Here is a 72089-nt window from a genome sequence, read left to right as displayed (position 1 = left end):
CATTATTCCCTTATCATCTTTCTCCGTATTAATCTTTTATCTAATTGTTGGCTTTCTGCCTTCATTCATCACCTTTTTCTGGCACAATATGCTCTTTTCCAATAATTCGGTCTCTATTGCAATCTTAAACAGCTTTTCGGTACCGGCTCCGGTTACCTTCACTACTATTTCCATTTTCTCAAAATCTCTTATCAATTCTCCCAAAGACATTATCATCTTGAGTCTCTCCTTTTTACTAAGGGCATCAGCCACCACATTGGCTTTCCCCGAATGATACAGAATCTCCCAATCATAATTCTTGATTAGCTCTAACCGCCTCCTCGGGCGTATGTTGAGCTTTTTCTACGTGAAAATGTACTAGAGCACTTATGGCTGAGGTAATTCTCGCACTTCTCTCCATACAAGTAGTGCCTCCAATCTTTAGGGTAAAACTATTGCCACGAGCCTAAGCTCATGGGCGGGGATATCGAATTTCATATAACCTTAATTGTCTTGACATGTACGCGATTACCTTACCGTGCTGCATAAGCACGCACCCTAAGCCCTTGTGCGAAGCGTCACTACACTTCACAAAATCTCCTTTTCCATCCGGCAACGCCAGCATAGGGGCCATCACCAACCTCTGCTTCAGTTTTTGAAAGCTGTTCTCGCATTTCTCTGTCCATTCGAACTTCTCAGTCTTACGAGTAAGCCGCGTTAAAGGGGCTACTATCTTTACAAACTTGAACGAACCTCCGGTAGTGACCGGCCAATCCTACCTCTGGTAGTCGACCTAACCATGGTCATCAATTCATCAGTGGTCCTTTATCCAATCTTGTCAGGATCCTCCATGGGATCCTCCTCAACAACTATCCCTTCTAGGAAAACATCCTCAACCGCTACATCCTCAATATCAACATCATCCGGTCCTGCATTAGGACACTCTATCGGATCCACAATCCGATCCCCAATAAGTAATAAAACATCATCGCGTTGTTGCTCCTCAACCTCAGGGTTCGGTGGCCCGCTACCATATACGATAACGAACTACGCTCCTATCACGATATTTATAAGGGTTCCCATAAGGGTTTTAACTGTCAGTACTACGTTAGGTAGTCCGACTATGAACTTGGCAAGAGTTCTTATTATCTTAGTGAACTTATTATCTTAACGTCCCATCATCTCTGAGTTTTATAACGCTTAGCTCTGATACCACTTCTGTAACACCCCCAAATCCGGGGTCGGGGATCCGGGTTGTCACGAGTTCCATTTCCCTTAACAACACCCAATCTTAATAAATAATCAACTACTCTGTACTGTGACCCCACAATAAACACACACACCACAAGTTATAGTCTCAGAGATGAATATCCAAAAATAATCACAAGTCGTTTTATTCCACAATTATATGCCAATACACCTTAAACAGGTTTCTGAATAAATTTACATTTCTTTGCCATTATTACAATTCATAAATATACATAAATCTGGTACATCAAAAGTTGAAAGCCTAGCCTATTGGTAGTTCCTACCTCAGCTACAGTGACATCAACGCCTATAGGAAACTGCGGAATGTTTCCTATCCGCTCGCAAATTGGGAGCTTGGTCCTGTTCATCTTGTCTATCTGATGTTGTGTGATGAAAGAAGAAAGCAAGGGTGAGCAGCAAGCCCACCAAAATAATATGTATAATGATTAACAATATATGAGCCTACTCATAATACTCATGAAAGTCTTGGTCAAAAGAAATGAACCAAGTTGATATCTTAATGCGATGAAGTCGCAAAATATTCAGTATATACATATATACATATATACTTTTCAAAATATTGGAAGTCCTCTTCCATGCATAGTATACACAAAGTCCCAGTGTATAACTGTATATAAAAAAAATATCGTTGCAAGGTGATCTCATATATCTAACCTTGTCTCAACGTTTTTCTGAAAATCTTTGTCATTCATAAGACAATTATTAATTAGATATAAGCTTAAAAGATGAAGTTACCAAATACTCCAATATACTTATATCTTTTCCAAATACTACTTGAACTACCACCGTTCAAGTTATAATTAATTTCAAAAGTTCATCACATAGATGAGACTATAAGACAAGATTTGAATAGATTAAATCTTTAAAATATTACCAAAATAAAATGAAGTTACGAGATACTTCATTTGATGTAAACATCATTTTGAAAACTTGACCCTGCCAACACTCAACAATCGCCCAACCGTAGCCTTTCTATCGAAGTGCTCTGGGTAGTGTTGCAGAAATTATCCAATTGGATGATGAACTCATTACGGGAGTTTGCCGCGCCAGGAAGACCACTTACGATGATCAGTCGTAGTAGTACAACCCCACCATTTTCTACATGTAGAGGAGAACCTGTCGGATTTACTTGTCAACCGAACACTGAACTCCTAAGGAATGGACCGCCTTAGCGGAACTTCCAGGCCATTTGGGCCAATATAATAAGGCTGGGCCGGCGCTACTCGGCCACTTACGCCACTCCTAGTTCAGATGAAATCCATGACTCTGAAACGTAAAGCTCGTCCCCACTTTCCCCAAGTAGAAACTTGTTGATACGGCTCCACCAAGAAGTCGTATCTATTTGGAAAGGAGAACTCACCGATATTTCCCAGGCGATGCTTGTTAATGGATTAACTTGTTCCAAGAATTTTACTTCCCGAGTGTTGGGTAAGTAATCAATTCATTTATCAAAACAGCAACCTTGTTGCGAATATAAAACACACCACAGAGCCGAATCCCTCAGGTTTTGAGCGAGTATTTAAATCCCCTTAAAAAGGAAGATCTTAAATATAAAAATGAGTTTTGGGATCCGCTCTAACTTTTAAAAATCATTTTGAAGACTCGAAAACACTTTAAAGAGTGTTTGGAGTAAAGCTGATTTAATGAAGTAAATCAGTCCCCAGTATATTTAGAAAAATGCCTGAATATTATTATTTAAATAATATTCCCATAAAGAATAATCTTTATAAAATAATTGAAGTAGAAGTATTAAAACTTATACTTGAAATGAATAGCAAATAATCAAAGATATACTTATACGAAAGTAATATCTTTATTTGAATAATCAAAAATAAGTTTGATTATCGACACCTTATTCTTTAATACAATAAAGAATATTATTAAGTAATAAGCGGAGTCATAATACCTCGAATGAATACTATAAATAATATTCATAAAATAAAGGAGTCATACATCCTCAAATGAATATCCAAGTAATATTCAATAATAATATAAACTGATTCATAAGCCCTCGAATGAATATTCAAATAATATTCAAATAATAAAATAAACTGAGTCATAAGCCCTCGAATGAATACTCAAATTAATATTCAATTAAGTAAAATAAAGGTATCGAATAAACCTTATTCGATCCATAGTTTTAAAAACTATATCCATATATATATAAATATATATATATATATATAATATACTCGGGAACATCGACTCCCGGTTTAGAAATATGTTCACCTTTTATCCCCTATACTAAGGGTATACGCAACTACTTTCTTATTTCTAGCATAGGTATTATGCAACTATAAGCATTGAAATCAACAGATAGATAACCAGATTACGAAACAGACATGCATATATACCATATCAGCATGCTCCAATATATCGCAAAATTTGCTAATAACAATCATGCACTATCACAAGATAATGCATATACATATATTTACATCACAACTACAATATATCGGGTAGAAAACTTGCCTGAGCGACTGGGGGTTACGAATGGCTCAGGACGAGTCTGGTAACCTATAAACAACAAGTAAGTTGGAATTAAACCAAAGTCACTTGTAAATCTATACTCTAACCAACTCAGACTCTAACGCTCGTTTTGCGCTTACTGATTCTCTTAAGTCACTCGAGTACCCTCGGCTCCACCATTTTTAATAATTTAACCTTTACGAGTTTTAAGGCGATTCCTTCGCGAGTGTCTTACCAACTGCCTAACACTCTTACCATAATTGTTTCATACATTAATTAACCCTTTTTGGTCATTAACCTATGTTTCAAAGTAAGGCGAGGGGAAAAGTTTCGTTCGCGAAACGCCGTTACTTGAAACGGTCGTTTCTCCTAAACCGTGCATCGGAATCGAACGAACTACATATCAAAACGAAGCTCGTAACACGAACTATCTAAACATGGCAATGGTAATAATCTAGCAGGGGGTTCTCGGGTCCTAATGTTATGAACAAAAACAGTCTACAGAAAATCGGACGTTACGACGGCTATGTTTACGCGATTTCCCAAATTTAAACCAATTCAAACAACCACAATTTCAACTCCAATTCACAACCCAATCAAACCTCCATCTAAACTACATTACAACAGCCCCCAATCAACTCAATATTACCACTTTATTCATCTAAACCAAGTCAAAAAAAGTGACCAAGAACTTCAAATCTAACAAGCATCACTCCTAACTCCAAAATCAACAAAACCACTTACTAAACAAAGCTCTATTATGAGTACACACTCATTACACTAACCCATCATCTAACATTATGAAATCCAAACCAACAAAACTTAATACTAAGGGTTTGAGAAGTTATACCTTCCTTGGAGAGTGGAGAATCAAGAGAATGGCTTGGAATCACCCTTAAAGTCCTTATCCAAGCTTAATCTAAACAAAACTTCAAGAACACAAATTTTATTTCCTGAAAAACACTATTCACCATCTTCTTCCATGATTTATAGAAAAAGATTGGCTTGGAATTAGAAGCTTAAACTTATAGGAAGTATGTAACTATCCATGGGGAAGCTTAGATAATTACCTTGCTAAATAGTAAGTGGAGGAGCTTGGACTTTCATTTTTTAAGAAAAGCACCCGAGAGCATGAAGAAGAAGAAGAGAAATTTTTGTGTTTTGTTTGGTGAAATGAAATGTTTTGGCTTGGTTGGTTGATTTTTTGTTGTTTGATTTAGTCAATTACCTTGTTGCCCTTGAATTTGTGTGGTTCTCATTCAACCACACCTTCTTCCTTCCCATGTCATGCTTGTGTCATCCTCATGATGTCATCCTCCCCTCCTTGTCCTCTTTCTATTGGTTGGATGACATCATCCCCACTAATCCCTTTGATTAACTTCCTAATTGTTTGCCTAATGACCGCTGATCTGTTATACGGTTCGCTTTACTTTCGTTCTTGTTTATCGTTTGAAGGATCATACCCGGGATCTTATTACTTAGGTTCCCTTAACCTTTCTCAATACATTATATTCCTTTTATGATCCTCTATTATAATCCTTTAATTTAAATCCATTTTATCCTATTACCTTATACTCAATCCTTTCCGTATCTAGTGGATTTCCGGGAAAAATCCAAGTGTTCGGAAATTGGATTCTGACGATCTTTACATACACTTATATACCACATAGAGTACTAATAATATCCCAGAAGATCAATAACAGAACCCCTACATAGTGTGGCATGAAAAGTTTTCTCATTCAGCAAAAACACTATTCATAAGGGTTTCAAAATTTTTCCAAAAATTGGGGTTATTACACCCTACATAGTGTGGCATGAAAAGTTTTCTTATTCATCATAATCTGCAAAATCACTATTCATAAGGGTTTCAAAAATTTCCAAAAATTGGGGTTATTACAGTCTCCCCTCCTTAAAAGGATTCCGTCCCGGAATCAGATAGAAAATGAATAGGGATACTCTCTTAGCATTACACTTTCTAACTCTCAAGTAAATTTTCCCACATTGTGTTTCTTCCATCAAACTCTGAATAGTTTGATAACCCTTCTCCTAAGCTCTGATACTTCAAATCCTGAAGGATCCAAGTCAAACTCTGAATTCTCATAGAGCATAACTATAGGGAGAGCATCAGAAAATGCTGATTGAGACTGCAACATCAAATGAATGTCTCTATCATTCTTTTCTATCTCAGACTGAACCAAAGAAAGTGGAAGAAGCTCTTCAAGATGCTGATTGGGTGCAACCAATGCAGGAAGAGTTAAATGAATTTGAAAGAAATAAAGTCTGGACCTTAGTACCAAGACCAAAGAACATATCAGTTGTTGGCACAAAATGGGTGTTCAGAAACAAAATTGATAGTGGTGGCATAATTATAAGGAATAAAGCAAGGCTGGTTCCTAAAGGCTACTCTCAACAGGAGGGTATTGATTATGATGAAACATTTGCACCAGTTGTTAGATTAGAAGCCATAAGGATCTTTTTGGCTTATGCTACTCACAAAAAGTTTAAAGTCTTTCAAATGGATGTGAAAAGTGCTTTTCTTAATGGAGAATTGGAAGAAGAAGTCGATGTTGAACAACCTCCAGGCTTTGTAGATTCAAAATTTCCAAATCATGTCTACAGGCTTGACAAAGCACTTTATGGCCTTAAGCAAGCTCCTAGAGCATGGTATGAGACTTTAGCTCAATTCCTTCTGGAAAGTGGATTTCACAGAGGTACAATTGATAAAACACTGTTCAACCTCAACCATGGAAATGACTTACTTTTGGTACAGATATATGTTGATGATATCATTTTTGGTTCTACAAATGCCAAACTCTGTGAGAGGTTTGCAAAGCTAATGCAGTCAAGATATCAAATGAGTATGATGGGAGAACTTAGTTATTTTCTGGGCCTTCAAGTCAAGCAGAATAAAGAAGGTAATTTTATCTGTCAATCCAAGTACACCAGAAATTTATTGAAGAAATTTGGAATACAAGATTGTTCAACTGCATCCACTTCCATGGCCACTGCAACCAAGTTAGATAAAGATACTGGTACATCAGTAGATATTACTAACTACAAAGGTATGATTGTCTCTTTACTCTATTTAACTGCAAGAAGACCTGATATCATGTATGCTACCTGTCTTTGTGCAAGATTTCAGGCTGATCCAAGAGAACCTCACTTGATAGCTGTGAAAAGAATTTTCAAGTACCTTAAAGGTACAGCTGATCTGGGATTGTAGTATCCTAGAGAATCAGAGTTTAAGCTAGTAGGTTACTCAGATGCAGATTTTGCAGGATGCAAAATAGACAGGAAAAGCACTAGTGGAAGCTGCCAATTTCTTGGAGGCGGATTGGTTTCTTGGTTTAGCAAGATACATAAGTCAATTTCCACATCAACTGCAGAAGCATAATATATTGTTGTAGGAAGCTGTTGTGCACAGATTCTTTGGATGAAGAATTAGTTACTGGATTATGGGTTAGAATTTTCTAAAATCCCTATCTACTGTGATAATCAAAGTGTTATTGCTATGACAGGTAATCCAGTTCAACACTCAATGACAAAGCACATCAGCATTAGGTACCATTTCATAAGGGAACATGTGATGGAAGGTATAGTGGAATTGCATTTTGTTCCAATAGATCAACAACTAGCAGATATCTTCACAAAACCACTATGTGAAGCTACTTTTACAAGACTAGTAAATAAACTTGGAATGGTTTCAGGTTCTTTCTCTAAATCTGCTTAGTTTTTGTTCTCATGCATCAGACTTTATGATCAGTATTTACAGATTATCTTATTTTCATGAAATCTGTTCTTTAATTGAAATTCATTAAATACTGATTGTTATCTGATGTGGATCTTTAAACTCTGATAGTGTTTTGAATGTTCTGTGACTATTCAATCCAATGAGGATAATTGTGCTAGATGCTGACCTAGTAGTCTTTAACATACTAGAAATCCCATGTTTGAATTAGTTGTTTATGTGGAAACTCATTAACACAAGCAAATTCTGATTTTGAGCTTAGTCAAGTTTACTTTGTGTATCTTATTACTAAGTCACAAACTAGATTCTTGCTTCTTATCTGTTAGATTCTGATGTCAGTAAATCTTAAGAATGAACTAAATGCTGATAAGCCTCACTTATCAAAAGAAAAGAAAAGAAAAGAAAAAAGAAAAGTCAGTTACTCATTTGAGATCTAGAGTAAATATGTGGAAGGGAAGACCCAAGTGCATTGTTGGTATTAAGTTATATGCATTAGAAAAGTAAATAAATTTTCTTGGTGACTTTTCACATTCTCTGATTACTGGAGAAATACTATGACAACAACATAAATTCTGATAAGCATTCGTGACTCACTTACACTAAGAAGCCACTGTAAAAAGGAATTTCAAAAGATGCATAAAATGAGCACAAACAGTTGAGGTGGACTCTTGCATAAATTTGTTCTATAGTAGACTTCATGATTGATGACAGATTTTAAGCACTTTTCTAAGTTATGCCTTATTTCTAAGATGTACTGAAGTTTATCAGACTTTAATCTTTATCTGATATTCTGTTGAATGCACACACTTTCACTCACTATGAATAATGAAAATTACTGTGGTGATTAAGTTGTTTTTGACAAACAGTTAAGTGTCATTTGCATAAATTCTGAGGACAAGTTCTGATGGAAGTTCTGATGATTAAACTCTGAAGAAAACAAGTCAGTATTTGTATGAAGAATCACAGAAAAAGATATTCACTTTTTGAGTTCAGAAGCCATATTATGATGACTATTAAAATCTGATATAAGTTAAGTACTGATATTAAATCCTGTGGAATCCTTGATGCTTACGTGACATTATTCTTTACTTGACTTATTTGTGGTAAAAACTGAAACCGTCATATTTAAATCAGAATATATTTGGGTAAGATAAAAATAGTCATAATCAATATGGGTTAGTGATAAACGTGTCTGTCTTGAAAAACTGCATGTGCACAGTAATTATTGTTTATTTTACGTGCTCATTAACTCTTGCTTTAACTTTTTACTGACTGTTATTATTACACATCAGTCTAGGGAGTCGAGGCATCATTATTTTTACTCTCAATCATTAAACAGTCCTCGTGTCCCTGGTATTCCACTGGCTATTTAAACCGACTTTTCATCCCAGCCAAATCATCTTCCATTTTCTCACAAACTCACTCTCTCTTTTAATTCTCTCATTTTTCTTCTTCATAAACAAAAATAGTTATATTCAACTTGTTCATGAACTATGAAACTTTTAATATAGAGTTGAGTTGTGATGACTGGCAACAGGAGTGGCATGTCACCGTCATTCCTGAAGAGCTCTGGAACTCTGTTCCACAAGAGGTTCACACAAACCTCTTGTTCTTTTCGATAGACTACCAGCTCCATCTTGATCGATTGGAAGATGAAAGGATAGAGGCACTCCTTCAGCAAGAACGGATCATTCGTCTTGCAGTGCTCTTTGTCAACAGCAGGAGGAACTAGTCGATAGGACTTCTTAGACTATGACTAAGACTGTTGATGTTAAGATTCTTAGACTAGGACTATCTTGTAATTTTTGCATGTAATCTATAAATTTCATGAAATGTACTTGTTTGATATATTAATGAAATTTCCCTTAATTGCAAGATTTGGTCTCTGTTTCTCTCATATTATGTGACTGTGCATGTTCTAATTGGAATTTGTTAATCTTTACTTCATCTATTTTAACTATTTTCTTTGATGAATGTTTTGATTAAGATTATGGTCAATAATATATTTTGTTGATTTGAGGAAACTATTGAAGCACGGGTTCATGCATCAGAACCTGTGATAGTTGAAGCTGGGAATGTTTTTTCTCAGACGAAAACAGTAGCTCAAAGTTCTGATACTTTGAAAAGAAAGAAATCTGTAAGTTCTGTTACTGTTGAAGCAACTCCTTCATTGGCAAGGAGATTGAAGAAAATGAAGGCTAGGAGGTATTTGGCTAAGGCTCCATCGGAAGATACTGAAGAAGCTGAGGAAGGGGATCAAGAATCTCTGATCTCACAAGAACCAATTATTATTGAAGCCCTTCAGCTCAAGCCAAAGACACTGCTATTGATACAGTTGTAACCTCTCCTGTCTCCTCTATTAAAGCTACAAATGATGCTAAAGAACAAACTGAAAACTCTGAAATAGATATTCATAATTTGAATATACCAAATGTTCTTTATCTGGAAGCTCCATCTACAGATGCTCAGCAAACTCTAACTCATTTTCCAATTTTAAATGCTGAGATTCCATCTACATCAACCACACCAGCTCTGGAGATAAATTCTGATGTTCAGAATTTAAATGAAGCTGTTCCTGAATCTCCAGTTGCTTCACACACTGTTGTGCTGTCAGAACATAATGAGTCTTCCTCAAGTTCTGAAGACAGTGATTCCGCTGAGACTCCAGTTCCTATACTAGAAAAGGAAGAATTGGTGAAGAAATTTGTTGAAAAGGAAGCACCTATTCATTGGGAGGATACTCACAGAGGTGTGGAGTGGACCAAGAAGTGGAATGACACTGATTTCATTCCAATTTCTAACATTCTGACAGAACATATTGCTAAAGCTGATGAGTTTCTCATAAATGCTGATTTAAAGACACAACTCGAGATCACTGCTTTATCTACCAAACATCTTCAAGGTCTACATTCTTCTACTCATGAAAAGGTTGATACACTAAAAGAACATGCTGATAAGCTAGATCTATAGCTTAAGCTTGACAAGAATAGATATATCAGACCTACTCTTGAGAAAATTGAAGCCATTGAGAAGATTCAAGAGAAGCAACAGGCCCAAATTGCTGAGGTCCTGGCTAACCAAGTTTCTCAGAAAGCTCAATTGGATGAAATCCAATCTTCAGTTGAACTTCTTCTCTCTCTCTTACTTCCTGATGATGCCAAAAAGGGGGAAAAGGTAGTTAAGTCCAAATTCTCACCTACTGAAATACTGAAGAAAAAGGATTATAAAGGTGATGACCAGGGAAACTCTGATAAGAGTAGAGGTCAAGGAAAAGTTCAAGGAAAATCTTTTACAAAGAAAAAGTCAAGTTCTGATGTTGTGAATGCTAAAAGTCTGAAGTCAAGTTCTGATAAACAAAGTCTAATGTCAAGTTCTGATATTCTGATTCAGTCAGGATCTAAAGACTCTGAGAAGTTTATACAAACTCTGAAGCTAAAGGGGAAGCAGACTATTGTTTATTAAAAAATCCTAAAATCCAGACACTTGATGAGGAGATAGCTAGAAGATTATTTCTGAAACAAAATCCAGGAATGGATTTGGAAACTCTCAAGGAGGAAGAAGCTAGATTTGCAGCTGAGAAGACAAATCTTAAGTCTAAAGCTTCTGATGCAAAGAAACCTCCAAGGCCTAAGGAAAAAGGCATTGTGATCAGGGAAAAGTCAAATTCTTAGACTTCAAAATCCAAGACTAGATCACAAACTGAGATTAATCCTAAATCAAAAGGAAAAAAAAGTTGGTGAACCTTTACAGATTGAGAAAAAGATAAGTTCTTCCATTCCAGTCTATCAAACTATAGTGCATGATGATGATTTGATAGATGATGAAACTGTTTCAATTCTGAAGAAAAGAAAGATAATTGAAGAATCCAAACCAACCTCTGACACTGCTCAAGTTGTTCAGAATAAAGAATAGCAAGCTACAGAAGAAACAACAAATTCTGATCAAGTTAATTTGGAAAAGATGACAATTGCTGATAAGAAGAAGCTGTTATGGAAGAAAGCTACTGTAGTTGAACCAAAATCCAATCTTATGATGAATCAACTCGCAACATTTGGGTTGAGATCCAAGCAACCTAGAGATAAAGCTAGATTAGGTTCTGATGAAGAGAAAATACAAACAGGAGTAGAAGTTACTCTAAGAGATCCTTTCATGTTGACAGATAAACCATATGAACAAATCAAACAAAAGCACCTTGACAAAGTGTTGTCTCCTCAAATCGTGATAGATGCTCATGATAAGGAAAATCTAAAGAAGAAATTGATTTTATTTCTTTATGATGGATTAACTTATAGACTAGCTGATACTGATGTGCTAAAGAAGTCTGTCAGAGAACTTCAATATATTCACTATCTTCTGGAAGTAAAATCTGATGTTACAAGAAGATGGTCATAATACGTTTTGAAGGCTATAAGAGATCTATTTAGAATCTCTGGTACAAAGATTTATCAGTATATACCAATGATTACTGAAGATGATGGAAGAGAAATTCCTATGCTGAAAAAATTCTGCTAAGGTGGAAGTTATTCTGAAAGGAAGATGCTTATGTTATAATGAAAACTCTTCACATCCTAGAGTTATCAGACTTGGTGATGGACTTGAAAGAACATCAATTCAAGCTCTCAGAACATCCATTTATCAAATTGGTGATAGTAAAGATGAAGAACTGATGCAGGTCAAAGCACAGTTAGTTGAATTTCTGATGAAAGTTGAAGACAAGCTGGTAAGAGATTTTGTTAAGAATCATTATGGATTCAGATTAATCCAGTGAAGTTGGTAAAGCTACAAGGAATGTAAGTTGTAGTTAATAGTCTTATTAAACTCTTATTGCATTTGAACTTAAATGTTTTTGACATCATCAAACCTATTCACTTGTATATTTTTGCACAATTTACAAGTTGGGGGATATTGTTAGATATATTTGAGATGTCATGTCGAATATGTTTCATGTTTAGTTTTCAGATCTTAACAAACAGGAAATATCAGTACTTACTGAAATCAGTACTTACTGGAAGTCAGAACTTAAGGATATCAGGACTTAGATTATTAGAAGATATATCAGAAGATGGATATCAGATTTAAGTACTGGAGGACTAACAGTTAAGGAAGGAAGCTGATTTACAAGAAAAAAGATCGACACTAATACAAAAAGAAGATATGCATGGAAAGAGTTAGAGGACTTAAAGACTTGTATAAGATATCTGATTGATATATTTTAGGAGACATAATTATATTCTATATTAATTAGAAGTTATCTTGTAACTGTGTACTATATAAATATAGACATAGGTTTACACTATATGTGTTATCATTATTGAGAAGATCATACATTGTAACCTAGCAGCTCTTGTGATATTTGTTCATCACTGAGAGAGAACAGTTCCATTGTAACAGAGTTTATTATATCGAATATATCTGTTTACTGTTACTTATGTTCGAAATCGATTTGATTGTATTCTACACTGTATTCAGCCCCCTTCTACAGTGTTGTGTGACCTAACAGAAAAGTAATGAAAATGAATTATGCTTTTATACTATCTCAAAAATAACTGTCAAAAATAATAAAGTAAAACAAAGTAACCAATAAGAATTACCCAAAATAGCCGTTTAAAAAATAAACTGTAAAAATTCCATCAATTATTCGCCGTGTTATGCTTACAAACTATAAGTATACTCGATGGATAATGTTCAGAGAATCAACGGCTAAGAATAAGAAAATTTGACGGATGAGGATAAATCAGTATTCCGTCGAGACATAAAATATTCCAGAAAAATGATTGATTTTATTAACAAAATGTATACCGATGGATGATCAAACTCGATGGATAATGATCATCCGTCGAGATGTAAATTTTGACTTAGCCAAAATTTCATCCAAGCCTTAAAAATCAATTAAATTTCTGGCTACATTACAACTTGCAAATTATCTGTAAAGATTCAAGAGTAATTTAGCATACCTAACTCACTTACCAACCTTGAATAGGTGGATTTATCTAGTGGCTTGGTAAATATATCTACAAGCTGCTTTTCACTTGGAACAAAATGTAGTTCCACAGTACCATTCATTACATGTTCCCTTATGAAGTGGTACTTGATATCTATGTGCTTTGTTCTTGAATGTTGTACTAGATTTTCAGTGATGGCAATTGCACTTGTGTTATCACAGAAAATAGGAATTCTTTCCACTTGCAGACCATAGTCTAGCAATTGGTTTTTCATCCATAGAATCTGTGCACAACAACTGCCAGCAATAATATATTCAGCTTCAGCTGTAGAAGTAGAAACTAAATTTTGTTTTTTACTGAACCAGGACACAAGCTTGCTTCCTAGAAATTGACAGGTTCCTGTTGTACTTTTTCTATCAATTCTGCAACCTGCATAATCTGCATCTGAATAACTAGTTAGATCAAAACCAGAATCTCTAGGGTACCAAATGCCAAGTTTTGGTGTTCCCTTGAGATATCTGAAAATTCTCTTAATAGCTACTAAGTGAGATTCTCTAGGATCAGCCTGAAATCTAGCACAAAGACATGTAGCAAACATTATATCTGGCCTACTAGTTGTTAAGTACAGAAGTGATCCAACCATGCCCCTATAACTTGAAATATCCACAGACTTTTCAGTAGTGTTTAATTCAAGCTTAGTTGCAGTGGCCATGGGAGTTTTTGCAGATGTGCAATCCATTAGATCAAACTTCTTTAAAAGATCATAAATGTATTTAGTTTGACTAATGAATATTTCATCACTAACTTGCTTAACTTGCAAACCAAGAAAGTAAGTTAGTTCTCCCATCATGCTCATTTCATACTTACTTTGCATCAATTTGGCAAACTTTTTGCAAAGTTTCTCATCTGTAGAGCCAAAAATAATGTCATCTACATAAATTTGAACAAGTATACTAGAGCCATTAACATTTCTAAAGAATAAAGTTTTGTCCACAGTACCTCTAGTCAAGTGATTTTCTAAAAGAAACTTTGACAAAGTGGCATACCAGGCTCTAGGTGCTTGCTTTAGTCCATAAAGTGCTTTCAAAAGATAGTAGACATATTCTGGAAAATTTGGATCTTTAAAACCAGGAGGCTGACTGACATAGACTTCCTCCTCCAAATCTCCATTCAGAAAGGCACTTTTGATATCCATTTGATAGACCTTGAAATTTGCATGGGCAGCATAGGCTAAGAAGATTCTGATGGCTTCAAGTCTTGCAATAGGAACAAATGTTTCATCAAAGTCTATTCCTTCTTGTTGACAATAGCCCTTAGCAACCAATCTAGCTTTTCCTGACTACTATGCCTGTTATGGAAAAAAAACCAAGGTTATTACTTGCTGTATTTAATACTAAGATTCGGGAGCTCAAGGCCTTTAATGGCTGCTCTCGTGTTTCGTGACTCAATCTGCCTTTACGAGATGCCTACGTATCTCTGTGAATTAGAGAATCAAGCCAAAAAACGTAGTTCTGATTGGTGGGGGTGAGACCCCTTATATAGATGTGGGAGTCCTTAAATTGGACTTGGTATAGGAGACTTGGTGGACAAGCCTCTGAATTAGGATAGACTTAGGAGTCCTAGGAAGTAGGAAGCTGATTCCTTATCCTTTTAGGTCCCCTTGAGGCTAATCTATAAGGATTTATATCCTTATCGGGACTCTTCTCAATAGCTGATTTTTCCCTTATTAATTAATTACGAAATTAATTAATAATTAGGGCTTTTGGGCCTTTTTTATTCCATCAGGCCTGATCTGGTCCATCAGGCTTAACCTTTCTGGTCTGAGTTTCATATATCTTTTTATTGGGCCTAGCAGCCCACAACTTGTACAATTACTGCAGTATTTAATTATACAATCATAATTTATTTATCCCTATCATTTGCCCCCCAACTTTTGGGAAACATTGAATAGGTTTCGCAGAAGTTAAGTCTATTTGTTCCCTTACAGGGTTTCGTTTTTCCGTAAAGTGTGGAGCGACCTACACGTTTACAACGAATTTTTCCTTATTTTTCTGGGATTTATCCTTAATTTCTGGATTTTTCCCTTAATTTCTGGATTTTTCCCTTAATTTCTGGGATTTATCCTTAATTTCTGGAATTTTCCCTTAATTTCTGGGATTTATCCCTTAATTTCTGGATTTTTCCCTTAATTTCTGGGATTTATCCTTAATTTCTGGAATTTTCCCTTAATTTCTGGGATTTATCCTTAATTTCTGGATTTATTCCTTAATTTCTGGATTTTTCCCTTAATTTCTGGGATTTATCCTTAATTTTTGGAATTTTCCCTTAATTTCTGGGATTTATCCTTAATTTCTGGATTTTTCCCTTAATTTCTGGATTTTTCCCTTAATTTCTGGGATTTTCCCTTAATTTCTGGATTTTTCCCTTAATTTCTGGGATTTATCCTTAATTTCTGGAATTTTCCCTTAAAATCGATCAGAATGCATTCGAAATCGATCAGGATGCAGACAAAATCGATCAGGATGCAGCCAAAATCGATCAGGATGCAGCCAAAATCGATCAGGATCCTGATCGAATTAGCTCAGGATCTTACACTCTGGTCGACAGGATTCCTGATCGATTTCGATCAGGATTCTGACCGAATTGGCCTTCAAAGTGACACCCTAGTCGATTGCTACACGGGCTTAATCGATCAGGATTCCTGATCGATTTCGATCAGGACTCTGAACGAATTAAATGGCTCTCGACCATTCTGATCGAATGGAATATCGATCAGGACTCTGTTCTCCGTCGATCAGGACTCTGGTCGATCTTAGGGGATTTCTTCCCTCCTGTTCGAATAAGATATCGATCAAGACTCTCTTCTGTGTCGATCAGGACTCTGATCGATCTTAGGGGATTTCTTCCCTCCTGTTCGAATAGCATATCGATCAGGACTCTCTTCTCTGTCGATCAGGACTCTGATCGATCTTAGGAGATTTCTTCCCTCCTGTTCGAATAAGATATCGATCAGGACTCTCTTTTGCATCGATCAGGACTCTGATCGAACCATATTAAGGTTCTGGTCGATTTTTGACTTTTTAAATTCCACAGGAGCTTCTAGATTGTTCCTGATACTTCTTGTAGATGGGCCTTTAGGTTGGGCCTGGCTAAATGGGCCTAAAAACGCCTCGTATTCCGAGCTTTTCGCCTATATAAGTGTAGTGTGGAGTGAGAATCCTCACTTCACTTCCCACTTCTCATTTCATCTCACATTTTTCTCTAAAGTTCTCCCTTTTGAAGGCGATTTCCGGCGACCAAAGCCACCGCAGCTCCTCCATTCTCAAGTATTTCTGGGTTTCAAGCCTTCAACCGAAGCATATTAATGGCGGACCGTGACCTAGCTCGTTTGCAGAAGATGAATGTCTCTAAGAGAGGTACAAACATCCAAATTCAATCTCCATATACTTCCCTCATTGATATGATTAACTCGAGAGGTGATGAATATCCTTCTCTGTCTGAGTTAGATTCGTATAATCATGGTAACACTTTTCATGAGTTAGATGGTAGGATAGAGTCTATGAATACCCTGTACAGACTTCCACCCCACCTTAGGATCACTCCAGCCGCCCCTGGGGATAGGACTTGTAATTGGGAGGGGGATACCCTGTTCATTTATCGAGGAGCCCTGACCGCAGGTCTTAGGTTCCCATTTCACGAATTTATTCCTCGTTTACTAGCCGATGTACGAATCAACCCTTGTCAACTCCCTCCTAACGCCTGGAGGAACATTATCTGTTTTATGGTCCTTTGTCTCAGGAATAGCTTTCCTCTTTCCGTAGCAGTCTTTAGGAAAGTTTTCCAATTCTATAATAGTTCCATGAGTCAGCCGGGCTGGGTTTTAATTCGCCAACGGCCCAAAATTCCCCATATCTTTGACAGTAACTCTATAGTTGAGAACAACCCTAAATGGAGGGATGAGTTTGTCAGGCTGACCTGGGCTGGGGGTGATTGGGCCACACTCTTCCGTAGGCCATTTTGCAAAGTATCAGATGGTAGTCCTGGTAGCATCAGATTAACTGATGAGGAGGAGGTGGCCTACCAAGCCTTAATTTCAGATGATGGGAAAACAGACACCTGGACCCTTTTAGAGGAATTTTCCTTGAAGAAAGTTGGTCTCTCCCAGGCCAGTGATAAGGGTAAATTTATACCTGCGTAATTATTTTTCCTTCTCTTTAATCGCACTTTTTCTTTTTTCTGGATTTTAATATTCCTTCTGCTTTTCCTTTCAGCTTGTGAGGCTATTAATAATGTCAATAGGCCCAAGGAGGGGGAATCTGGCCGCCAGAAGAGGGCCAAGTTAAACAGGGACCCCAGGAGCAAACCTGACGGTCCTACTTTCCTTAAGCCCCACGTCCCGGTGGTCGAGCTAGGGGACGATGTGGATCCTCCACTTAAGGCACATTCCTTCAGGCCTAACTGGGGCTTCAGGAGGAGCGATACGGTGGTTGGATCCACCAAACATGCCAAGGATTGGTCGTACCATTCCATCACTCCCCATGATTTCACTGACATTGTTACGGGGAGTGATGTCGAGACTATTGAGCTTCTGGGTTCTCAAGCCCAAGCTGCGGTAATTTTCTTTTTTCTTCTCTTCCTTTTATGAATTTCAACTTTTCTTGTATCCCAATGAATTTGCGCCAACTCATACATATTTCTTTGCAGAGTAATACCTATTTCCAGGCGGCCCTACATCAGGCTAGATCTTGGAAGGGTAACTCTGATGTTTTTGAGAAGGAGATGAAGAAGTGGGAGGAGAGAGCCAAGGTCCTGGAGAAGAAGCTGGACACGAAGAAAGAGGAGCTGGCTAAGGCTCATTCCGAGCTGGTGAAACTTAGGAGCGATAAGGATAAGCTCATTGATGACTACATGGATTCTGACAAGTTTAAGAATCTCATGGAGATTCATGATGAGGGTCTTTACTCCCTACAGTTCACTCAGGGATGGGATGCGGCCGTGAAGGCTGTTTCTGAGAAGTACCAGGGCTTAGTCGACCCTAAGGACTTTATAAGTCCTGAGCAGGCTGAGTCAGAGGACAGCATAGACGCCCTCTTCGACTCTCCTCAGCCAGATGATCGCATCTTGGATCCTAACACTGCTTCTCCTCCCGCTTCTCCTGCGAAGGACGCTGAAGGCGCTGATAAGGAGAAAGAGAATGAAGGCTCCCACATGGAGGAGTAGTTTTTCTATTTTGTAATTTTATCCTTAATTTATGTCTGGACTTTTGTTTGTATTAAAACTTATTACCCTGCGGGGCTATGCTACTTTCCTTATTTGCATTCTCTCCTTCATTTTTCCGATACTTTAATATTCAAACTTGGCTTAATGGGCCACACAAGTATTATCACAACTCAAACATCCATAGGTTGAAATAATTTCGAACTCTTCAATTTCAAGTCTGGTTTTCCAAAACCTTACATAATATGGGTTCGACCCTGATCTATAATAGCTAAAAAAGAAAAATACTATGCAAACAAAGCTTCAAGGTGCTTTTAAACCTACTTGTCATAATGACAAGTGAGAATCGTACTTCGACCATCTTACACGTAGTAAACCTTCAGGTTTTGTGCGTGCCAGGTTCTCGGGACTTCAAAACCATCCATTACTATGCAAACAAAGCTTCAAGGTGCTTTTAAACCTACTTGTCATAATGACAAGTGAGAATCGTACTTCGACCATCTTACACGTAGTAAACCTTCAGGTTTTGTGCGTGCCAGGTTCTCGGGACTTCAAAACCATCCATAGTCTCCAGCTTGTAGGTTCCTCTACCCTGAACGCTCTTGACTCTATACGGCCCTTCCCAATTTGGGGCAAGCTTTCCTTTCTGTCCGACACCAGAAGCCTCTATTTTTCTCAAGACTAGGTCACCTTGTTTGAAAAACCTCTCTTTAACCCTTAGGTTGTAGTAGAATGAAGCCTTTTTCTGATATTCTACTATCTTTGCGTGTGCTTTATCTCGCACTTCATCAATTAAATCCAGGGCTAATCTCTGCCCTTCCTCATTTTCTTTCTCATCGAAGGCCTGAATCCTTGGAGAGGAATGTGATATCTCCACGGGAACTACTGCTTCCGCCCCATATGCCAACATGAAAGGAGTTGCATCTGTCGTGACTCTACAAGTAGTCCTGTAGGCCCATAATATTGGAAGTATCTCATCTACCCAATTATTTCTTGACTTCTCGATCCTCTTCTTTAGTCCATCCAGGATTATCCGATTTGCTACCTCCGCTTGCCCATTGGCTTGCGGGTGAGCCACAGAGGTGAACCGTAACTCAATTTCATTTTCTTCGCAATACTTCTTGAATTCCTTGTTGTTGAATTGTGTTCCATTGTCAGTGACGAGGATACGGGGAATTCCATATCGGCACATAATGTTTTCTCACAGGAATTGTGCAACCTGCTTAGTTGTGATTTTGGCCAAAGGTTTGGCTTCGATCCACTTGGTGAAATAATCAATGGCTACAATCAGAAACTTCCTTTGTGCTGTGGCCATAGGAAAAGGCCCTAGAATATCCATCCCCCACATAGCAAAGGGAATAGGTGAGTTGATAGAGGTCAGCATCTCGGGGGGTTGTCTGGCGACTGGTGCATGCTTCTGACAACGATCACACTTCTTTACATATTCTTTGGCATCAGCCATCATTTCTGGCCAATAGAAGCCTAAACGAGTTATCTTATGAGCCAAGGCCCTGCCCCCCAAGTGTTGCCCACAAATACCTCCATGCACTTCCTCAAGAGCTAAGCGTGCCTCATCGGGTCTGAGACACCTCAAGTAAGGAACCGCGAAAGATCTTTTGTATAGAATCCCCTCTATCAAAGAGTACTTTAGTGCTCGAACAGTTAACTTCCGTGCCTCAATTGCATCGCTTGGCAACCAACCGGTTTGAATGTGAGCCTTGATGGGATCAATCCATGACGTCCCCAAGCCTACGGGAGCCACAAGCTTAACATCTATGCTTCGTGTTTTCAAAACACGGAAGTACACACTTCCTGAACTTTCTTCAATCTCAGATGAAGCAAACTTTGATAGCGCATCTGTTTTAGCATTTTCTTCCCTTGGAATGTGTTCAACATGGCATTCATTAAATTGGGTCATCACAGCCCTTACTAGGCGAACATACTTAGCCATCGTATCATCCCTTGCCTCAAATTCTCCCTTTACCTGGGATATGATCAGCTTCGAGTCTCCACGGACCTTTAAGTTTTTGACTCTAAGTGTCCCAGCTAGACTAAGGCCAGCAATCAGGGCTTCATACTCTGCCTCATTGTTTGTTGTTGGGAAGTCTAGCTTCATGGCATACTCAATTAAGAATCCATCAGGGCTTTGCAAAACCAACCCTGCTCCACTGGAATTTGTTTTTGATGCTCCATCAATATAGAGAACCCAATATTCTTTCTCCTCGTCCCCATTGTCGACTCCCTTGTCTTGAGGTATGGTATCTTCCTGCCCCCCGACTTCTTGGTTGGGTATGGTACATTCCACCACGAAGTCAGCTAGTGCCTGGGCTTTTATGGCCGTACGTGGCTTATACTTGAGATCGAACTCTCCCAACTCTATTGCCCACTTAATCAGTCTCCCACTTGCCTTGGGACTGTGAATGATATTTCTCAGTGGCTGATTTGTTAGCACTTCAATTTGGTGAGCTTGAAAATAAGGACGCAGCTTTCTTGAAGCCATTACCAAGGCTAAAGCGAATTTCTCAATGGCTGAATAATTCAACTCAGCACCATGCAAAATTTTGCTGACATAGTATACGGGTTTCTGAACTTTCAGTTCCTCCTTAACCAACACCGCGCTCAAGGCGTTTTCTGAAACAGCCAAGTACAAGAATAAAACTTCACCCAGAACTGGCTTGGCCAACAACGGGGCCTGGCCCATATACTTCTTTAACTCTTCAAATGCCTTCTGATTTTCCTCACTCCATACAAAGTCTTTAATGTTCTTTAATGACTTGAAGAATGACAAGCACTTGTCTCCTGACTTGGAGATGAATCGTCCTAGCGCAGCAACCCTTCCTGTGAGTTTCTGAACATCCTTGACAGTTTTTGGGGGTTCCATGTCCAGGATTGCCTTTATTTTATCGGGGTTAGCCTCAATTCCCCTCTTTGAGACCATTAATCCCAAGAATTTTCCAGATCCTACTCCGAAAGCACACTTCGTGGGATTCAACATCATCTTGTGGTACCTCAGGACCTCAAAAGCTTCCCTCAAATGGGTTATATGATCAGTCTTTACTAGACTCTTGACTAGCATGTCATCAACATAGACTTCCATAGTCTTCCCAATAAGATCCTTAAAAATTCTATTCACCAACCTTTGATAGGTGGCTCCTGCATTCTTGAGACCAAACGCCATAACAAGATAACAATAAACACCAAAGTCAGTGATAAATGATACCTTTGGAATGTCATCCTTATGCATTTTGATCTGGTTGTATCCGCTAAACCCATCCATGAAACTCAGCATCTCATGTCCAGCGGTGGCATCAATCAAAGTATCAATTCTAGGCAGCGGAAAACAGTCTTTGGGGCATGCATCATTCAGATCGGTGAAGTCTATACACATCCTCCACTTTCCATTAGCCTTCTTCACCATTACAGGGTTTGCTAACCACTCCGGAAATTGAATCTCCTCAATGAATCCAGCCTCTAAGAGCTTTTCCACTTCCTGCTTTATAGCCTCTTGTCTTTCCGGGGCAAAATTTCTTTTCTTTTGTTTCACTGTCTTCCGGCTTGGATCTACGTTTAGTTTGTGAGTAATTAACTCCGGGTCTATGCCTGGCATATCAGCTGCTGACCATGCAAACACATCACTATTTTCTTGCAAAAATTTCACTAACTTCCCTCTAAGGGGCTCCTCTAATGTGGCTCCAATGAAAGTCATCCTCTCAGGATTCTTGGGATCTAAAGGAACCGAAACCAATTCTTCTGCTGGCCTTCCTCTATTCTCATCATTTTCTCGAACATCCATATCTTCAATAGGAAGAACCTGCCCCCCGACTCCATCTGCCCTCAAAGAGGCCACATAACAGCTTCTAGCCATTTTTTGATCTCCTCTCTCTTCTCCAATCCCGTTTCGGGTGGGAAACTTCATGACTGAATGGTAGGAAGAGGGGACTGCCTTGAAGGCATGTATCCCTGTTCTCCCCATGATAGCATTATAAGTTGAACTAGCCTTTACCACTACGAAATCCAGCATCTGCGTTGCTTGCCTTGGCTCCGTACCTATGGTGGTTGGCAACTTGATTATCCCTTCCACAGGACATTCTCGGCCCTTGAGGTCTCGGCCCTTGAGGTCTCGGCCCTCCATAAATGGTGTTTATAACTGGTCCTCTAGGTTGGGGATTCCGCCCCTGATCATCTTGGTCCCTCCTACGATCTTCAAAGTTCTTCCTTCCATTATTATTTCTGTCCCCTCCATCTCCAGTATACTTATTCAATCTTCCTTTTCGAATCAAAAACTCAATTTCATCTTTCAACTGCCTACACTCATCGGTGTCATGGCCAACATCTTTGTGAAACCTGCAATACTTGCCCTTATCTAGCTTGGCGGGATCAGCCTTCAAGGGCTTAGGCCAGCGAATATCTCTATCTTTCTCAATCTCCATCAAAATCTGACTTCTGGGAGCATTCAGCTTAGCGTATTCAGTGAACTTTTGCCCAGGTCCTCCCTTCTTGGGGGTTGAATCAGGGTTTTGTTCGGTTCTAGGATATTTGTCCTTAGCGATATACTCCAAATCAGTTTTTCGTTTCTTGCCTCCAGTGGGCTCATTACTTACTACGGTCTTCCTCATACTTTCTTCAACCTTGATATACTTCCCTGCCCTCTCTTGGAGCTGCAACATGCTCTCAGGGGGTCGTTTGGCCAAAGACATCTTAAAAAACTCATCCCTAGTTCCTTGTTGCAGTGCTATCATGGCTACCTTATCATCAAGGTCTGGGACTTTTAAAGCCTCCTTTGTAAAACGATTCAGGTAATCTCTTAAGGATTCCTTAGCTCCCTGCACAAGACTCATAAGAGATGCTGAACTTTTCTCATGGACTCTTCCACTGATGAATTGCTTAATAAAAGCCTGACTTAATTCTCTGAATGATCCAATAGAATTTGGGGGTAGGCGACTGTACCATCTTTGAGCCATACCCGACAGGGTTTGAGGAAAGGCCCGACATTTTATAGCATCATTCACGGGTTGCAGCAGCAGTGCATTAGAGAATGTCCTAACATGATTAGCGGGGTCTCCCGTGCCATCATAGGCTTTGATAGTGGGCATCTTGAATTTCCTTGAGATATGGGCATTCATTATCTCTTCTGTGAAGGGTGGAGTTGGATCATCAGGATCTCCAAGGGGAAGGAGATTGCTTGGATCAGTTCTTGGGACAGCAGCCCTTCTTCTTACCGGACCATCCAGGTCTATGATAGGAGGAGGATTTCTCCCCCTAGGTGGTATGTGGGTTCTGGTGGCTTGGTGAGCCTCCAAGTCACGCCTCAGCCTTTGGATTTCAGCCTCATGAGCCCTGATCTTTTCCTGCACTTCTTGGGGATTCGCCCCTGGGGTGCTTTGGGGGCGTTGCCTTCCATCGGCCATTGGCTCTTTTCCAGGACGCCTCCTTCTCGGGGCCACTTCATCATCCGAAGATTCGGAGTCTCTCTCAGTGTATGGACCAGAAAATTCCCGATCCTCAGGGATAGGATCCAAACCTCGTATATAGGGGGGCGACCGCCCTCGTGCTTCACTTCGCCCAGCATATCCGCTTCCTCCAACCTCAGGGTGAAGGGGCATCCCATAAGGGGGGTTAGTAGTAACAACAGTTGAATATTCGTACCCGACGGGTCGAGAATTCACAGGTATATGTACTTGTTGAACTTGAGGATTCGTACCTTGAATAGTCGGGGGAGTTGTCCCTTGTGGCTGAGGTTGAGTTGCCCCTGTCTGGGCTTCCCCCTGAGTAGATGCATAAGTTGAATGGGGAGGAACCTCCACGGTTGATGAAATCACCTGGGTTGTCCCTGATGGTGTTCCCTCCTCCAGAGTGCTGGTTGTTCTCCGTGTTCTCGCCATGGTTGTTGTTCCGTTTTCCCACAGACGGCGCCAAATGTTATGGAAAAAAAACCAAGGTTATTACTTGCTGTATTTAATACTAAGATTCGGGAGCTCAAGGCCTTTAATGGCTGCTCTCGTGTTTCGTGACTCAATCTGCCTTTACGAGATGCCTACGTATCTCTGTGAATTAGAGAATCAAGCCAAAAAACGTAGTTCTGATTGGTGGGGGTGAGACCCCTTATATAGATGTGGGAGTCCTTAAATTGGACTTGGTATAGGAGACTTGGTGGACAAGCCTCTGAATTAGGATAGACTTAGGAGTCCTAGGAAGTAGGAAGCTGATTCCTTATCCTTTTAGGTCCCCTTGAGGCTAATCTATAAGGATTTATATCCTTATCGGGACTCTTCTCAATAGCTGATTTTTCCCTTATTAATTAATTACGAAATTAATTAATAATTAGGGCTTTTGGGCCTTTTTTATTCCATCAGGCCTGATCTGGTCCATCAGGCTTAACCTTTCTGGTCTGAGTTTCATATATCTTTTTATTGGGCCTAGCAGCCCACAACTTGTACAATTACTGCAGTATTTAATTATACAATCATAATTTATTTATCCCTATCAATGCCATTTTCATCCATCTTGTTTCTGAATACCCATTTGGTGTCTATTGGATTCTTTCCTTTGGGCTTGGGTACCAGCTTCCATACTTTGTTCCTTTCAAATTGGTTTAGCTCCTCCTGCATAGCTAAAATCCAATCAGGATCCAACAAAGCTTCTTCTACCTTCTTTGGTTCTTCCTTAGAGAGGAAGCTTCTATATAGACATTCTTCTTGAGTTGCTCTCCTTGTTTGAACTCTAGAAGATACATCACCAATGATGAGCTCAAAGGGGTGATCCTTTGTCCATTTCCTTTGTTGAGGTATATTAGCTCTAGATGAAGAGGCCTCATTGTTGTCTTGATGTGCGATTGAGTTTTAATTATTGGAAACTCCCCCTGAGTTTATGGATCTTTGATTTGAGAAAGGGGAACTTTCTGTAAGTGATCTATTCTTACTTTCAGCTTCTTTTGATAACCCGACGGATAGTGAATTTTGAGTACCGTCGGATGAAGCTGGTTGTCTCCCGACGGATAAGGCAGATTGTCTCCCGACGGATGAAGCATTTTGCAATTCGACAGATATTGAATTTTGTGCTTCATTGGTGGTAGATTTTTTTGCATTATCCTTTGATACTATTTTTTGATCACTTTCATTATCACTGTCATCACTAACCATCTCAATATTGTCAAATTTGAGGCTTTCATGGTAATCTCCATCTTGTAGTCCTTCAATCTTTTTATCATCAAACACAACATGTATTGATTCCACAACAATGTTGGTTCTCAGATTGTAGACTCTATATGCTTTACCAACAGCATATCCAATAAAAATTCCTTCATCTGCTTTAGCATCAAACTTCCCATTCTGATCAGTTTGATTTCTCAAGATATAATATTTGCAGCCAAAGACATGAAGAAAATTTATAGTTGGCTTCTTGTTCTTGAACAATTGATAGAGAGTCATGCATTTTGCTTGATTAACCAGAGAAAAATTTTGAGTGTAGCACGCAGTATTTACAGCTTTAGCCCAGAAATATATTGGTAACTTAGATTCTTCAAGCATTGTCCTTGCAACTTCAATAAGTGATCTGTTCTTTCATTCTACTACTCTATTTTGTTGTGGAGTTCTTGCTGCTGAAAACTCATGCAAAATCCTATTTTCTTCACAAAATGCTCTCATGACAGAATTCTTGAACTCAGTTCCATTGTCACTCCTGATTCTTCTAACTTTAAAATCAGGATGATTGTTGACTTGCCTTATGTGAATGATGATGATTTCACTAGTCTCATCTTTAGACTTAAGGAAATATGTCCAAGAGAACTTTTAGAAATCATCTACAATTACTAGGCAAAATCTTTTCCTTGAGATGGACAACACATTGACTGGTCCAAACAAATCCATGTGTAGCAGTTGCAAAGGTTCTTCAATTATTGAATCAAGCTTCTTTCTGAATGATGCTTTAATTTGCTTTCCCTTTTGGCAAGCATCACACAGTCCATCCTTAGAAAACTCCACTTGAGGAATGCCTCTAACCAGTTCTTTCTTTACAAGTTCATTCATGGTCTTGAAGTTTAGATGGGATAGCTTCTTGTGCCATAGCCAACTTTCATCTTGACTTGCTTTACTGATAAGACAAGTAACATATTCTGCATTTGATGAGTTGAAGTCAGCTAAGTACACATTCCCTTTTCTCACTCCAGTGAGAACCACTTTGGTGTTTCTCTTGTTTGTCACAACACAGGCTTCTGAGTTGAAGGTTACTGAATTGCCATTATCACACAGCTGGCTGATACTTAACAAATTATGCTTGAGACCATCCACTAAGGCAACCTCCTCAATGATGACATTGTCTTTTGAAATCAAGCCATATCCCACAGTATAACCCTTGCTATTATCTCCAAAAGTAATACTTGGGCCAACTCTCTCCTTAAACTCTGTGAGCAGGGTAGAATCACCAGTCATGTGTCTTGAACAACCACTATCCAAGTACCACAGATTCTTTCTGTTTCCCTGCACACATTAAAATCAAACCAAGTTGATTTTAGTACCCAAGTTTCCTTGGGTCCTGCCTTGTTAGCTTTCTTCTTCTGTTTCTTAGGTTTGATCTCATTTGACTTGGGGATATCAGATTCATCCTTAGTCATTTGAGTTGGACCTTTAAAACCATTCATTTCAACATAATTATCATGCACATTTTGATTAACATGAAATGGCATGCTATTAGTAAACATGTTATTCCAGTAGGGCATGCTAAATGGCATTTGAGGCATACTAAATGCAGCATAATAAGGATTAGGTGCAAATGGCATATTAGCAAATTGTGCATTCATATTCTGTGTAGACATAGCATTCATAGGCATAGAAGGCATGGCATTCATGTTGGGAAAAGGAGGTGGCACGGATATGGAAGTAGGCATGGCAGTTTTGTAATTAACAGACAGATGATTTACATTACCACACTTAACACAGATTTTTCTTGTAGCATACTTATCAGGTGTGTAGTTTTTATGTTTGTTAATCCCTACTTTACCATTTCTATTTCATTTCCTGTTCGGTCTTTCAATAAGTAGTCAGCTGCGGGCTAAGTAGCCTCGTAGTCAGACTTAACATTGATTGAAGCAGCTGTTGGAGAGAAGGCACCAGTCAGACCTGCAAGCACCGGGTAGTATGCAGCGGCAGTTTTTAATCATACAATGTGTACTCGTAGTCTTACTTTTAGCGGTAGTCAGCTGTCCTCGTTCTCCTCTTTGATGAATGTGGTATCGAGGTTCGGTTTATTTGGAAAAAAAGAGGTAAGTCTTAGGGGAGACCATGCAAATGGTTGAATTGATGGCTTCGCTTCGATCTTTTCGACTGAACCTGAAGGAGACTTCGATCATTTCTTTTTAGCCTCTGTTTTAACCTCAATCTTTTCTAGTCTGTCATTCAATTGCTTGATAGACAGATGTCCAACATTCACTTTCTTCTCCTTCCTCACTTGACTAGATTCTCCTGAAATGAAGTTTTTGGAAACTGATCCATATTTTTCATTTAACTTTTCCAGTTTGGCTTTACTCACAGGTTTGCTTACAGCCGACGGATGAAGATTTATGTCACTCGACGGATAATCCTTTTGGTTATCCGACGGATGACTCTCATCATCCGTCGAGTCTACATCTGTTAGCAATCCTTCAACCAAATTGGATTCTAGCTTCTCCTTATTCTTCTTCCAGGCTGCATCACAAAAGGACTCAATACCTTGAACTTTGGTGATTTAAGCATGAACATCTCAAGATGTTTTCATGCCTTAATCACCTCATGTTCTCGTTCAAGCTGCTTCTTCAAGATCTCTTCTTTCTTCAAGGACTCAGTTAATTCATCCTTAGCAATTTTACACTAAATTCTCAATTTTTCAAATTCAATAAACTGAGACTCTAACACATTATTCCTCTCACTTAAAAACAAATTATTTTCTTTGATTTTAGCATTTTCCTTAGTGAGAGACTTAAGTGTAACACGCAAATGATATAATTCTATAGACATGTCATTTATTGCATCATTACACTCAGCTTTAGATAAATGTGCAAGGTTATTGGTGATTACCTAATTACTTGAAGAACATTTCTCTGTTTCATCAGACTTGGCCATTAAGGCTAGATTGACATAGCTGACATCCTCATCCTCATCCAGACCATCTGTTGCCCAGTCATTTTCTTGTGTAATGAAACCTCTTTCCTTTTGTTTGAGCAACTCAAAATATTTATGTTTATAATCCACAGGCTTAAACTTCTTCTTGCTGGAATCTGACTTTCTACACTCACTGGCAAAGTGCCCTGCCAAGCCATATTTGAAATATTTGAATTTTGATTTATCCACCATGTTTCTATTTGGCTTAGCTGCTCCAAAGTTCTTCTTGAACTTGAGCTTGGCAAATCTTTTGGAAAGAAATGCTAGATGTTCATCAATGTCATCCATATCATCTTGGCTCAAAGAATCTTCATTTTCTGCTACCAACCCCTTGCCCTTGTTTTCACAGACCTTTGAAGTAGATTCAACAGCTTTTATCTTCATCTCCTTCTCTTTTTCTAACTCAGCAACTAGTGCAATGGATCCTCCTTTATTTCTCCCTTTCTCCATTCTTTCATCTTGCTCTATTTCAAGCTCATAAGTCTTTAGAATGCCATACAGTGTCTCTAGTGTAAACTACTTATATTCTTGTGAGTTTCTCAAGGAGACTGTCATTGGTTTCCATTCTTTTGGTAGGGATCTCAGAAATTTGAGGTTAGAATCTTTGGTTTGATAGACTCTTCCATGTAGCTTTAGAGCATTTAGTAGCTTTTGAAATCTACTAAAGATATCAGTGAGAGTTTCACCTTCTTCAAAGTGGAAATGCTCATATTGCTGAATTAGTAACTGCATCTTGTTTTCTCTAACTTGATCAGTGCCATCACAGATAATCTGAAGTGTATCCCAAACTTCCTTGGCAGTTTTGCAATTGATGATGTTGTCAAACATGTCACCATCAACTCCATTGAACAGAATATTCATGGCCTTCTTGTCCTTCCTGACTTGTTCAATACCAGGATCTGACCATTCATGCCTTGGCTTAGGAACTGATGGCTCATTTCCAGTTGCAGCTCTCATTGGTACATGAGGGCCTCTCTCTATGCAATCCACATAGGCCTAATCTTGAGAAAGTAAATGAAGATGCATCTTTACCTTCCAGTGATGGTAATTGTCTTTGTCCAGAAAAGGAATCTTGACTCCAACATCCTTCTTGTTCATCTTGCTGTTAGTTGTGATCTTTAAACTCTTTGTTCTTCAAGAGCTTGCTCTGATACCAATTGTTAGTCCCTAACAATGCAACAAGAATTACAGAAGGGGGGTTGGATGGAATTCTTGAAACTTTTTCTGAATTATAAAGTGTTCTAACTTAAAATATATATGACAGTGTTTTGATTTGCAAAGTGCGGAATGACAAGTTAAATATGAATCAAAACATAAAGTAATAAAAACACTGGTCTTTAAAACTTTTTGGTGGATTTAAATGTATTCACCATATATATATGTATATATATATCAAGAGAACTCTGTGAAGCTTGAATAGCTCACAGCTGCTTACAAATAAGAACAACTAAACTTACAGAGAAATGCTAAGGATACAGCTTACAAATGTTTCTCTTAGAAAAATACTTGTTTAGTCTTATTTTTGTTCTATTTTATACTCTTGGTTTATATATCACCAAGATTACACAGTAATAAGACAGGATAATTAAACAAAACCTATCAAGTCTAATATTATGCTGCTTCACTACTCTATTCCAACATCTTTGAATATCTTCATAATAGCATGGAAATGGCAATGCTTCTTTGTTCTCAAAAACCTAGTTGAATAGGCTTCCACATTCCTTTTACATACACTCGACGCATGTGACTGTATTGTCACTGTCAACAGATGTTTGAATTTATCATCCGTCGGGTACATGATCATCCGTCGGATTGCCTTGATGATCATCCGTCGAGTAGCTTTGTTGATCATCCGTCGGGTAGCTATGTGGCACTTGACTTTATTTCATTTATGCAGTATTACAAGACATCATCTATGTACAATTAATCAACCTATTCTGCATATCTAATTAAAGTCAACATGACTTATATGCTACTACAAAATCTATACAAAGGTGTTTGCAGAAATGTGCTACATGACTTATTGTTACATAAGATACTCACTCGGATGTCAAATCATCATCCGTCGGGACTATATTGAGTCATCCGTCGGGACTATATTTGCTTATTCGTCGAGTGTTGCATATTTCACTAAGTTAAATCTACTAAGGTGTTTTGTTAAAGAAATCATCAAGTTCATAACATATTCACAACAGAGATGTGCAGTAATTATTGTGCACATGCAGTTGTCAAGGCAAACATGTTTCCCACTAACCAAATGATTATCACTGTTTTATCTCACCTAATTACTTTCTGATAAATATGACCGTTACAGTAAATACCACAAATAAGTCAAGTAAATAAATAATGCCACATAAGCATCAGAGTTTCCATCAGGATTTGCATCAGAACTTGACTATTATCAGAATTTAACGGTCATCAGAACATGGCTTCTGTACTTAAAAAGTGAATGTCTGTATCTGTGATTCTTCATACAAATACTGACTTGTTTCTTCAGAGTTTAATCATCAGAACTTTCATCAGAACTTGTCCTCAGAATTTATGCAAATAATACTTAACTTTTTGTCAAAAACAACTTAATCACCATATTAATTTTCATCATTCATATGGAGTGAGAGTGTGTGCATTTGTAAATGATCTGATAAAGATTAAAGTCTGAAAAAACTTCAGTAAATCTTAGAAATAAGGCATAACTAAGAAAAGTGCTTAAAATATGTCTTCAATTTTGAAGTCTACTATAGAATAAATTTATGCAAGAGTCCACCTCAATTGTTTGTGCTCATTTTATGCATCTTTTGACATTCTTTTCACAGTGGCTTCTCAGTGTAAATGAGTCACAACTGCTATCAGAATTTATGCTATTATCAGAGTATTTCTCCAGTAATCAGAGAATGTGAAAAGTCACCAAGAAAAATTTATTTGCTCTTCTAATACATATAACTTAATACCAGCAATGCACTTGGGTCTTCCCTTTCACATATTTACTCTAGATCTCAAAGGAGTACCTGACTTCAATTTTCTTTTTTTTCTTTTCTTCAGATAAGTGAGGCTTATCAAGCATGTAGTTCATCCTTAAGATTTACTGACATCAGAATTTGACAGATAAGAAGCAAGAATCTAGTTTGTGACTTAGTAATAAGATACACAAAGTAAATTTGACTAAGCTCAAAATCAGAATTTGCTTGTTTTAATAAATTTCCACATAAACAACTAATTCAAATATGGGATAATAGTTTGTTAAAGACTACTAAGTCAGCATCTAACAATTAATCATCATTGGTGTGAATAGTCACAGAACATTCAAAACACTATCAGAGTATAAAGAATCACATCAAATAATAATCAGTTTTTAATATATTACAGTTCAAGCACAAATCACATGGACATAAGACAATCTGTAAACATTGATCATAAAGTCTGATGCATGAGATCAAAAACTAAGCAGATTTTAAGAAAGAACCTGAAACCATTCCAAGTTCATTTACCATTTTTGTAAAAGTAGATTCACATAGTGGTTTTGTGAAGATATCTGCTAGTTGTTGATCTGTTGGAAAAAAATGTAATTCCACTGTACCTTCCATCACATGTTCCCTTATGAAATGGTACCTAATGCTGATGTGCTTTGTTATTGAGTGTTGAACTGGATTATTTGTCATAGCAATAGCACTTTGATTATCACAGTAAATGGGTATTTTTGAAAATTCTAACCCATAGTCTAGTAGCTGATTCTTCATCCAAAGACTATGTGCACAACAACTTCCTGCAACAATATATTCTGCTTCTGCAGTTGATGTGGAAATTGATTTCTGTTTCTTGCTAAACCAAGAAACCAATCTGCCTCCAAGAAATTGGCAGCTTCCACTAGTGCTTTTCCTGTCTATTTTGTATCCAGCAAAATCTGCATCCGAGTAACCTATTAGCTTAAAATCTGATTCTCTAGGATACTACAATCCTAGATCATCTGTACCCTTGAGGTACTTGAAAATTCTTTTTACAGCTATTAGATGAGGTTCTCTTGGATCAGCCTGAAATCTTGCACAAAGACAGGTAGCATACATGATATCAGGTCTACTTGCAGTTAAATAGAGTAAAGCGCCAATCATACCTCTGTAGTTAGTAATGTCTACTGATGCTCCAGTATCCTTATCTAACTTGGTGACAGTGACCATGGGAGTTGATGCAATAGAACTGTCTTGCATTCCAAATTTCTTGAGTAGATTTCTGGTGTACTTGGATTGATTTATGAAAGTACCTTCTTCATTTTGCTTGACTTGAAGTCCCAGAAAATAGCTAAGTTCTCCCATCATACTCATTTAATATCTTGACTGCATTAGTTTTGCAAACCTTTCACAGAGTTTGGCTTTTGTAGAACCAAAGATGATATCATCAACATATATCTGTACAAAAAGTAAGTCCTTTCCATGGTTGAGGTAGAACAGTGTTTTATCAATTGTACCTCTGTTAAATCCACTTTCCAGAAGGAATTGAGCTAAAGTCTCATACCATGCTCTTGGAGCTTGCTTAAGGCCATAAAGTGTTTTATCAAGTCTATAGACATGATTAGGAAATTTTGGATCTACAAATCCTGGAGGTTGTTCAACATATACCTCTTCTTCCAATTCTCCATTGAGAAAAGCACTTTTCACATCCATTTGAAAGACTTTAAACTTCTTGTGAGCAGCATAAGCTAAAAAGATTCTTATGGCTTCCAATCTAGCAACTGGAGCAAATGTTTCATCATAGTCAATACCCTCCTGTTGAGAGAAACCTTTAGCAATCAGCCTTGCTTTGTTTATTGTAATTATGCCATCACTGTCAGTTTTGTTTCTGAACACCCATTTTGTGCCAAAAATTGATCTATTCTTTGGTCTTGGCACTAGGGTCCAGACTTTATTTCTTTCAAATTCATTTAACTCTTCCTACATTGCTTGCACCCAATCAGCATCTTGAAGAGCTTCATCCACTTTCTCTGGTTCAGTCTGAGATAGAAATGAATGATAGAGACATTCATTTTTTGTTGCTGTTCTAGTTCTGATACCTGCTTCAGGATCTCCAATTATTAAGTCAGGTGTATGTGCTTTAGTCCACTTCCTTGCATATGGAAGTTGTTCTCTAGAACTGGATCCTCCCTCATGATCCATGCTGTCCCCATCAGCATTTTCTGATGCTCCCCCTAAGTTATGCTCTCTGAAATTTCAGAATTTGAGTTGGATCATTCAAGAATTGAAGAATCAAAGTTTCCAGAATTATCAGAATTTGGCTCATCAGAACTTGATGAATCAGAACTTGAAGAGCCAGTGACAGGTTCTGATGTTTCTTGAGAGTTTTGAGTCGTGGTAGGATCATTAGCTTGCTCCCCCTGAACAGGTGCATTTTCCTTTGGAGTAATTACCACAGTTTCAATGACATCAGAACTTAACCCGTCAGAACTTACAGGATCAGGATTTAAGTCATCAGAATTTACAGAATCAGAATTTAAATCTTCATTTTCAAATCTCAGCTGATCATGATCATTGAAATCTTCAAGTCCAGTAATCTTTTTATCATCAAAAGTTACATTGATAGATTCCATGACAACCCTTGTTCTTAAATTATAGACTCTGAAGGCTTTTGTGGAAAGTGGATATCCAACAAAAATTCCTTCATCAGCTTTTAGATCAAATTTTGACAGCTGTTCAGGATGAGTCTTAAGAACAAAACACTTACATCCAAATACATGAAAGTATTTCAGATTTGGCTTCTTTTTCTTCACCATCTCATATGGTGTTTTTCCATGCTTGTTTATGAGTGTAGCATTCTGTGTAAAACAAGCAGTCTGCATAGCTTCAACCCAAAAGTAGGTTGGTAGCTTTGCTTCATCAAGCATAGTTTGTGCAGCTTCAATGAGAGTCCTGTTCTTTCTTCTACAACTCCATTTTGCTGTGAAGTTCCAGGTGCAGAAAATTCCTGCTTTACTCCATGCTCTTTGCAGAACTCTTCCATGATTGAATTCTTGAACTCAGTGCCATTATCACTTCTTATTATTTTAACAGAGTCTTTGACCAATTTATCCAGCTGTCTAACATGATCAGTTAGAATAGATGCAATTTCATTCTTCTTGTGCAAGAAATACACCCAAGTGTATCTTGTGAACTCATCCACTATAACCATAGCATATTTCTTCTTTGCAATAGACATGACATTGACTAGACCAAATAGATCAACATGTAGTAAGTGATAGGGCTCAAGAATTGAGGATTCAGTTTTGCTCTTGAAAGAAGATTTTCTTTATTTTGCCTTTTGACATGAATCACAAAGGCCATCAGGAGAAAATTCTGATTTTGGAAGTCCTCTCACAAGATCTTTCTTTACCAGCTCATTTATATTATTGAAATTTAAATAAGAGAGTCTCTTGTGCCAATTCCAGCTTTCTTCAATTGATGCTCTACTTAACAGACAGATTACAGAACCATAAGAGTTTGTTGAAAGTCTGGCTTCATATATGTTACCATGCCTGTAACCTATCAGAACCACTTTTCCTGTAGAATTACTTACAACTTCACAGTGTTCTTCAAAGAAATCTACATGATAACCTCTGTCACAGATTTGACTCACACTTAGCATATTGTGTTTAAGTCCTGAGACAAGAGCTACTGTTTCAATGATGACATTCCCAAGATTGATATTGCCATATCCCAGTGTTTTTCCCATGTTTCCATCTCCATAAGAAACTCCTGGGCCAGCTTTCTCCACAAAGTCTGATAGCAGGGCTTTATTTCCAGTCATATGTCCTGAACATCCACAGCCCAGAACTAGGATGTTTTTCCTGTTGCCCTGCAATCACAAAGACCACTATTGGTTAGTTTTAAGGACCCAGACTTGCTTGGATCCTTTGGCCTTTTTAAGTTTATTAGCATTTGCAGCGGATTTAGTTTCAGAGTTTATGCTAACATGCTGTTTATCAGATTTTATATCAGACTTTGCATCAGACTTTACACTAGAAGGAATTATACTAACTTTCTTTAAAGAAGGTTTTATTTGATAATAATCATAGTACAAACTATTGTTAGATATATTTGATAATGTCATGACTAATATGATTTATATTTAGTTTTCAGATCTTACTTAAACAGGACAAATCAGTACTTAACTGAAATAAACACTTATACTGAAGTCAGAACTTAAGTCATCAGTACTTAAGGTTCAGGAGATATTTATTAGAAGATAATATCAGGACTTAAAGGAAATGTTCAGATAAGGAAGGTGGCTGATTGAAAGGAAAAGAAGATCAAGACAAATGTAAGAAGAGATATGCATGAAGAAGGAATTCTATGAAGAATAGAATACTTGGAAGAAAAGATATCTGATTGATATATTTTAGGAAGCAGAATTATATTCCATATCAATTAGCGATTATCTTGTAACTGTGTAGTATATAAACACAGACATAGGGTTTACACTATAAGTGTTAACATAATCGAGAAGATTATTTATTGTAACCCTAGCAGCTCTCGTGATATTTGTTCATCACTGAGAGAGGACAATTCTATACTGTAACAGAGTTTATTTATTTGAATAAAGTTTGTTTTCTGTTACTTGAGTTATTAGAGTTCAATTTGATTGTGCTATACACTGTATTCACCCCCCTCTACAGTGTGTGTGACCTAACAAGTGGTATCAGAGCCTATCTGTTAACACACAAACAGTTTAAGATCCAAAAACAATCATGTCTGAAGTAGAAACTCCAACTAAGCCCACCAAAACTGAAGAACCTCCAAAGACACAAATCCATAGTCGATATGAGACTATTAGAGTTCCCATTCTGAAGCCATCTGAATATCCCGTATGGAAGGTGAGGATGACCATGTTTCTGGAAATAACTGATCCAGAATATCTTGACAGAATCAATGAAGGGCCTCACAAGCCAACCAAGCTCGCTGTTGCAGTTGTAGGTGAAGCAGCAAAGTCAGTACTAAAGGAGAAGAGTGATTACACTACTGAAGATATCGCTTCAATTGCTAAGGATTCTAAGGTACGACACTTACTGCATAGTGCCATTGATAATGTAATGTCAAACAGGGTAATAAACTGCAAGACCACAAAGGAGATATGGGATGCCTTGGAAACAAGATGTCAGGGAACTGATACGATTAAAAAGAACAGGAAGACAATACTCACTCAAGAGTATGAACACTTTGACTCAAAGGCTATTGAGTCATTGACTGATTTATATGATAGATTTGTCAAACTCTTGAATGATTTGTCACTGGTTGATAAGGAGTATGATCTTGAAGATTCAAACCTTAAATTCTTGTTGGCTCTTCCTGAAAGCTGGGATTTGAAGGCAACAAGAATAAGAGACAACTATAATCTTAATGAAATGACTCTTGATGAAATTTATGGTATGCTCAAGACTCATGAACTTGAGATGGAACAAAGAAGCAAGAGGAAAGGAGGAAAGTCAAGAACAGTTGCTCTTAAGGCTGAAGAAGAATCCCCCAAGGCAGCTACCTCAAGGAAAGGCAAGGGTAAAGCTCTCTTCACAAAGTCTGATACTGAGTCATCAAGTTCTGATAGTGATGATGACTCAAAAACTGAAAGCTTGCCTGAGACGGATGCTGATGAAGAGATGATGAAGCTGTGTGCTCTTATGGTGATAGGAATCACGAAGATTGCATACAGGAAGTTCAGGAAGGGAAAGAAGTTTTCCAGGAGAGGTGTAAGTTCTGATAAGAAGAATTTCAGAAAAACTGAAGGCAAAGGAGGAAAGTCTGACAAAGGAGATTACACAAATGTCAAATGTTACAATTGTGGTGAGAAAGGCCACATATCTCCTGATTGCAAGAAAGTGAAGAGTGACAAAGGCAAGGCTCTTGTCACAAAGAAGAAAAGCTGGACAAACACCTCAGATTCTGAAAGTGAGGAGAATTATGCCTTGATGGCAAATGCTGATATGGCAAGTGCTGAAAGCAGTTCTGAAGCTGCTGAGTTGAAGGTACCTCAAACTACTTATGCCTTTCATACTGATGATATTAATGAGTTGAGAAGATATCTTAAAACCATGTTCATTAGCTATAGAGATCAAACTTTAACATGTGAAAGATTAACTTCTGAAAATCTTGCTTGTAAAAAGAGGAATGATTATCTAGAAAAAGAGTTAGTCATGTTCCATCAAACTCAGAAAGATAGAGATGATGCTTTCTATGTTAGGGATGAAGTACTTAAAATGAATGAATCTCTAAAAGCTGAGTTAGAAAAGGAAAGAGAGATTATCAGGACTTGGACTAACTCTGGCAGAACAACTCAGAATTTGTTAAGTAGTGAAAACTGGAAAGAGGGCTTAGGTTATGGAGATGATAAGAATGATAAAGGAACTGTAGATATTAAGCCTATAGTTGTTAAACAAAAGCCAAAGTTAAAACCTGTTAAGTTTGTAGCTGTAAAGTCTGATACTGAGAAATCAGAAGTTAAAAAGGAATTAACTCCTGACAAACTAAAACAGGAAAAGACAACTGAAGTAAACATAGGCTTAATGACAAAGAAGCAGCTTAAGCATAAGCTGAAAGATGTTAAGAATGCAAACAAGGTAAAATCACCTAGGAAAAATAGGAATGGAAAGGAAGGTGTGAATAAAAGCAATGATTATAAGCCTGTTCCTGATGCTCCTAGAAAAACATGTCATAACTGTGTAAGTTCTAACCATATGGCTTCTTTTTGCAGGAAGAATAAGAACATAAACTCCTTACCTTCAAAGTCAGGAGTTAAGAGTCAGTCTGTTAGATATAAGCCACAAAATCCTTGTTTTCATTGTGGTAGTTTATGGCATTCCATTTATACTTGTAAGGAATATCATAGTCTGTACTATGATTATTATCAAATAAAACCTTCTTTAAAGAAAGTTAGCATTGTTCCTTCTAGTGTAAGTTCTGATTCAAAGTCTGATAGTGTAAATTCTGATAAGAAAAATGTTAACATAAACTCTGATGCTAAATCCGCTGCAAATGTTAACAAACTTAATAAGGCCAAATGATCCAAGCAAGTCTGGGTCCTTAAAACTAATCATTAGTGGTCTTTGTGATTGCAGGGCAACAGGAAAAACATTCTAGTTCTGGACAGTGGATGTTCAGGACATATGACTGGAAATAAAGCCCTGCTATCAGACTTTGTGGAGAAGGTCGGCCCAACTGTTTCTTATGGAGATGGCAACATTGGAAAAACATTAGGATATGGCAATATCAATCTTGGAAAGTCATCATTAAAGAAGTAGCTCTGGTCTCAGGACTTAAACACAATCTGCCGAGTGTTAGTCAAATCTGTGACAGAGGTTATCATGTGGATTTCTTTGAAGAACACTGTGAAGTTGTAAGTAAATCTATAGGAAAAGTTGTTCTGCAAGGATACAGGCGTGGTAACATTTATGAAGCCAAGCTTTCAACATGTACTGATGGTTCTACAATCTGTCTGATGAGTAGAGCATCAATTGAAGAAAGCTGGAATTGGCACAAGAAACTCTCTCATTTAAATTTTAACAATATAAATGAACTAGTCAAGAAAGATCTTGTGAGAGGACTGCCAAAGTCAGTATTTGCTCCTGATGGCCTTTGTGATTCCTGTCAGAAGGCTAAGCAAAGAAAATCTTCATTCAAGAGCAAGACTGAATCATCAATTCTTGAGCCTTATCACCTACTACATGTTGATCTATTTGGTCCAGTAAATGTCATGTCTATTGCAAAGAAGAAATATGTTATGGTCATAGTGGATGAATTCACCAGATACACATGGGTGTATTTCTTGCACACAAAAAGTGAAACTGCATCTCTCTTGATTGATCATGTCAAGCAACTGGATAAATTGGTCAAAGATTCAGTGAAGATAATAAGAAGTGATAATGGTACTGAGTTCAAGAATTTGATAATGGAAGAGTTCCGTAAAGACCATGGAATCAAGCAGGAATTCTCTGCTCCTGGAACTCCACAGCAAAATGGAGTTGTTGAAAGAAAGAATAGAACTCTCATTGAAGCTGCACATACAATGCTTGATGAAGCAAAGCTTCCAACCTATTTCTGGGCTGAAGCAACACTCATTAACAAGCATGGAAAGACACCATATGAGATGGTGAAGAAAAAGAAGCCAAATCTGAAGTATTTTCACGTATTTGGATGCAAGTGTTTTGTTCTTAAGACTCATCCTGAACAGCTATCCAAATTTGATCTAAAAGCTGATGAAGGAATCTTTGTTGGATATCCACTTTCCACAAAAGCCTTCAGAGTCTATAACTTGAGAACAAGAGTGGTCATGGAATCTATCAATGTATCTTTTGATGATAAGAAGATTACTGGACTTGAAGATTTCAATGATCCTGATCAGTTGAGATTTGAAAATGAAGACTTAAATTCTGATACTGAAAATCCGTACAGTTTAAATCCTGATACTGCAACCTCTGATGGATTAAACTCTGATGTTATTGAAACTGTGGTGACTACGCCAAAGGAAGATGCACCTATGTAGGGGGATCATACTCAAGATTCAACCACCTCTCAAGAAGCATCAGAACATACAACTGGCTCTTCAAGTTCTGATTCATCAAGTTATGATAAGCCAAGTTGTGATAGTTCTGAAAACTTAAATTCTGAAGGATCCAACTCAGAGTGCATAGTTTCAGGGGGAGCATCAGAAAATGTTGATGAAGATAACATGGATCATGGGGGAGCATCCAGTTCTAGAGAAAACCTTCCATCTACAAGGAAGTGGACTAAATCACATACACCTGACTTAATTATTGCAAATCCTGATGCAGGTGTCAGAACTAGAACAGCTACTTCGAGTGAATGTCTTTACAATTCTTTTCTTTCTCAGACTGAACCAAAAAAAGTGGAAGAAGCTCTTCAAGATGCTGATTGGGTGCAAGCAATGCAGGAAGAGTTAAATGAATTTGAAAGAAACAAAGTCTGGACCCTAGTGCCAAGACCAAAGAACAGATCTGTTGTTGGTATAAAGTGGGTATTCAGAAACAAAACTGATAGTGATGGCATAATTACAAGGAATAAGGCAAGGTTGGTTGCAAAAGGATATTCTCAACAAGAGGGAATTGATTATGATGAAACATTTGCACCAGTTGCTAGATTGTAAGCCATAAGGATATTTTTGGCTTATGCTGCTCACAAAAAGTTTACTGTCTTTCAAATGGATGTGAAAAGTGCTTTTCTTAATGGAGAATTGGAGGAGGAAGTATATGTTGAACAACCTCCAGGATTTGTAGATCCCAAATATCCTAATCATGTCTACAGGCTTGATAAAGCACTTTATGGCCTTAAGCAAGCTCCAAGAGCATGGTATGAGACTTTAGCTCAGTTTCTTCTGGAAAGTGGATTTAACAGAGGAACTATAGACAAAACACTGTTCTACCTCAACCATGGAAAGGACTTACTTTTGGTTCAGATATATGTTGATGATATCATCTTTGGTTCTACAAATGACAGACTTTGCAAGAAGTTTGCCAAACTGATGCAGTTAAGATATCAAATAAGTATGATGGGGGAAGTTAGCTATTTTCTGGGCCTTCAAGTCAAGCAGAATGAAGAAGGCACTTTTATTTGTCAAACCAAGTACACCAGAAATTTGTTGAAGAAACTTACAATGCAAGATTGTTCAAGTGCATCCACTCCCTTGGCCACTGCAACAAAACTGGATAAGGATACTGGTAAATAAGTAGATATTACTGATTACAGAGGTATGATTGGCTCTCTACTCTATCTAACTGCTTGTAGACCTGATATTATGTATGCTACCTGTCTTTGTGCAAGATTTCAAGCAGATCCAAGAGAACCTAACTTAACAGCTGTGAAAAGAATTTTCAAGTATCTTAAGGGAACAACTGATCTGGGATTGTGGTATCCCAGAGAATCAGATTTTAAACTAATAGGTTACTCAGATGCAGATTTTGCAGGTTGCAAAATTGACAGGAAAAACACAAGTGGAAGCTGCCAATTTCTTGGAGGCAGATTGGTTTTTTGGTTTAGCAAGAAACAAAAGTCAATTTCCACATCAACTGCAGAAGCAAAGTACATTGCTGCAGGAAGCTGTTGTGCACAGATTTTTTGGATGAAGAATCAGTTACTGGATTATGGGTTAACATATTTTAAAATCCCTATTTACTGTGATAATCAAAGTGCTATTGCTATGACAGGTAATCCAGTTCAACACTCAATGACAAAGCATATCAGCATTAGGTACCACTTCATAAGGGAACATGTGGATGAAGGTACAGTGGAATTGCACTTTGTTCCAACAGATCAACAACTAGCAGATATCTTCACAAAACCACTGTGTGAAGCTACTTTTACAAGATTGGTAAATGAACTTGGAATGGTTTCAGGTTCTTTCTGTAAATCTGCTTAGTTTTGTTCTGATGCATCAGACTTTATGATCAGTATTTACAGAAATTACTCTCTTTTTGTATTATGTGCTTAATTTAAAATTGCTTAAGTATTGATTGTTGTTTGATGTGAATTTCTAAACTCTGATAGTGAACTGACTGTTTCTGTGACTATTCAATCCTATGAGGATAACTGTGCTAGATGCTGACCTAGTAGTCTTTAACATACTAGAGATCCCATGTTAGAAGTAATTATTTATGTGGAAATCTATTGACACAAGCAAATTCTGATATTGAGCTTAGTCACGTTTACTTTGTCTATCTTATTACTAAGTCAAAAACTAGAATAATGCTTCTCATCTGTTAAGTTCTGATGTTAGTAAATCTGATGGATGTACTAAGTGCTGATAAACCTCACTCATCAAAAGAAAAAGTACAAGAAAAGGGAATAAAAATCAGGTACTCCTTTGAGATCTAGAGTAAAAATGTGGAAGGGACGACCCAAGTGCATTGTTAGTATTAAGTAATATGCATCAGAAAAGCAAATAATTATTTTTCTTGGTGACTTTTCACATTCTATGATTACTGGATAAATAGTCTGATAATAGCATAAATTCTGATAAGCAGTCGTGACTCACTTACACTGAGAAGCCACTGTAAAATGGAATTTCAAAAGATGCATAAAATAAGCACAAAAGAGTTGAGGTGGACTCGTGCATGAACTCATTCAAAAGTAAACTTCAGAATAAATGACAGATTTTTAGTAAAGTTCTTAGTTATGCCTTATTTCTAAGATGTACTGAAGTGAATCATACTTTGCTCTTTGTCTGATATTTTACTTAATGCACACACTTACACTCCATATGAATGATGAAAAGTACTGTGGCGTTCAATGTTGTTTTAGATGAACAGTTTATGTGTCAGATTGCATAAATTCTGAGGACAAGTTCTGATGGAAGTTCTGATAAATAAGTTCTGAAGAACCAAAATCAGAATTTGTGTGGAGAATCACAGAGATAGGCATTCATTTTTCAAGTTAAGAAATCATGTTCTGATGACTGTTAAGTTCTGATATAAGTCTAAATGCTGATATTAAATTCTGATCCTCTATTTGACTTATTTGTGGTTAAAATCTGAAATAGTCTTATTTTAAATCAGAATATGTACGGGTGAGATATTAACAGTCAATACAATTAGGGTTAGTGGAACACGTACATGCACAATAATATTTACTTGTTTCTTGTGCGCATTAAAACCTTGTTTTACACTTCCAACGACTATTTTTCTTCTTCCCAGTCTAGGGAGACGAGGTAGAATTATTTCTACCTGTCAGCATTAAATTTCCTTGCGTCTCCTGGAATTCTATTGCCTATATAAACCAACACCTCAAATCAGCCTACACATCATTTCTTTTCTCACATATTCACTCTCTTTTCCTTCATACCAACACAATCATGGTTAACTACAACATGTTCTTGAACTATGAGACCTTTAATATGGAGTTGAGCTGTGAGGAATGGCAGCAGGAATGGCACGTAACTGTCATTCCTGATGAGATTTGGGACTCGGTTCCCCAGGAGGTTCTCCCACACCTCCTGTTCTTTTACATGGACTACCATCGCCATCTGGAGCGATTGGAAGAAGAAAGGTTGGAAGCTCTCCGCCAACAAGAGCGAATCATTCGACTCGCTATTCTTTTTGTAGAGAGTCTGAAGAAGAAATAATTTGTTTTCTTCTTCCTATTTTTCTTCATCGTCAGCTTTGTCCGGCTTCTAAGCCAAGGACAAAAGCTGTTGATGTTGGAGTTTGTAGCTTAGGACAGTCTTGTAATGTTCTGATGTAAATTTCAATTTCATGAATGTATTCTCTTAATATATTAATGGAATTTTATATTTTTTGCAAGATTTTATCTCTGAGATGTTTTAAATTATGCTGCATTTTTAAATCCTGATATATTCATATTCTGATGACCATTTTAATTATTGATATAAATTAAGTTCTGATTTTAAAATATCAGTACTTGTTTACTTGATTTATTTTTTTTGGTCATTCTCACAGTTGAATATTTTTACAGAATATTGGTTTTGCAGTGAAAATGATTAAATAAGTGGGAACAGTTTAAAATTTGAATTAAAACTGACTTACCTCAATTAATGGGATTACTTGGTAAGTGGAACGGTTTTTCCTTGAAAAACTGCATGTGATAAGTAATGATTATTGTTTTCCCGTGCCCATTAACTATTCATTATTGCTGCATGTCTGACAGGTGTCCAACGGTTATTTTTTAACCATGTATAAGTAAGAGAGAGAGAAGATTATACAATCTTTTATTTACTTTTACACTTTATCTCTCTTTCTTTACTTTTTTTTACTCTCTCTCATCTCGTGACGTTGGTTTTCATACAGCCATTTTAGCAAATACCTTAAAGGCAACCTTAATTCTCAAAATTTTTTTCTCATGGCACCTAAGGATTTGATTATAGATGGAGCCAAGTTCGTTCCCAACAACTATGCTGCAATCTTAAATCATGATGAAGCTCCGTCTGAGTTGCACTTTGTGCAAGATCTTCTTGCACACAGTGAAATTGGGTATGCATTGACCCAGCCACCAGTCTTTTCAAGCCAACAAGTGCTGACGTTTTGGCGGACTGGGCATTTTGATAATGGCGGTGCTACTGGTACTCCCAGCATTGTTTTTGAAGTGGATGATGTTGAATATGTGGTAACTCCTGGAACAGTTCATAATGCTCTACATTTACCAGAATGCTGAATTTTCTCAACACCGGAGGAACCAGTTCTATAGCAGCTCATGGCCAATTTGGGGTATGAGAAGAGTTTGGCTAAGCTTGGACGGTTGAAATGAGCACATATCAGAAAGGAATGGAGCTTTTTCTTCGACTGCATCACTAAAGCCTTCGGGAATAAGTGTTCCAACTTTGATGCCATTCCAATAATGAGTCAGCATATCGGGTATGCTATTATTAACCAAACTCATTTAGATTTTGCAAGTGTTGTGCTAGGTTTTATAGGGGATAGGATGACAGGGGATAGGATGATAGAGGATAGGAATGTTGTCTACTTTGCTAGATTCTATCAGCTTATATATAATATCTGTTGTGCTGATGAACCCCAACCTACCACTGACTTATTTCCACCCTTTAAACTTGCAAAACGGGCTTTTAATGACTTGGTAAATGCTGACCTTAAGAAAACGGTGGTTAGACCTTTACAGATTCCCCACTCTGTAAAACAGATCCTGGTAAATGCTGATCCTCAAACCTATAGATCTATTTATCCTGATGTACAACCTACCATCACATCCCAAACACCACAACAGCCATCAGAACATACCACTCATACATCTATACCTCAATCCTCTATCAGAACACATCTCAAACCTTCACAGATAGCTCAACCTTCATCATCAGCACATACTGTGAAACCTTCATCTTCCAAGCCCAAGAGGACAAAGACTGTCCCTAAGACACCACAGAAGAGAAGGATGATTGTTCTGAGAGATGAGTCTGATAGTGAGGAACAGGTTTCTACATCGAAACCTGTTGTTAAAGAAGCTGAGAAGGTCCCTTCTCAGAAGGATTCTGGAATTGGGGGATCTAAGCTTCTCAAAAGGCTTAGAAAAATGACTTCTGCTGAACCTCCCAAGGAATCCCCACCTTCGAAGAGATACAAGAAATAGAGAGTTAAAAGGCCAGCTTCAGATGATGAGGAAGCAGCAGCTAAGGAAGGAGATCAGGAATCTCTGATCTCAATAGAACCAGAATTTGCTGAAGCTACTGCATCTCCCTCTCCATTGTCCCAAACTCAGGAAGCTGCTACGGACAAGGCAAACACACCATCTGTGTCTCCTGTACATGAAACTGTATCTCCTGTAGACCCAGGCACAAGTGCTGAAATTGATATTCATAACCTGGTTGTGCCTGAGGTTCTCTTCTTAGAAGCTCCAACATCAATTAATCCATCAACAACACCTTTTACTGATGCTACTCAAACTCCAGAATTGTCTACAACACCTTCTCTGTATCTAGATGTTGATGATCAGAATATAGGTGAGCATCAGGATATGGCTGTTGATCAGAACTTGGAAACAGATCAACACTTAGAGGATGATGCTGAAGCCTCAATTGCTTCTCATACTGTTGTTTTATCAGAAGATGCTGATTTTGTCAGTTTTGATGCTTCAAATGCTGATACTACTGGTGATGCTGCTACTAATGCAAATGCTGATGAAGCTGGTCCTTCAGGACATGCACCTCAACAAACTGTTTATAAATCTGAACTAGTTAAGAAGTTTGTTACAAGAGCAGCACCAGTACCTTGGAGTGAAACTCCTAGAGGACAGGAGTGGAATAAGGAATGGAACTCAGTTACCTTTGTTCCATCTGAAAAGATTTTTGCTGAGTATTTGGCAAAAGCTGATGAGATGTTCATTAATGATGATTTCAAGACACAGTTTCGAGTCACTGTATTGAGTACTAGACATCTGCAAGGTCTCCATTCCACAACTCATGCAGAGTTACATAAAATTCAGAAAAAATTGCTCAAGCAAGAAACGGTTAAGAAAATTGAAAAGAAAACTTTCTTCCAACCTACCTTTGACAGAATTGCTTACATTGAGAAGACCCAAGAGCAACAACAGTCTCAGATTGATGATATTTTGAAAAATCAAGCTTCTCAGCAATCTCAACTCGATGAAATCCAAGCCTCAGTAGAATTGCTTGTCTCTCTTCTCTTACCTGCTGATGCCAAAAAGGGGGAGAAAGTAATCAAGTCCAAATGCAAAACTAATCAGACACTGAAGGGGAAGGATGATGAAAAAGATGACCAGGGAAACTCTGGAATGGGTGGAGGTCATGGTCAAGGTAGAAGTTTCTCATCAAGAAGAGCTGAAATTACAAGTCATAAGACAAGTTTTAATGCTGGAAAAAGAATTACTTCTGCTACTGGTAAAAGGATAAGTTCTGATGAACTTTTGGATCTTGATGAAGAAATATCAAGACAGCTATTTCTGAAAGAAAATCCAGGAATGGACTTTGAGAGTCTGATGGAAGAAGAAGCTAGACTTAAGTCAGAAAAAGTCAAATCTAAATCTGAAGCTTCTGTTGGTAAAAAGAAACTTCCAAAGGTCAAAGGCATTGTGATAAAAGAAAGAACAAATCCTGAAGTAACCAAGGCTAAATCACAATTGCAGATAGATCCAAGGTCCAAGGACAAAGAGAAGGTTGGTGAACCTATCAAGGTTTATGTGCCTTTTGTGGATGAAGAAATTATTGTTGAAGATGCTGATCTTGCTCTGACTTCAAGAAAAATTTCTAAGACATCCTCTGACATGGCTCAAGTTGTTCAGAGTAAAGATATAGTTAATTCTGATATCTCAAAGAAGCAAGTAACCTCTGACATAGCTCAAGTTAACTTGATATCAGAAGATAAATCAAAGGAAACCTCTGACATTGCTCATGTTAAACCTTCAAAGTTACTCCTACCGGGATTCACCAAAGCCAAACAGACTCAACCTTTGAAGACTGCTGTAAGTGGTTTTGAAGCAAGAGTGGTTACTGGAAAGGAAGCAAGAGATAAATATGGATTGGATCGTGCTGATGAAAGAAGAATACAGAACACAACAAATGATCCAACTTCCTTAAGTGAACCAGGTATTGGAGCAACTCCTGAAAGATTGAATCAACTAGAATCTGTACAGATGGTTTACCATACCTACTTGAAAGAACACATCTTGTTGTACTTCATGACAGATGGTAGGGTTTATCATATAAGGGCCAATGCCATTCCACTAAAGTATTTTGAAGAATTGGAACATGTATTATTCTTACTTCAAGTGAATGACAAAATAACAAAAAGTGCTGTAAACTATTTGAAGAGTCAAATTCAGAGACAGAAAAGGCTTTATTCTGTAAAGTCTGACAGCACATATCTTCCAAAGTACAGAGATCACAAGGGTGATATTGTTGAGATGAAGCCTAACTCTGCTAAGATTATAACTACCTTTCTGGGTTACAAGGCTGTGGAATTCAATCTTGAGTCTGACAAGGCATATTTGATCAGATTGGATCAGGACATAAGGAAAGCTAAAATTAATGATCTCAGGGCTGCAATTTTTCAAACTAGTGAAGATTCTGCAGAACTTAAAGATGCTAAAAGGAGGATGATTGATGAACTCAGATATGCTGAGAGATGTTTGTTAAAGAATTATCTTAGAACAACTCCTGACATCAGAGAGATCAGAAAGTGAAGCCAAGTCAAGATCTACAACTGCTCAAATTCTGATATGTATACAGACTGAAGTTGTTATCAGAAGTTAAAGTTGGTAAAGCTTTAAGGACTGTAAGTTGTAGTTATCTAGTTAAATTCTCATGCATTTGTACTTAATGTTTTTGACATCATCAAATATCTGTTAAACTTGAATATTATGCTAATTTACAAGTTGGGGGAGATTGTTAGATATATTTGATAATGTCATGACTAATATGATTTATGTTTAGTTTTCAGATCTTACTTAAACAGGACAAATCAGTACTTAACTGAAATCAGCACTTATACTGAAGTCAGAACTTAAGCCATCAATACTTAAGGTTCAGGAGATATTTATCAGAAGATAATATCAGGACTTAAAGGAAATGTTCAGATAAGGAAGGCGGCTGATTGAAAGGAAAAGAAGATCAAGACAAACGTAAGAAGAGATATGCATGAAGAAGGAATTCTATGAAGAATAAAATACTTGGAAGAAAAGATATCTGATTGATATATTTTAGGAAGCAGAATTATATTCTATATCAATTAGCGATTATCTTGTAATTGTGTAGTATATAAACACAGACATAGGGTTTACACTATAAGTGTTATCATTATCGAGAAGATTATTTATTGTAACCCTAGCAGCTCTCGTGATATTTGTTCATCACCGAGAGAGGACAGTTCCATACTGTAACAGAGTTTATTGTTTTGAATAAAGTTTGTTTTCTGTTACTTGAGTTATTAGAGTTCAATTTGATTGTGCTATACACTGTATTCACCCCCCTCTACAGTGTGTGTGACCTAACAACTATGATATTCCTTACAAGTATAAATGGAATGTCATTAAAGAGTTTATATCTTTATTTTTCCTGCAAAAAGAAGCAAGATGGTTAGAGTTTCCACAGTATAACATTGCTTTCTAGGAGCATTAGGAACAGGCATATAATTGTTGCTTTTATTCACACCTTCCTTTTCATTCCTATTTTTCCTAACTTCCTTTCCCTTGTTCACATTTCTAATCTCTTTCAGCTTATGCTTAATCTGCTTCTTAGTCATTAAACATATGTTTACTAAAGTTGGTTTTTCCTGTTTTAATTTGTCAGAAGTTGACTTTTCTTTGACTTCTGTTCTAGAATCTTTCATCTTTTCAGAATCAGACATTACAGTTTTTGCTACAAACTTAATAGGATTAACTTTAGGCTTTTCAGCTTTCTTGGTAAAGTTTGGTTTAGATGACACATTTTCCTTTTCTACTTTATCATCTTCATAACCTAAGCCCTCTTTCCAGTTTCCACTACTTAGTATATTCAGAGTTGTTCTGCCAGAGTTAGTCCAAGTTTTGATGAATTCTCTTTCCTTTTGTAATTCAGATTTAAGAGATTTATTCAGTTTTAGCACTTCATCTCTAACATACAAAACATCATCTCTTTCTTTCTGAGTTTGATGGAACATAACTAACTCTTTTTCTAAATAGTCATTTCTGTTTCTAAGAGCAAGACTTTCAGATGTTAATCTTTCATGATCTCTAAAAGTAATGAACATGGTTTTAACATATAATCTCAAGTCAGTAATATTATCAGTATGAAAAGCAAAAGTTGTTTGAGGTACCTTCAAATTTAGCAGTTTCAGGACTGCTATCAGCATTTGTCATCAAGGCATAGTTCACCTCATCTTTAGAATCTGAAGTGTCTGTCTAGCTTTTCTTCTTTATGAAAAGTCCTTTGCCTTTATCACTTTTTCCTTTCTTGCAGTCAGGAGATATATGGCATCTTTCCCCATAATTGTAGCATTTGACATTTGAGTTGTCTCCTCTGTCATACTTTCCTCCTTTGCTTTCAAACTTTCTGAATCCTTTCTTTTCGGAACTTCCACCTTTCCTGGAAAACTTCTTGCCCTTTCAGAATTTCCTGTAGGCTATCTTTGTGATACCTTTCACCATAAGAGCACACAGTTGCATCATCTCTGCATCAACATCCACTTCAGATAAACTTTCAGTTTCTGAATCATCATCATCAGAATCTGATGATTCTGAATCAGACTTTATTATGAGAGCCTTTCCTTTGCCCCTCTTTAAGACAACCATTTTAGGAGATTCCTCCTCAGCTTTAAGAGCAACTGTCCTTGACTTTCTTCCATGCCTCTTGCTCCTTTGATCCATCTCAAGTTCATGAGTCTTGAGCATACCATAAATTTCATCAAGAGTAGTTTCAGTAAGGTCATAGTTGTCTCTTATGGTAGTTGACTTCAAATCCCAATTTTCAGGAAGAGCTAAAAGGAATTTTAGATTTGAATCTTCAAGATCATATTCCTTGTCCACCAGTGACAGATCATTCAAGAGTTTGGCAAACCTGTCATATAAATCAGTTAATGACTCATCAGCTTTTGAGTCAAAGTGCTCATACTCTTGAGTGAGTATAGTCTTCCTGTTCTTTTTGATTGCATCAGTTCCCTGGCATCTTGTTTCCAAAGCATCCCATATCTCCTTTGCAGTCTTGCATCCAATTACCTTGTTTGACATGACATTATCAATTGCACTATGCAGCAAATGTCTTACCCTTGCATTCTTGGCAATAAATGAGATATCTTCAGGTGTGTATTCACCTTTCTCCTTTGTTATGGTCTTTGCTGGTTGATCAGCAACTGTAAAAGAGAGCTTGGTAGGCTTATATGGCCCTTCATTAATTCTATCAAGGTATTCTGGATCTATAGCTTCCAGAAATATAGCCATCTTCACTGTTAGGTCTCAATATGTTTGTAGAAGGGGGGTTGAATACAAACAATACCGTTTAATCGAATAAAATGTGGAATAAAAAAGTGAAACAAAATTCAAGTTAAATAAAACTATTATTAAACTTGAAAGGTGTTACAACAACGGTATCGTTTACAAAGGATTAATCTCAAATAAATTATTCCAAATCTAGAATAAATTCGACATGAACTTTTTCTATTTTTGTAATAAAAGGATCAAATGCTAACTGCAATTTGAGATTAAGTTCTAGGGATTTTGATCCGCTAGATAGTTACACAAGAACAAGAAAAGGATTTCTAATGGATTAGATTTAACAATAAATACTAGAAATAAATGATCTGAGAATTTGCAATAAGTTCTCTACAGGTTTTCTTTTTGTTCTGTATTCTTCTGTATATGATATTCAATGCACTCTCTGTTGAAAAATCAGCTGCTGTTGTTAAGTAAACAAAACAATCCACTTGATCCAGAAAGACTTTCGGCAAGACAATTCATTTAAACTAGAAAGACTTTCGGCAAGACAATCCATTTGAACTGGCAAGACAATTCATTTGAACTGGCATGACTTTCGGTATGACTATTGATTGTCATACCGATTGTCTTGCTAATACAAAAGATAGTCTTGCTGAATTAATATAGAATATTAATTCAAAATCAATTCTGAAAATACATAATATTAATTCAGAATTAATTAATCAATTAATTCAATTAATTAATAGATTAATCTTTGCAGATATAATTTATTTTCTTAATTAAATTATATGACTTAATTAATTAATAGATAATTAATACTACTCTTGAACAGCAACCATTCTTCTGAAAATCTTCTGATAATTATGAATCAATTCCACACTTCAATGTTGACACTCAATGTACTGTCTGGTTCATGAGTGACTAACTTCCGTGACGTTTCTTCATGCCTTGACTTTGATACTCTTGATTTTCTTTAGACTAAATCCTTGTAATTAATTGATACCCTGACGAGATCTCTGTCACTTGATTAAATCCACAATCTTGATTTATATCACTGAGGCATGATCAATTTCTTGAGCTTCTTCCAGTGAACCAAGTCCTCAAGACTGTAGATGAACAATGTTACTTAATCATTTGACATATGTTACTTTGAGAGATCTCTCTGACGATAGAACCACTATTTACTTGTTACATCCTTATTTAAGTTGAGTTAAATCCTCGAATAAACAAATATGCTATGACATATGCCTTTCAATCTCCCCCTATTTGTTTGTTAGACAATAACAACAAATACCTAGAGGATAACTCAACTAACAAATAAGAAAAAGATATAAACAGTAATGCAACGTAAATAGCAGAAAAGTTCTGGATTATATTTAACATTTTCCAGATTCCAAAAGAAATTTACAAGTGAATACAAGATAGCTGTTCCTCTAGACTAAACATATAACTACATTAGTCTATCTTGATTCATAAAGCCCTAATCATATTACATTAAGTTTTGAGCTTATTAAATTCAGTTGTCTTCTCTTCCGAATTCACCTTCTTTCAAATCTTCAAGCAACTCCTTGTCAAAGACACGATCCTTTTCAGAAATGAAGCTGGCTGGTCTGACTGGTTGAACTCCAACTGACTTTAGCTTATTCTTGAACTGATCGTACCTTTTAATATTCTTTTCACAAAAAGCTTGAATCAGATCAGCTGCTTGAGTTTTCAACATGGATGAATATCCAGCATTTCTTAAGTGATGTTCCATCCAGACAAGATGCTTAGCTGAGTAGTCTTTAAGAGATTGTGAATCGAGCTGGCAGATTTGAAGACAGTCAGACTTAAAGAATCTTACCTGATGAGGATTGTTGACCACTTGAGGACTAGCTCTGCTGGTAAACCCTTTGAGCCTTTCTCGAAGAACTTCATTCAATTCTGAGCTTCTCTTGACTTTGTTGAGAAGAACCCAAATCTCTGATAAAGAACGATTCTCAAACAGATGAAGTGACACCTTGAAAGATCCTTCACTCTGACAATATTCAAATATGCTCATTTCATTTAGAGACTTGTCAAAGGCAGTTGTGATCCTTGAGACTTCAGTCTTTATAGCATTCATGTACACGTCATTGTTTGGATTAGAGATCTCCAGCTTGTCCAGAAGATGTAGAAACTGCCTATCATTGTTTGTGCTCAGCTGAGGCATATCAAGTACTTTCCTAGCTTCATCCCATTTCTCACCAATCTTCAGTCTGACATCTCTTCTCCTTTCTTTAGCTTTAATGTCATGAAGACGTTGCTTTTGAAGAGTTTCTGTTCTTTGGATGTCTTTCCTCATGTCAATGATCTGGGATACCTTTTTGAGTTCAGCTTCTTTTTTTTTCAACTTTGACTGCTGCTGCTGAAACTCTTTTTCAAACACAGGATCCACTGGAGCTTCCTCTTCCCATTCTCCAAAATCACTTTCCTCCTCAGCTTCAAAGACACCATCTTTATCTTCCAAGACTGGTTCAGTGGGAATGTCAAAAATATCAAAGTCATCCTATTCTCCACTATAGTAGACATCATCAGCCTTGCCTGTGCCTCCAGCAGAAGAATCTTTTTCTTTTCCCTTTTCACTTCTCCCTTTCTTCTCCCCCTTAGTTGAGGAATCCTCTACAGACTTTCCCTTAGATCCTCCATGACCTCCATCACCTCCAGAGCCTGAGCCTCCACCAGACGGCCCTTCAAAGAAAGTCCTTTGTTCTTCATTAGGGCAGTGAGAATTTTTGATCATGAAGTACAAGTGCTTCATCCCTTCATTGAGATGTTTCATACCCGTCTCTATCTTCAGAAATCTGGAAGAATCTAGTGAATGATTCATTTCAACCAAGTCTTCAAGAGAAGTCATTCTTGTATGGAGAGAGCAGAAGTTTGAAATGTCTTCAGCTGATAACGTTGGAGATGTCTGGATTGAGTTAAGCTTTGGTACAACAGATGTCTTCAAATCTGATATTTTCGTCTTGATGAGAGCCAGCTGATTATTGACAGAGGTGGAAGAAGAAGACCGTTCAACCACTTGTGCTTTGAATGATTTAGCTTCAGCCTGACTTTTTGCAAGTTGTTCCTTGAGATCAGCAATTTGAGCTAACAGATTTTCAATGTTTGTGTCTGTCTGTGCGCTCACCTGAATATCTCTCCTGTTTGATTCACTCAACTCACGTGCTTGTGTATCTCTCAATATAATTGCTCGTGAGGAGTCTTCCTGATGCTGATCTTCTGTACCTGCATTTAAAATCACCCTAGCCTCTTCAAGAGAGGTCAATGGTGGTGCAATGGGAATTCGCGAGTCCCGATCCTCAGTCAAACCTATCTTTTCATGTGAAATAGATGTTTGAATTGCTTCAGGGATAGATTGACCGAGTTGCCCTCCACTTTCTCCAGATAAATCTGCGAGTGGAGAATCCCGTGAGGGAGCCAGAGGTGTTGGATCTGGGAGGGGAGAAAATGACTCTATTAAAGGTGGCTGAGAGCCAGATTTTCCCTCAGAAGCATGTGACTGCTCTTCTGCCGTAACTATGGCAGGCACTGTAACCGACTCAATGCGCACTCCTCGCTCTGTGTCCTGAGTATCATCTATTGGTCTGTATGCTTCCATTGTGAGTAATAGAAGTGTGCTTGACTCAGTACAGGATGCCATGGCCCTATGGCGAATTTCAATAGATTCATCCTATTGATAGAATGTCTCTAGTAACTGTTCACTGACCATATCAAAGTCCATTCTTCTTTTCTTGGGTGGAGGCAGAGCTGAGGGTTCATTCACATCCAACAACATACTACTTCCTACTAACCTTCTAGGCAACATTTTAGACAGTGGGGGAGAGGTTGAGATAGGTTGTGACTTTGTGTTTGGCTCTATGACCTGGGATTGAAGCTGTGGTTCTACAACTTTATGGTCAGTCCTATCAACCACTGGGGGTCTTTCAACAGAAGTAGGAATAGTTTGAGTTTGAGGAATTATTACCTGCAGAGGAAGAGCATCTGATGTTTGAGCCTGGGTGGTTTGAACCACTGGAGGTTGAGCTTGCTGTTCATGACCGGGAAGATTGAAGATAGGTAAAGGAATATAAGTGGCCATGAAAGCGGATACAAGTACTGGAACTTGCATAAATTTGAAGGTTGTGTCTTGGCGAGTGTAAATCTTTTTGCTTACTGGAGGGGTTCGGTTACTGAAGAGTTAGCAAAAAGGGCTTTATGCTCAGGTGAGAGAAGATGTTCTGCTATGAGCATGAGAAAACGAGCGTAGTTGCACGATACCCTACGATTTGTAGAATGATCACGTAAAGCAGTAGTGAGACGTCTCAGAAGAATGGGTAAAAGTAGTTTGCCAAAATTGATCCTTTGATTGAAAATAACCGCAAGACCAATATACTGCAGAGTGGAAGTGATGTTGTGAAAGTTGGATTTAGTGCAGTTGGCAAACACTTTAGAAAGTGTATCGAAGAAAATGTCCCATTCAGAAACCAAATTGGATTTAGACAACTTGGTTAAATTAATCACCCCCTGATAGTGAATAGCATGGAAAAAGTTTGAAATATCATTTTCAGAGAGCAAATTACAGAAATTGTCCAATGGAAAATTTAACGCTCGATTGACGACTGTTTCATCAACCACATACTGTGTGTTTGCCACGGTGAATGAAAAAGATTTAAAATCATCAGCCACAGTAGAGGTTGTGCAAATCAGTTTGAGCAGATCAACATTTAAAATCACATTTGATTTAATAGCAGAGCTAACAATCGAATGGTCATTTAAAAATCTAATCCACGGCTTAAATTTTTCCACATCACATTTATCTGGATTAAAATAACCAACAAGATTATGCGAAACAATTTGGAAATTGAGAGCCATTAAAAAAAATAATAAGACACACTTTTTCAGAATTTTAAGAGTAATATTAAGAAATTCGAATTAATTAAATTAATTTAATAATTCGAATTAAATCAATTATATCCGAAAAATTTAGAAAGTAATGTATCTCGTTAAAGTTCTTAAGTCTCAACACAAGATCTGAAAAACGCACAAGACACAAAACAAAATTAACTAAATAACACACCCAAAAATAAGCAAACACAAAACGATTTTGAGGGGAACAAAACACGAAGTGAAAATTTTAAAAAAATAAAAATGGGCAGCACTTCTGTATGTATATACGTGTATGTATATATCACAGGAGTGAAGTTTTGAGAAGCTGAGTAAAAACTCGAGCAAGAAGACAATGGAGGTTTGATTAAGATCTGTTCGAAATGAGAGAGAGAGAGAGAGAGAGAAATAAGAGAGAAAAAGACTGTTGGAATTTTGAAAGAGAACTGAATGAATTACAAAACAAAACAGAAAAAACATTAAGTAGAACAACTGGTATGACAATCGAGGAAAGTCATACCGATTGTCTTCCCGATTGTCATACCAGGCAAATTGAGAAAACAAAACAAAAAAAACATAGTAATAATATAACTGGTATGACAATCTGATAGTCATACCGATTGTCATAACAGTATAAAATAAAAACAAATATTAACTGATATAAATTTTATTACTGGCATGACAATCAATAGTCATACTGATTGTCTTGCCAGTTATAAAATAAAACTGACTTAAAAAATAAACATTTATATGTACTGGAATGACTTTCAGCAAGACAATTTCAATTGTCTTGCCGATTGTCATTCTAGTATAAAATAAATTAAATATTTATATAAATATACTGAAATGACTTTCAGCAAGACAATTTCAATTGTCTTGCCGATTGTCATTCAAGTATCAAATTAAAACAAACAAATATATATAAATATTATATAAAACAAATATTAATAGTTTTTTAACAAATACAGAACATATTAAAGAAAATTACAGAAAAACTACAATAAATACTAATATAGATATGGCAGAAAATATTTACCCAAATAAAATATTTCAGAGATAATTATATTTTCAGTTCAAAAATAGATTTCTTTTGAATTTTAGCAAATAAAATTCATAGAAAAATATTTTTAGAGAAAATAAAATATTCTGAGACATTAAAATTAACAAGTTGAATAAATAAATAAGATAAGATAATAAAAATTATATAGAAATAAGCAAGTATTATGGAAAATATGATAAAATAAATTTGTAAATGAATTTTTCATTTATGAAAAATTCATTTGTAAATTCACTCAAGAACAGATTTCAGATATTCACAAGTTTAATCACTAAAGCTATTCAACATACCCAATTTACCAACTAATTTGGTAAATGTGGATTCATCAAGCAGTTTAGTGAAAATATCTGCTATTTGTTCTTCTGTTGGAACAAAAAATAGTTCAACAATACCCTTCATGACGTGCTCTCTAATAAAATGATACCTGATGTCAATGTGCTTGGTCCTTGTATGCTGCACAGGGTTGTTGGTGATGGCTATTGCACTTGTATTGTCACATAGAATAGGTATTTTGTTCAATACAGAGCCATAGTCCCGTAGCTGATTCCTAATCCACAAGATCTGAGCACAGCAGCTTCCAGCAACAATATATTCAGCCTCGGCCGTTGAATTTGAAACTGTTTGCTGTTTCTTGCTGTACCATGAGACTAGTCTGCTACCTAGGAATTGACAACTCCCTGAGGTGCTTTTCCTATCAACAACACTGCCTGCGTAATTTGAATCTGTATATCCAACAAGGTTAAAACCAGATTCTATAGGGTACCAAATACCTAGATTTGGTGTTCCCTTAAAATATCTTAAGATTCGTTTAACAGCAAAGAGATGAATATCTATAGGATCCGCTTGGAACCTTGCACATAAGCATGTAGCATACATAATATCTGGTCTACTTGCAGTAAGATAGAGTAACAAGCCAATCATACCTCTGTAGCTTGTGACATCTACCTTAATGGAGTTTTCACATGGTCCAAGCTTGACAGCTATAGTTGACGGAGTCCTTGCTGATGCAGAATCCTCTAGATTGTACTTTTTGAGGAGTTCCTTGAGATACTTGGATTGATAAATAAATGTTCCATCTAACCTTTGATTTACTTGTAATCCAAGAAAGAACTTCAGCTCTCCCATCATGCTCATTTCAAATTTGCTGTGCATTAACTTAGCAAATCTCTTACAGAGATTATCATTAGTAGACCCAAATATTATATCATCCACATAGACTTGGACTAATATAGTATCATTCTTATGCTTTTTAGAAAAGAGAGTTTTGTCTATGACACCTCTAATAAAGCTATTTTCAATAAGAAATTCAGAGAGAGTGTCATACCATTTTCTCAGAGACTGTTTGAGTCCATAGATACCCTTGAAAAGAAAGTAGACAAAATCCAAATGATCTGGATCTTCAAAACCAGGAGGTTGCTCTACATATACCTCTTCATCCAGCTTTCCATTCAGAATGGCACTCTTGACATCCATTTGATAAACTTTAAAGTTAGAGAATGCTGCAAATGCCAGAAATATCCTGATGGCCTCTAGTCTAGCCACTGGAGCATAGATTTCATCATAATCAATGCCTTCAGCTTGAGAATACCCTTTAGCTACCAGTCTTGCTTTGTTTCTTGTAACCACACCATCTTCATCTAGTTTATTCCTGAATACCCACCGAGTACCAACAGCTTTCTTGTGTGTAGGTCTAGGTACCAGTTTCCAGACTTGTTGATATTCAAACTGATTGAGTTCATCTTGCATAGCAATCACCCAATCTGGATCAGTCAGTGCTTCCTCAATCTTCTTAGGTTCCATCTCAGACAGAAATCCTGAGAACAGACACTCATTTTGAGTAGCACGTCTAGTTCTAACTCCAACATCTGGATCACCAATAATCAACTCAAAAGGATGAGCTTTATTCCAGACAGTCTGTCTTGGAAGATTTGATCTTGATGATTCGCCTTGAAATTCATTGGGATGTTGTGTCCTACTAGTTGATCCTTCAGCATCTCCCCCTGAGTTGTTGTCGGGTTGACTTGATGATTCTTCATCAGTAGCGGTGGTATCTCCATTGTTGCCAATGTTTCCATCACCATTACCTTGAGTATCATCATGATTAACAGGTTCTTGATCATGTTCTGATTCTGAATCTGACATATCATCAAACTTCAGTTTCTCAGAAGGATCTTCAGTTTGGATACTAGGGAGTTTAGTGTCATCAAATGTAACATTGACACTTTCAGTTACTTTGTGTTGATCAATGATATACACCCTGTATGATCTTCTTCCATATCCAACAAAAATACCCTCATATGCCTTTGCCTCGAATTTACCACGACGATCATCTCCATCCTTGAGCACGAAGCATCTGGCACCAAATACATGAAAGTATTTGATAGAAGGTTTCTGTTCATTCAAAATCTCATAAGGAGTTTTCATGAAGTCTTTGTTGATTAGAGTTCGATTCTGAGTATAACATGCAGTATTGACAGCTTCAACCCAAAAGTACATTGGAAGACCTGATTCACTTAACATCGTTCTTGCAGCTTCAATCAATGTACGATTCTTCCTTTCTACCACTCCATTTTGCTGAGGGGTTCTAGGAGCTGAAAATTATCTGGTAATCCCTTTGTCTGTACAGAATCCATTGAGAAGTGAATTCTTGAATTCTGTTCCATTATCTGACCTTATTGCTCTAACAGGGACATTAGAATCTAACTCGATCAACTTGATATGATCAATCACAACTTGTGGTGTTTCATCCTTAGAGTGAAGGAATAAAACCCACTTATACTTGGAATAGTCATCAACTATCATAAGACAGTAACACTTCTTTGACATCGAAAGAACATTAACTGGTCCAAATAAATCCATGTGCAATAATTGTAGAACACCAGTTATGGAGGATGTGTCAGTGCCTTTGTGACTTGCATTCTTTGACTTTCCTTTCTGGCAAGCCTCACACAGTCCTTCTGGGGAGAATTCCAGCTGAGGCAGACCTCTGACCAATTCTCTTTTGACAAGAGAATTCATTGTTTTGAAATTAAGATGAGAAAGTCTCTTGTGCCATAGCCAACTCTCATCTGACGAAGCCTTTGCATAGAAACAATTGACTTCAGGATTGCTTCCAGAGTTCATGTCAGCTACGAACAGATTTCCTTTCCGGATTCCCATCAAGGAGGGTTTTTCATTTTTCTTGTGCAGAATCTGACACTTCAGCTTGTCGAATAAAACATTGTAGCCGTTGTCACAGAACTGACTAATGCTAAGCAGATTGTGTTCAAGTCCTTGCACAACATACACATTTTCAATGATAACATTTCCAGCTAGCAAACAGCCATATCCCTCAGTTAAACCTTTGCTGTTATCTCCAAAGGTAACCACTGTGCCAGCTTTCTCAACCACATTTGATAGCAGGGCTCTATCTCCGGTCATATGTCTTGACGATCCGCTGTAAAGAATCCACACTACCGGTTGTACCTGTTTAATGCCCTCTTTTCTTGATGATGAGGTGTTTACATCACTAGCCATAAGAGCAAGATTCCCAACTTCTTCATCTTCACTGTCAGTATCATCCCAGCTTCTTCCCTTTGCCAGGTAAGCCCTTTCAGATTTACTCTTCTGATTAGAATCATAAGAGTTCTTCCTAACTTGTTTTGGCTTCCTGCATTCTGTGGCAAAGTGTCCCAATTCATTGCAGTTGAAGCATCGAATGGTGCTTCGATCAACCATCCTTGTTTTGTACCCACCACTGCTGGTGTTAGAGGATGAAGATCCACCTTTCTGGAATATGTTGTAGTTGGACTTGTACTTGAACTTGGGATTCCTCTTGAATCTGACATTGGAGAATCTCTTGACAATCAGGGCCACTGACTCATCTTCCAATTGCTCCAGTTCTTCCAAGGAATAAAAATCATCTCCTGATTGATTTGTAGTAGGAGGATCAAATTATGCTACTATCACATTTTCTTCAACCTTGGAAGACTGTACCATTCTTTCTGACTGTTGAGATTGTTGTTGTTGTTGTTCTTCAGCTACTAGAGCAGTAGACGTGCTGACCACTCTTCCTTTCCCGTAGACTTCCTTCTGCTGAATCTGATCCAACTCATAAGTCTTTAACACACCATAGAGCCTTTCCAAAGAAATCTCACTCAGATCTCTTGCTTCTCTTATGACAGTGATTCTATGTTCGAGATGAGTTGGCAGTGTTAAAAGGAACTTTTTGTTGACCTCCCTGATGGAATGGTATTTACCATTAATGTTCAGGTTGTTGATCAATGCATTGTACCTCTCAAACACTTCAGTGATTCCTTCTCCTAGATTGGATTTAAAGTATTCATACTCAGAGGTTAGGATTTCTAACTTGTTCTCCCTAACTTCCTCTGTACCTTCATTAATAACCTCAATAGTTTCCCAGATGTGTTTGGAATCTTTACAGTTTATCACATGTCTATTCATCAAGGGATCAAGGGAATCTACTAAAATTAATTGAAGGCTAACATCCAGGGAGGCTTCTTCTTTTTCAGCAGGAGAAAAATCCTCAGGATCTTTCACATAAGTTCTTGCTTTGGTGATCACCACATCATTTTCTATTACCTCTGGTTCAATAACCATCGGAATTTTAGGACCCTTCATTAACACTTCCAGATATTTGGAATTTGCAACTTGTAAAAACAATAGCATCTTCTTCTTCCACATAACATAATTTTCTTTATCGAATAGTGGAATTTTAACGGTTCCAACTTTTGTGTAGTCATTATGAATTTTTGAGTAAATAAAAATTCAAGGAGTGAAAGAATCACAAAAGTCTAGGATCTTGATTTGTTTGTTAATTAGAAGGCTCGGATACCAATTGTTAGGTCTCAATATATTTGTAGAAGGGGGGTTGAATACAAACAATACCGTTTAATCGAATAAAATGCGGAATAAAAAAGTGAAACAAAATTCAAGTTATGTTAGGAATATGTGTATTAGTTTGATGATAAGTTAAGCAAAACACTTAAGTAGAAATCTAGTGTTTGTAGCCTCAACGGATAAGACCATCTTGGCTATCCGTTGAAGGAGTAGCTTTACTTAGCAATAAGTTTAGTATTGTAGCACATTTCACTCTCTGGTATCAAGCTGTAATTCTTAGATGTTGTTAGGAAATAATCAGTCATGTTGACTACTAATGGATGTACAAATAGGAGGGCTAATTGTAAATATTTCATGCCTTGTAATTTTGTATAAGTGAAGAAGTGTCAACGGATATTGAAGACCTTCAACGGATAAGAAACAATGCTTCAACGGATAATATCCATCAACGGATAAATGCTTCAACGGATAATATCCATCAACGGATAAGTGCTTCAACGGATAAAGACTTCAACTGATAATGCATCAACGGATAAAGCTTCAACGGATAAAGCCTCAACGGATAAGGCATCAACGGATGAAAGCTTCAACGGATGCTTAGTTCATTAGCAGTTGATAGTGACAATTCACAAGCTGACAGAGGCACATGGATTGACAGAGACATACTGGAATGTGGAAGCCTCTAGGAGGAATCAAGAAAATGCAGCATTTCCATTCTGATGCAAACAAGGAAGTATTCAAAGATTTACAGATTACTCTAGATTGCATTGGATAGAGAAATGAAGAAGAAACATGTGAAGAATCTTTTCAATTGTATTTTACAGTTTGTCTTCACTTGTAAACTTGGTGATATATATAAACCAAGTAGCAGCTAGTAATTAGATATGAATTTTCCTTGAGCTGTTTAGAAATATCAAAAGATAAAATCATCTAGTTTGTACTAGGAAGCAGCTGTGATTTAATTCTTTGAATCACAGATTTTTCTGAAATAACACATCTCTGGTGGAACAACAAATCCACCAGAAAAGTTTTTGTTTTCTTTGTGTTCATTACATTTGTGTTTGAATATATATCTGTCTGCATCAGCTTCAAGCAATTCACACACATTTGATCACTCAAACACTTAGCCTTAGAAACTGCTCAAAACTTGAAAAAGTTTTGAGATTTACATTCAACCCCCCTTCTGTAAATCTCATTGTTAGTCCACTGGGAATAACAATTGGTATCAGAGCAAGCTCTTAACATACAAAGAGTTTAAAGATCTATTCTGCTAACATCATGAGTGCACAGAAGAATCCTCCTGCTAACATCATGAATAGGAAGGATATTGGTGTAAAGATCCCAGTCCTGGAAAAAGATAATTATCATCACTGGAAAGTGAAGATGCATTTACATCTTCTTTCTCAAGATGAAAGCTACATCAACTGTATTAAAAATGGTCCTCACATCCCTCACAAAGTAGCCACAGCTGCTACTGCAACAGTTGTTGTTGGACAGTCCATTCCCAAGCCAAAAGCAGAATGGACTATTGAAGACATGGAAGAAATCCGCAAGGATAAGAGAGCCATGTACATTTTGTTTAATGGCTTAGATCAAGATATGTTTGACAATGTCATCAATAGCCAAACGGCAAAGGAAGTTTGGAATACTGTACAAATCATCTGTGAAGGTACTGAGCAGGTCAGAGAAAATAAGATGCAGCTTCTTATTCAACAGTATGAATATTTTCACTTTGAAGAAGGTGAATCACTAAATGATACCTTCAACAGGTTTCAGAAACTGTTGAATGGATTGAAGCTGTATGGTAGAGTGTACCAAGTCAAGGATTCCAACTTAAAATTTCTTAGGTCCCTGCCAAAGGAGTGGAAGCCCATGACTGTCTCTTTGAGAAATTCTCAAGATTATAAGAACTTCACACTTGAAAGATTATATGGAATTCTGAAGACTTATGAACTTGAAATGGAGCAGGATGAGCTGTTGGAAAAGGGAAAGAGAAAAGGAGGAACAGTTGCTCTTGTAGCTGACAGTGAGAAGATGGAAGCCAGGAATGAGGAGAAGACATTGCCAAGTCTCAAAATTGGTACAAGCAAATCAGAATCAAGCAAGGGTAAAGAGCAAGTTGCTGAGGATGAAGACAATTCCAGTCAGGATGAATCTGATGATATTGAAGAACATTTGGCCTTTCTGTCCAGGAGGTTTGCAAAAATGAAGTTCAGAAAAAATACAAAGTTCACTAAGCCAAACAAAAACATGGTGGACAAATCAAAGTTCAAATGTTACAACTGTGGCATTAGTGGACACTTTGCAAGTGAGTGTAGGAAGCCAAATTCTGAGAAAAAGAAATTTGAGCAAGTTAATTACAAAAAGAAGTATTTTGATTTGCTCAAACAAAAGGAAAGAGCTTTTCTCACTCAAGATGATTGGGCAGCAGATGGGGTAAATGAAGATGATGATGTGGAATATGTCAACCTAGCCCTGATGGCTAATTCTGATGAAAATGAAACTAGTTCATCAAGCAACCAGGTAATTACTACTGATCTCTCTCAGCATTCTAAACATGAATGCAATGAAGCCATAAATGATATGACCAATGAATTATATCATTTGCGTGTTTCCCTTAAATCACTAGCAAAAGAAAACACTAGGATCAAGGAGAATAATGTGTTTTTAAGTGATAGGAATGTTGTGTTAGAGGATCAGATAATTGAGCTTGAAAAGATGAAACTTAAGTGCTTGACTGTTGAGAGTGAACTAGCAGAAGCTGTTAAGAAAGTAGAAATTCTTTCTACACAGTTAGAAAGTGAGCAAGAGGTAATCAGGGCCTGGAAAACATCTAGGGATGTTAGTGTTCAGATTGCAAAGGTTCAGGGAATTGAATCATTCTGTGAGGATGCCTGGAAGAAAAACAAAAAGGAGTTAGAATTAATTGATGGATTGTCAACGGATGTGGAATCAACGGATGATGAAAGTTATCCGTTGAAGGAAGAAAAGGAGCATCCGTTGAAGGCTCATCAATTAAAACAGGCAAGTTCTTTTAAAAATAAAAGTCTCAATAAAAAGAATGATTCAACTCTCAAGAACTTTGTCAAAGAAGGAGCTAGCACATCCAGAGATGTCAGTAAGGTGAATATATGACACATGACTTTAGATCAGCTAAAAGATAGGCTCAAGTTGGTTGAGGATAAGAAGGAAACTAAAAGAAAATCTAAAAGAAATGGGAAGGTAGGGATTAATAAATATAACAATTACACACCTGATAGGTTTGCTCCTAGAAAAAGCTGTGTGCATTGTAAAAGTGTTAATCACCTATCTGATAATTGCAAATCTGTTAAAAATGCTCCCATGCCTTCAAATCCCTCCATGCCTAAAATGTCTATGTCACCTCTGCATGCTATGCCTGTTATGTCTCACCAGAATCCCCATGCACATTTTGCAAACATGCCATATATTAACAATCCTTATTTTACTGCATTTAGTATGCCTCAAATGCCATACAATATGCCTATGTGGAATAACATGTTTGCACAACCTATGCCTTATCAAATTCAAACAAATGTGTTAAATGATTCTGTGGCTAACCCTACACTTCAACCAACCACATCTGAGACCAAGGGTGACCCAAAGTTACCTAAGTCAAAAGATGCAGGAGGAATGAAGTCTAGGAAAAAGACTAACAAGGCTGGACCCAAGGAAACTTGGGTACCAAAATCAACTTGATTGATTTTGTTGTGTGCAGGGACAAAGAAGAAATCTATGGTACTTGGACAGTGGTTGTTCAAGACACATGACAGGAGATTTCACCCTGCTCACAGAGTTTAAGGAAAGAGCTGGCCCTAGCATAACCTTTGGAGATGACAGCAAAAGATTCACTATGGGATATGGCTTGATTTCAAAAGAAAATGTCATCATTGATGAAGTTGCATTGGTTGATGGTCTCAAACACAATTTATTGAGCATCAGTCAACTATGTGACAGAGGGAATACTGTTTCCTTCAATTCTGATGCCTGTATTGTCATAAGTAAAAAGGACAATAAAGTGGTTCTAACTGGAGTTAGAAAAGGGAATGTGTGCTTAGCTGATTTCAACTCTACAGATTCAGAATCCATAACTTGTCTTCTCAGCAAAGCAAGTCCAGTTGAAAGTTGGCTATGGCACAAGAAGCTGTCCTATTTGAATTTCAAGACAATGAATGATCTAGTCAAAAAGGACTTAGTTAGAGGAATGCCTCTAGTGGAATTCACAAGGGATGGGCTGTGTGATGCTTGTCAGAAAGGAAAGCAAAAGAAAGTATCATTCAGTAAAAAGCTTGAATCTGCAATTGATGAACCACTACAACTTCTACACATGGATCTTTTTGGACCAGTCAATGTATTGTCAATTTCAAGGAAAAGATACTGCCTAGTGATTGTAGATGATTTCTCAAAGTTTTCATGGGTTTATTTTCTTAAATCAAAGGATGAAGCTAGTGAAACCATCATCAATCATATCAAGCAAGTCAACAATCATCCTGATTTCAAAGTAAGGAATATTAGGAGTGACAATGGAACTGAGTTCAAGAATTCAACCATGAAGTTGTTCTGTGAAGAAAGTGGGATCATGCATGAGTTCTCAGCTCCAAGAACTCCACAACAAAATGGTGTGGTGGAAAGGAAGAACAGATCACTAATTGAAGCTGCAAGGACAATGCTTGAAGAGTCAAAACTCCCAACTTATTTTTGGGCTGAGGCTGTCAACTGTGCATGTTACACTCAGAATATTTCTCTAATCAATCAGGCAAAATGCATGACCCCCTATCAATTATTCAATAGAAGAAAACCAACTTTAAACTTTCTACATGTCTTTGGTTGCAAATGCTAAATCTTAATGAATCAATCTGATCACAAAGGGAAGTTTGATGCAAAGGCTGATGAAGGAATATTTGTTGGTTATTCTGCTGGAAAATCATATAGGGTCTACAATCTAAGAACCAACATTGTCATGGAATCTGTACATGTTGTGTTTGATGATAAAAAGATTGATGGACTAACAGATGAGGGACATCATGAAGGACTCAAATTTGACAACATTGAGATATACTGTGATGATAGTGAAAGTGAGAATGATGAAGAAGGCATCTCAAGAAGAATTCAGAATCTGCCTTTGGATAATGCACAGAATGCTGCATCCGTTGAAAGTCATAATTCAGCTTCAGTTGAAAGAAGCATTGCAGCATTCGTTGAAAGACAAAGTGCATCATCCGTTGAAGTTCATAATGAAGCATCCGTTGATCGCAGTCTGTCAACAGATAATCAATTCACTTCATCAGTTGATAGAGCTCCCAATTCCTTTCAAAGGATCAGCAACTCAGGGGAAGTTTCAACAAATCAACATTCTATCTCACATCATGACAATACTGAGGCAACCTCTACTCACAACAATGGCACCAGTAGTCAAAATTATGTCTCAAACAGGACTTGTTTATGAAAAGAATAATTTCATAGCCTTGGTTGAAAAGAATGAAGCCCATTCTGATTATCACAAGATGATGGACTTAATCAAAAACTGCAAACTAAGCTATGCAATGCTGGAAGCCCCAACCATCTACTGTGAGGTGATTGAGGAGATATGGACAACTGCAGAGTTCAACTCCACAGATATGACTATTGCATTCTCTCTCAAAGGTAAGGACTATTGCATTAATTGTGATGATTTACAATCTTGCTTTAAGTTTCCTGAGAATAATGCCATGACACCACACACTGATAAAGATGTCTCTGCTATGCTAGATTCCATAGGCTATGCTTTTGATTCTGCTAGTTTAGGTAGTATTAGAAGGAAAGGCCTTAGGAAAGAATGGAGTTTTCTTGGAGATGCCTTTATTAAGGTTTTCTTTGGGAAGATTAGCAATTTTGATGATATCACTTCATCTCTTGTTAATATGCTCTACATGCTAGTTTCTGATAGGTACTTTAATTTTAGCAACTGTGTTATGCTAGAATTAGGTTCCAGATTAGGTAACAAAGCTAATAGACCACATAACATCTACTATGCTAGATTCTTTATGTTATTGGCTAACCATGTTGCTGAAGGTTTGGTTATATCCAATGAGAATAATAAACTCAAATGCTGGGCACAAGAGAAAAGGGTCCTTGCAGACCTTTTGAGAATGAACCTCAACAGTCAGGTGCCATTGGTATACTTTCCAATCATGATTGCACCACAGGTAAGTGAGGTAAATACTTCTATAACTCCTACTACTTCCAACCCCACTATTTCTTTGCCTTCTAGTGTGGCTATGGAACCTGTGTCTTTGTCCAAACAGGCTCCTACCAAAGCCACCAAATCTAAAGTTTCCAAAGTCAAGTCAAAGAAACCTACCTCTGTTGTTTCTCAAAAGACAATAGTTGTAACAACTACCATAAACCCTGAAGGGAGTGAACAGGGTGTGAGTGGTGAGGGGAGGGGTGAACATCAAAAAGCCCCCCCAGGATAAGGTGGGAGAGGTGAGTGGTACCCAAACCAGCCAAGCCACAGTATCTCAAAAGACTGTGGTGGTTCAAAAGGAGTCCAGCACATCCCTAGTTGCATCCTCCCAAAAGGATGTAACTATTGAAAATAGTCCCCAACCAGGGACATAGAACAAAAGAGGGAGGGACACTGAAGCCACACATTCACCATTTAAAGCCTTTTCAAGGAAGAAGAAGGCCAAAACCCTAGTTTCCACACAAGGGACACACACAGCACAGATACATCCACCGGTATCTGTGCCTTCTCAAATTCAGCTTGATGTGATTCCAGCAAATGTGGAATCACAGCCCCATTCTCTCAATATAGAAACACACCATTCATCAAACTCTCCAACACCCTCTCTGGATGTGGATATGATATTTACATCAATTCCTGATTCTCCCTCATTAAAACTCAGGGAGGAGCCCCACTCAAAACCTGATGATCATCATCTTTTAGATGATTTGTTGGATCATCAGCCAATTCTTTCAGATGTAGTTGAAGAATCTGTGTTACCTCACTTAAAATCAATCCACACAGATTCAACAATTATGTCACTTTCCATATCTACATCTTTTCCTTCCTCAACGGATATCTCTCATCCGTTGACAAGTGGTTGTTCTTCAACGGATAAGCTTAACAGCAGTTATCCGTTGATACCATCAGTTTCTACTTCAACGGATACTCCCTATCCGTTAATGGTCTCTACACACTTAACAGAAACAATTCCAGCTGTAGAGGACATGGCAACTGTACAATCACTTTTAGGTTTGAGGGAAGGGAGTGATCTTTTGAGTGAGAGGCTGGGTTGCTCCCAGACAAAAGGAGAGGTTGAGAGTCACCAAATGTATGCTATTTCTTCCAGCATGGCAAAAGTGAGTGAGAGGAGTGCCACCTTAGAAGGTGAAGGTGAGGGTGTGAGGGTGTGTGTGAGCCAGGGGGAGCCCCTGATGCAAGAACAGAGAGAAATTGAGAGAAAGGCAGGTACATAAGCTATAAGGGTGGATCCAGCCATTGCTAGTGAGTTAATGAAAGTGGATGATGCAGATAAGGAAAGACAATTTCAGCAACATTACAAAGCTGTCATTGATAACATTTCCTTGGATGCTGACACTTTTACTCACCCTGTTTCAGCCTATCAATTATTGGCTGCACAGGGCAATGTGGTTCAGAATCAACAAACTCAAACAAATCTACTCATGCAGCTGGCATAAGCACAAGGCTTGACCCCTACCCTTGATGATAAAAAAAAGGGGGAGAATAAAAGGGAAGGGGAAGGAGAGCCATCTACAACAGTTCAGATTTCTCAAGTGCTAGATCATGTCATCACAACTTCTCCAACTATTCAAGTCAAAGGAAAGCTAGATGGAATTGATCTAATCCAGATAGCAGCAGCTGAATTGCAAGTCAAAGAGCAAAGGAAGAAGATTGATGAAAAGATGCAACTAATATTTGGTTCTACAACTTCTCAATCACAATCTGTGAAGCATAGCACAAAAGTGGAATCAATTATTATGGAACTCAAGCCAGTAGGGAGGCATAAGGATGGAGAAACTTCTTCCAAAGATCTGCAACCTATGGTTCTCAAGCCCAACAACAGATCCAATAAGGACTCTACAAAGAATCCTCTAAAAGAGGTGGATTTTCCTCTTCCAAAAGCTGACGAGGACAAGCTTTTAGGTAGAAGTATTGCATATCTCAAAGAGACCATGGGTGAGGCTGTAAGGAGAAACATGGCTATTATCTTCAGAGAGGGAAAGAGCATATGTGTGATGCAAGGACATCGCAAATTCTCAATAGCCAAGAGGGAAGAAACCAAAAGGTTGAAGGAAGAAGCCAAACAGCTAAAGGCTGACAAAAGAGCACAAACAAGGCTTGAAAAACAGCTAAAGTCAAGTCAGGCTGAAGAACAAAAAGAAATTGAAGACAAAGGTGAAGATGAAGCTATGGGGGACATGGTTGGTACTGAGATGGAGGAAAGAAGTAAGAAAGAATGGCAGAAAGGGAAAAGAAAGAAGGTCAATGCAAAGAGAAAGAAGGTAGATAAGACTGAAGAAACCCAATCAATATCCAAACCACTACCCTCTATTCCTGAACCAATTGTACCTGACCCCTTCATGAATACTCATGGTGAAACAATCATTCCCAAGGAGGAACCAATTGATTGGGACACCATCAAATTGCCCACCTTCCTAACCTCTTCTCCACCATCAAAGAAGCAGAAAAGAAGAATCAAATCAACACCCTCTAAAGCCTCAATCAAATTCACACAGAAGCCTAAGCCTAAACCTCAAACCTCTAAAGATGATTGTGTTCACATCTGTGACATAAAAGAATTTTCAAACATTGAACTCTATTTGGATGAGCTGGAGGATGTAAGGGGAATAGCTGTCTACAGACAGCTACCTGAGAGACTAGTGTTCAAATACAAAGGAGCTGGGGAAAGAACATGGCCTCTTCACAGAATTCTGAATGAAGGCTACTCTACCTTGATTAGAGTCTACTCAGCCATACAGAAGGATTCTGGCTTTTCCAGGACTGCCAAGACTGAGATTCTCAACAAGATTGCCAACATAAGGAAAACTTGGAGGGAGCCAAATGCCTTGCCTAGAACTTTACTCATTCAAGAAAGAGGAATTACAATTCACAAATCACCTCATTGGTTGATGGAGTTCAGAGACAACAAAGGAGTCAGAAGATTTTTCAGAATTGAAGATCAGCTAAATATTGCCAGTAATGAAACTCTCAAGGATATGCAATCTAAGTTAGATATCAAAGAAGAAGATGAAGCTGAATTCTACAGACAACTTCAACTTCAAATAGAGGAGAATGACAGGAGGCTAGGAAAGAAAACCAGGGATCAAAGGAAAAGAAAGTAATTTGCTCAGGCTAAAGGAGCACCCTTGGAAACAATGTAATTCTTCAATTCCATCTCAGCATATATATTTTTGTAGCACTTTTGAATTTCTACTTTGTTACAGTTTATATATTTGTTAAGTGTTTTGTTATCATCAAGCTAAACCCAAATTTATGCCTACAGTTCTAGTAGACATAAATAGGGGGAGATTGTTAGGAATATGTGTATTAGTTTGATGATAAGTTAAGCAAAACACTTAAGTAAAAATCTAGTGTTTGTAGCCTCAACGGATAAGACCATCTTGGTTATCCGTTGAAGGAGTAGCTTTACTTAAATTAATTGAAGGCTAACATCCAGGGAGGCTTCTTCTTTTTCAGCAGGAGAAAAATCCTCAGGATCTTTCACATAAGTTCTTGCTTTGGTGATCACCACATCATTTTCTATTACCTCTGGTTCAATAACCATCGGAATTTTAGGACCCTTCATTAACACTTCCAGATATTTGGAATTTGCAACTTGTAAAAACAATAGCATCTTCTTCTTCCACATAACATAATTTTCTTTATCGAATAGTGGAATTTTAACGGTTCCAACTTTTGTGTAGTCATTATGAATTTTTGAGTAAATAAAAATTCAAGGAGTGAAAGAATCACAAAAGTCTAGGATCTTGATTTGTTTGTTAATTAGAAGGCTCGGATACCAATTGTTAGGTCTCAATATGTTTGTAGAAGGGGGGTTGAATACAAACAATACCGTTTAATCGAATAAAATGCGGAATAAAAAAGTGAAACAAAATTCAAGTTATGTTAGGAATATGTGTATTAGTTTGATGATAAGTTAAGCAAAACACTTAAGTAGAAATCTA

This window comes from Apium graveolens, chromosome 5 (assembly GCF_009905375.1).
Source record: "Apium graveolens cultivar Ventura chromosome 5, ASM990537v1, whole genome shotgun sequence".
NCBI lineage: Eukaryota > Viridiplantae > Streptophyta > Magnoliopsida > Apiales > Apiaceae > Apium > Apium graveolens.
This window is presented reverse-complemented; position numbering follows the sequence as displayed.